This window comes from Pseudoliparis swirei, chromosome 20 (assembly GCF_029220125.1).
Source record: "Pseudoliparis swirei isolate HS2019 ecotype Mariana Trench chromosome 20, NWPU_hadal_v1, whole genome shotgun sequence".
Classification (NCBI taxonomy): domain Eukaryota; kingdom Metazoa; phylum Chordata; class Actinopteri; order Perciformes; family Liparidae; genus Pseudoliparis; species Pseudoliparis swirei.
Genome location: NC_079407.1, coordinates 24,684,697 through 24,737,717, shown reverse-complemented (window position 1 = coordinate 24,737,717; position 53,021 = coordinate 24,684,697). Strand labels below are relative to the sequence as shown.

The window sequence follows — 53,021 nt, the reverse complement described above, 5'->3', positions numbered from 1 at the left end:
CGAAAGGTAACAGGAGGGTTAAACATTCTGTTTAGGATGAAGATTTATTAATGTTCCATATGGAAGAAAACTGCTAAATAACTGCTGAGTTGTAGCACCATTGTATAGAAGAATGTATAAATGTATATATCCGTCTTTTGTCATAAATCTCTATGTTCTCACAAAATATACCGAGAATATCGGTAATATGTGATTAATCATGATTAATCCACAAAAACCTGTGATTAATCCGATTAAAATTTTTAATCGTTTCACAGCCCTAATATATATATATATATATATATACACACAGAATTTAACCTTAATTTATATTTTTCTGATAATATATTTCTTGACAGTACAATTATTTTGAAGTGTGTTGAATTTTTTTAATAGGTGAAAGCGTGACTTTAGTTTACTTTTTATATATTTGCAGAAAGTACATTTATTTGATCGTATATTTGAAATGTATTATTGACATTTTATGTATATTTTTAAATACAATAAAGTAGATGTTTTTCTCCGCCTGGGTGTACGCTGGCAATCCGCTGCATACTATTTTGGGTGGCCAGTTGTGTTCAAGGACCTTTCATGGTTGCATTAATTTGCACTTTATCAAAGCGCCTTATATTGCCTCTTTCACACTGCGCACTGCTGCTCGTGATAACACAGCCGAGTGGGTGTACTTTTGGTTGTTTTCGGACGCTGTGTTTGGCAAACTTCCAGAGGAACAACCAGTAAACACACTGATAAGTACACCGCCGCCACTCAGCCGCCACTCAGCCGCAGCTCGGCGAGTTTAATTCAGCTTTTTTGTGCTCAATTGTACGATGTGTGACGACGCTGAGGCCTTAAAGCCCTTCGGTGTCGAGATGCGGCGGTTGGAGAATTGTGGGTTGTCGTCGTTCAATCCCACAATACAACGGACACTGCCTGCAAATACATGTTTTTACACACGAGTGCATCTTTCACCGTTTTAGACGTGGCATTTGCAGTAAAAAAGAAGAAGCTTGAAAACAAGCTTGAAAAAAATATACTGTTGTGCATTTTTCCCCTTAATGCACTTCAGTTTTTTTTGTATTTAATATTTTCCTGACCTTTGGCTCCACAAGGCTGGAGAGGTCTCCAACAGTCCCCACTGCTTCCCCCGGGTATTGCATAAAAAATGTCTTTGGCCTTTTTATTTCCCTCACTTCCATAATGAGTCATGACATCCAATAAAGGTCTGTTGTCTCCGTTACAGGAGATACCACGTCGCCATCGCCACTTCCTGGTGATTCAACCCTGGGTCAGTTCAATGGCGGCGTGTGTCCTGCAGGCCACTACTGTCCGAAAGGGAGTGCAAAGCCAAGCCCCTGTCCTCCAGGTAAACATCCAAAATGTCCACATAGAGCTCCAAAACATGTGGAAATTATTTTCTTTACCATGTATTATGAATATTTTCCTCGAGATATTCAAGTATCCTGCTGATTCACAGAATTAACCACGTGTGTGTGACCTCTTGGTTTTATTATATTCCCTCCAAATGCATTATACAGTTCCATAAAGTCCCCAAAGCTACAATATTAAGCATTATGCATCCAGAAGCATAGAGGCGGTTGTAAAATCTAACGGGAGCCCAATAAAACTGTCATAGCGCTCCGCTGGCTACTTAACCAAGCGAAAAGATTGAGCCATCTATTGTGTTTATATATGACACCGCTATGCCATGCTATTCATGTTGTATCTGCGTATGAGAGTGTTTGTGTGAGGAGGGAAATGAAGTAGAGCGCTTACTTTAGTCGCCTTCATATTTATTAGGCACTTTCTCGGGGAGGTCTGCGGCTGAGTCTGAGGCCGACTGTGGAGCTTGTTACCCGGGTTCTTATTGCCCCTCCTGGGCTCAGAGCTCTGCCGACCTCCTCTGTCCGCTGGGCTGGTTCTGTCCACCGGGGTCAGCGTCTGGACATCAGCCAGGTAGGGTGCACATCGTCAGGGGTCAGGTCAGGTGACTTTACACTGTGGCCTCTTGTAAAAAAAATGTTTTTATGGTATTTCACACTTAAAGGGGCATGGATAAAATACTGTACACACAATTGATTATAGTTTTGAACAGGGTTCGTACGGTCATGGAAAACCTGGAAAAGTCATCGAATAAAAAAAAAGTTATATCCAGGCCTAGAAAAGTGCTTGAAAAAAATGTAATCCCAAAAATGTTGGAAAAGTCCTGGAAATGTTTTATATTCATGTTAATTTACGCAGTTTGATTAAAAGAATACACATTTATATACATATTTATTCTTTTAATCAAACTATTTTCTCATTCATTTATGTCATGCATGTCATTTAAAGCTTGGTATATTAATTAATTACACCGAGAGTCATGGACATTTGGTTTTAAGTCTAAATCTATTGGTCAACATGTGTATGAACCCCGTTTGAAGTAAAGTGAATGAAATCGTCATCATGTTTCACATGACATTTGTTTTGTTCTATTGTTTGTTAAGCTTATGAAATTGGAGATGGAGCACTTAATACTACATTTTGGCCCCAAAAAAGCGACAACGTTCTTATTTATTTTGGTCCGTTTCAACTTGTCACTACTCTTTCCTTTTTTAGTTGATGGTTTAAAAATATAACAGAAATATAATACGTTTTCTTTGATATATTTGACAATTTAGAAGTTTAACTACTGGATTGTAAGGGTATAGGACAGTAATTATAACTAATACATTACATTAAGTTTCCACTGTTAATATCTGCTCCCGAAATGTAGGTGTTCTGTTCCTGGGCGTAGTAACTGTCTCTCTGGGCATGTAGCAGAACCCAACAATTACATTACAAATTCTATGTAATTATAAGACACAAAAGAGCTCTCCTCCTCTTCTCATATTACATGTACACCTGGAGATTCTTTGAAAGGCATCCACACGCCCCTTTTTTCGCCTTTCATTGAGAAAACCTTTAATTATTAAATTTAATTTGAGCATGAAATGGTCCAAAACCGAGAAAGAGTCTCTGACCCGTCGCTGTCAGAGTCCGGCCGCTCAGAGTGGATCTCGATCTCTTCTTCATTGCCTTGATTCTAAGGTACCACAATACAGCAGCCATGCTTTCTTTTGTGGGTATTTGGCACATGTGTGTATGTCAAAAGGTCTAAAACATTAGTCAAATATGTTTTTATTGTAAATAGAAAAGAAAGAAGGAGGGTCCAGGTGACAGTTTTCTTGATCTGATTGTGTTGCAGGGTGTCAGTGCCCGCCCGGCCACGCCTGCCCACATGGTAGTGCAGAGCCGGCCATCTGTAGCCTCGGCACTTTTCAATCTTTTTCTGGACGGTCCACTTGTAACACCTGTCCACCAGGTATTTAAATGAGAAAACACTCACACATGCACTCATATGTGTAAACAACGATGAACTAAAGTTTACCACCCCGGCCAGGTTTCTACTGCCCTCCGGGTTCATCCTCTCCATCGGCGTGTCCGGTGGGCAGCGTCAATCCGTCGGCCGGCAGGACGTCCCTGACCGACTGCTCCCCCTGTCCCGCCGGCTACTTCTGTAACAGCAGCGCCCTGACGGAGCCGTCTGGACCCTGCAGACCAGGTCCGATGGTCCGGCATCACCAATGGGGTTTGGTACCAGAGAATAGAGCCGTGACGGTGTCTTTCCTCTCCTGCATGTCCTACCACAGGACATTTCTGTTCCCTGGGATCCACCGAGCCGTCTCCCGTCTCCCGGCCTTATGGAGATGTTTGTCGCACGGGACACTTTTGTCCTCGGGGTAGTGGGTCACCCAAACCCTGTCCTGTTGGGAGCTTCCTCCCCGAGCCTGAAGCTTCTGCCCTCTCTCACTGCCATCGTTGCCCCCCGGGAAAATACTGCCTCGGTCCTGGAGGCTCACGGCCGACAGGTGGGGATTTCACCAGTAAAGGGCAGTCGTTATTATCTTTGCTGAATGAGTGTAGAGGGCTAATTGGGTACAATGTATAACATATCATGTTACAGCTAAGTTCAGGTTCTAGACCCTTGACGTGATCTAGACCCTTGAATTGTTCTAGACCCTTGACTTTTTCTAGACCCTTGAATTGTTCTAATCCCTTGACGTGTTCTAGACCTCTAGACCCTTGAATTGTTCTAGACCCTTGAATTGTTCTCAACCCTTGAATTGATCTAGACCCTTCAAGTGTTCTAGACCCTTGAATTGTTCTAGACCCTTGAATTGTTCCAGACCCTTGAATTGTTCTAGACCCTTGAATTGTTCGAGACATTGACGTGCCCTAGATCCTTGACGTGTTCTAGACCCTTGATTTGTTCTAGACCCTTGAATTGAAACCCACAAACAACAATTTAGTTTTTTCTTGGGATTAAAATAATACATAATGAAGGGATCATCTTAAATCCCATACAATGACAGATAATCCTCTCACGCTGGTTCTCTCATGCCTCCCTGTGTTAGGTCTGTGCTCTGCAGGTTTCTTCTGTTCTGGAGGTGCCGATAGCCCCACACCTCGAGCCTCTGCTGTGTCCAGCTGCCTGTGTGAAATACTGGAGGTTTATACCACAACGACGGACGCCGCCCTCTGGATTCACAATCTGCCCTGCTTCAATAACTCCAGTAATTCCGGTAAAAAGAAAGAAAGATGTGATTCTTCATTGTGCAAGAACACAATAAAATGCTTCCTTTTGAAAGGGCAGTACATCAATTTCTCCAAAACTATTCAACTAGGCGAGCAATGCCTCACACGTTGTGATAAATGTCCCATCAAGCAACACCTTTCAGCTTGACCTTCCTCTCAAGTATTCTACAATGAATCATCGCCTTACAGTGTTACGTTGCAAAAGAGATGCCGTTCCCCCGGCGCTCGAAACTGCTAAATCAGCATTTAGAGAAGAGAAGAGTGGCTCCTCTCTGCGAGACAACGGTATTATTTCTGACATCTTTCATGCTTTATCCGCAACATTCTGTTATAGGGGGAGACGCGAGCTCGATCGAAGCGGTAACGGCGCCTCGGGCGGACTCGGACCACATTGGGACTCGCTCGCCGCCGTGCCCGGAGAGTCGACATAATGGCTGCTCCACCTACAGAGGGGATATATGCCCTAAGGGTGGGTACAACCTGACGGCGAAGTCGCGTGAGCTTGAATTGATACTCGGTTCATTCCCTCAGGCACACGTGTTATCTTTCCCGCTCGTAAACACGACATTCCCATTTGACGAAAATTGCCGTGACACGTCCAGTCTGTGCGGAACACGCCGACTTTGACACCTCTTCATCACGGTTTTATTTCAACTTTTAAATGGCTGAAAATGTTAAATCCAGACGAGGTAGTTTGGAGGAATAAATGCCTCCCATTTTCTTTCATGGTTAGTTTTATCAAGTATAAGTAATACGCATTACAGAAATGGCTTCATCCGTTAAACCCAATCATGGTCATTATCTTCATGATAGAGTAACTCTTCAAAGGCAGTGCAAGATCCATGCTGATGGTTATTCAAATAGAATAATCCAATCTTCCAATTTCCCTCAATGAGGGCCTGGAGATGGCTGGGTGATGGTGCGCACACACCAGGAGGAACACAGTCAAATCCTTTCTGCATTCAATCCATCGCATCCTGATCCTGATTGCCATCGAGCGCGAGGCATCCAGTACCAGAATCCTTGCCTCCTTTCCTTCCTTGTCTCCTTGCCTAGCTTCCTTCCTTTCTCATTCCCTTCCTTCCTAAGTAATAACTTATAAGATCGGGTGGGTTCACGGTAGAAGAAGCAGAAATAGTGTTGAAATCTAAGGGTCAGAGTTTTATATTATCCTCGATTCAATTCAGTTTATTTTGTCAGGCTCAATAGCATCAGCAGGGCCACGGCAGGAGGCATCAGACCCAGCCAGGTCCAACGGACCCAATGAGACGCAAAGTCACAAGGACTCCGGGGAGGAAGCAGAGTTCGAGATGGAAAAATGTTAATGAATCCATAAGTAGAGAGAGAAGAAGATATAGGTGCTCAGTGTGTCCTAAAACGTCCCCCAGAAGCCAGGTCCGATGGCCCCTCTGGGACGTGAAGTCACAAGGACTCCGGGGAGGAGGCAGAGTTTATAATGTGTGATGGAGAGATGTAAAAGAAGAAGAGGAGATAGGTGATCAGTGTATCCTAAAACGTATCCAAATCCATCTCTCGATGGAGCGTAACAACCGTAACTCCTCCTTTATTGGACTTTTGGACCTACTAAAGTTCATCTATGTCATTGATTTTCCAGGTTTCTATTGTCCCGTGGGCTCTTCCCACCCCGAGCCGTGTGAAGCCGGCTCTTACTGTGACGACACTGGTCGAGATGCCCCCTCAGGACCTTGTGCTGCAGGACATCTCTGCCCCAGAGGCTCTTTAAACCCTCACGCCGCCCCTTGCCCCGCAGGAAACTACTGCCCCCCTGGAACTCCTCTTCCTCTGCCCTGTCCGGTTGGAACCATAACAAGTGAGATGTTGCTCTTTTTTTCTTTTAAAATAAAGCTGCAGTTATAGATTCATCTATAATTATGCTTATTTATGCCTCTGCACCGGCGACGGCTGCCGCAGAAGGCTCCATGTTTTTTGTGGTGGTTCTTTTGGTCTCCCTGAAATCTCAGGAACACGTCTTTATGTATTCAAGCGCTGTAAATAACCCCATGAAAGGTTTATTGTTTTGTGTTGTTCGCCTGTTTTTGTATCTACCTTTTTGGCTTTGATATATGCCTTTTTATATTGTATTGTTTGAATAATTCAAAGACGTTTTTATCTACTTCCTCTTTATAGTTAAATCAGACTTTTATTTTGATAGGTTAAAGGGAAGCGCTCTTTAATTTATGTTAAAATGCAAACTTGGCTGTACGGCTACGAATGGACAGATGCGCATTTTATTTAAAGTTTAATAGTTTTAATGGACCCGTATGAGGCTAACACGGTGGTGACGAGGTGGTGATTGTTTACGAGATTTAGTTCATGTTTATTTACCTAAAGAGAAAAAAAAGAAGTTTCACCAGCAGTAAGTTTCACGCCAACTCATATACGGGGATCCGTTACAAGCGCTATACAAGTTTGAATTATTATTCCTCAACCTGGACTCAAGAATGACCTGTTGAGAATACAGTGGTTAAAGGTCAAGGTCACCATTACTTTAAAATGCCATAAGGATACGCTAATTACGACATTTTCACACAAATGTCTAATAGGATAAAATAATGGAGTGAGGAGAGTTTTGGACAGATATGGATATTAATGACAACTTGACTGGTTATGAGAGGCAGTGGATCAAGTGTATGAATTAATGATGCGTGAATGAGATACAATATAATAGCTAATCCTCTTTGTTGCACACAATGTCCGTTTTTTTTTCTCTCCGGCTAACTTTCTGCGCCTCACATGGACCGATGTGTATCTTTGCAGTTCAGTGAATGTGAACACATTTCCATTGAAGCCTCTTTTCTTTCCCCTTGGGCACCCATGGAATAAATTCAATAACAAAGTGGTTTAATGGTGTAATTGTATTCTTGTCTCGCGGCGAAATACAAGAATCCTATTAAATGTTCAGTAGCTCTGTTGTGTGTTTATGAATCACAATCCGACGAGGGAACAGGCACTTTGCATTAAATTAACCTTGATTTGAGTAGTTTTGTGTACGTCTGCTTGTTTGCAAGTCAATAAACACCAATTCAAGACTTGTAGAAAGTATATCAACGTGTGAATTAATTTCCAATTGATATGCATATGGCGTGCTGTCCGTCAGGGTCCCTCGGCGGGTCTACGGTGGAGGCTTGCCAGCCGTGTCCTCCGGGTCACTACTGCGACCGGAGAGGAAGAGCCGAGCCAAGTGGCCGGTGTGCAGAAGGCTACTACTGCCCTGGGGGACAGAGCGTCGAGAGACCACCACAACACGTCTCCTCAGCGGGACACTTCTGCCAGAAGGTCAGACCTCCTGTATCACTCTTCCAGCTATTTTCTGTCATTATTATGATTGAGTATTGTATGCAATGTCTTCCATCTCACTGGTGGTGCATTACTTGTTGTATGAGTCAATTTATGTTGATGAATGTACAGGGTTCATACACGTGTTGACCAATAGATTTCCAGGACTTTAAACCAAATTTCCATGACCAAACATTTTGGGAAATCTCGGTGTATACACAAGAAAAAGTGAGAACATTTGGTATTTATACGAACAATGAAAATTCCAAATCATACAATATTTAACCTTAAATGACAAATGAATGAGAGACAATAGTTTGATTAAAAATAATACACATTTATGTCTTTTCAGTTACGGTGTGTTCACTTGCAGCGTGAACAATGTGCGAGTATGCCGGCTTATATTTAGAGCGTCATTCTTTTAAAAGCATATTAATTATTTAAAACTTAGTGTAAATGCACATATGAAGATAACACATTTCCAGGACTTTTCCAAATTTTTTTGTTTGTTTTCAGGCCTTGACATTTTTTTTTTAAAATTCCATGACTTTTCCAGGTTTTCCATGACCGTACGAACCCTGGGTATCCCTCTTCAAGCTATTTTCTGTATGCGATGTCTCTGAATGAGTCCTCCGTCACACATCAGTTGTTGTCAATTTATGTTTACTTCCTGTTTTTCTTGACTCTCTGAGTCTGCATATTGTTGCCCCGTGGTTATGCCTGACGATGAAGATATTGAGTCTAATAAAATCAATTAAATTGTTGCTCCAGGGGAGTGTCAGACAGACCGCCTGCCTCCCAGGCAGCTACCAGCGACAACCAGGCCAGGGCAGCTGTGAGACGTGCCCTTCTGGTTTCTATTGTCGAGATCGAGGTAAAGCCGATGGGAAGGAAATCTAGTGACATTTTCAATTTAATCTGAGTAAAATACCATTTTTTCCCCATTCTGTACCATTACATCAAGGAGCGACCCATCCACTTCCTTGTGAGAGAGGATTTTATTGCCCCAGTGGATCAGAAAATCCACATCCATGTCCCGCGGGAAGTTACGGGAACCGGTCAGGACTGGCTGAGGAATGGCAGTGCTCACTGTGCGACCCGGGGATGTACTGCAGAGGAACCGGTACGATGCGTCGGCCGACTCTGATTAGTTACGTGTTGTGTATTTATCACATATATTTGACCTTGCTTGTAGTAATTGGTAAAAAACAATTAGCGGTGAATAGCTGCTCTGTTATCGGGGTGATTCAAAAATCGCTTGAATGCTATTTGTTTAAAAGGGAGGACTTTGCCCAGCGGGCCGTGTGCAGCGGGGTTTCTCTGTGTGGGCGGAGCCTCTGAATCAGCGCCACTCGATAACCTGACTGGATCCCCGTGCCCCCCCGGCTTCTTCTGCCCCGTGGGGACTTCAGTACCAAAACCATGCCCCAAAGGAACATTCAGGTGCATGTCCTGCAATATCTTATATATATGTATACAGGACTGTCTCAGAAAATTAGAATATTGTGATAAAGTTCTTTATTTTCTGTAATGCAATTAAAAAAACAAAAATGTCATGCATTCTGGATTCATTACAAATCAACTGAAATATTGCAAGCCTTTTTTTATTTTTTATATTGCTGATTATGGCTTACAGCTTAAGAAAACTCTAAAATCCTATCTCATAAAATTTTAATATTTCCTCAGACCAAGTAAAAAAAAGATTTATAACAGCTGAGTGTTTGTCAAGGCTCAGGAAACCCTTGCAGGTGTTTCGAGTTCATTAGACAATTCAAGTGATTTGTTTAATACCCTACTAGTATACTTTTTCATGATATTCTAATATTTAGAGATAGGATATTTGAGTTTTCTTAAGCTGTAAGCCATAATCAGCAATAAATCAGAATAAAAGGCTTGCAATATTTCAGTTGATTTGTAATGAATCCAGAATGCATGACATTTGCTTTTTTAATTGCATTACAGAAAATAAAGAACTTCATCACAATATTCTAATTTTCTGAGACAGTCCTGTATATATGTATGTATATGTACATACATATATACATATATATATATGCATACACACATATAAATATATACACATATATATATATATAAATACACATATATACATATACAGATATTTATATATACACATATAAATATATATATACATACATATATTTACACATATATATATGTATAAACATACAAACATATATAGTATATACATACATAAATACACACATATATAAATATATATATATATGTGTGTTATAATTGCCTTCATATCTCTAATTACCATGAACGCTAAGGATTTCTAAACTACATGGTGACTAACCCTAGTTCTGTATGTGTCTAGTGGTACCATTTGACATTTTGAAGATGTAATAAAATCCCCAGACATTGATGATAATTATCTATGTTGAACCTATTGCTTTGCCAGTATAACATATTCAAATATGAGGATACAGGAGATTATAATATTATTATTATAAGTCGACTGTGGTTAGCAGGTCTGTCTTTCAATCAGGGGGTTGGTGGTTCAATCCCCGCCCTAGTCGATGTGTTGAGCAAGACACTTCACCCTGAGTTGCTCCCTGTAGCTGAGACTACGGTGTATGAATGTCACATGATTGCAAGTCGCTTTGGATAAAAGAGTCAGCTAAATGACATGAAAAGTAATAATTAGTATTGGCAGTGGCGTGAAGTGCCCTCTGTAATGTGATGCCGGGCAATTATGATCCAAATGACATGAAATCACGCGGTTTGTCGTCGTTATGCATCTATCGACAGTGAGCAGAACCGGCTGGTGGACGAGGCTCAGTGTCGCCGCTGCCGTCCCGGCTCCTACTGCTCAGAGCCCGGCCTGTCTGCAGTCTCCGGGCCCTGCCCGCCAGGTCACTTATGACACTAAAGATGTGTGATGCATAATCCTACTCCATATATATCAAAGTGTGGCTTGCCAAATATGTTATTTACGTGTTTCCTCCCAGGTTTCTACTGTCTGGAGGGATCCCAGACTGCTACCCTGTCTGGAAGCGTTTGCCCAGCAGGCCACTACTGTGCCGAGGGCAGCCGGGTACCCTCACCGTGTCCAGTTGGCTCTTACCAAAATGAGACCGGAGGACAAAGAAAAGATTACTGCAAAACATGCCCTCTTGGTGAGCAAATTAAACTATACTGTATGACGAGCAACTCTGCAAAAACTTGGGACTTTTATTTGTACTGTATACTCACCGTTTGAATGTCTTTGCTCCAGGCTGGTTCCAGGACGTGTCGGGCCAAACCGAGTGTAACCCATGTCCTCCCGGGTTCCACTGCCCGTACCCGAGCAGCGGCCCCACCAGGGGGAGCTCCGCTGGAGTCTCCGGCCCTCTGCCGTGCCCCTCCGGCTACATCTGTCCCAGGGAGAGTGCAGACGGTCAACCTGTTCCCTGCCCCAAAGGCACCTACAGCCCCAGCCACGGGCTCACCACCGCAGGTAGACACCCAGTTTAGTGGTTGTTTAACTACAGGGTTCATGCACAAGTTGACTAATGGATTTCCATGACCTTTCCATGACTTTTAACCAAATTTCCATGACCAAACATTTTGTGAAATCTCGGTGTATACATGAGTATAAACCTTAAATGACACGAATGAATGAGACAATAGTTACATTAAAAAAAACATTCATATGAATGTTTATTCTTTTAATCAAACTGCGTAAACGAACATATGAATATAACAAAATTCTTTGACTTTTCCAAAACTTTAGGGATTTAATTTCTTTTTCAAGGACCCTTTAATTTTTTACTTCCATGACTTTTCCAGGTTTTTCATGACTGTACAAACCCGGATTAATATCAAAATGAAGCATTAAGCCACGGTATATGTAGACCCAATGTGCTGTCCACTTCCAGTCCTTTACTTTTCTGTATTAATAAATAGGCTTAAACACTGTTGTTGGCAAGTTTGGTTGTTGTTGTTGTGTATTTTATTCAGTCAATCATTGCAATACAATACAATATTATTATATCTAATATACAAAACAGAAAGACTGAAACGGTATAGAAGCAAAAATGCTCATATATTCATATCCTAAATTATTATAATCAAATAAATTTGAAAATGAATATAAAACCATTGCAGACTTTTCCAGTCCTGGAAATAACTATTTTTAAATTCCATGACTTTTCCAGGTTTTTCATGACCGTATGAGGGCTTCAATTAATTCTGACTCCTTAAGATTTGTTTTGAAATGATCCTTCCTTATTTTAGTCGACTTCAACCATGTCAGAGCACACGGCTGATGCACCTCTCGCGTGTTCAGTTTCTGTTTGGACTGAAGTCTGTCCGTCTTGTGTTGCCAGGCGAGTGCCGCGTGTGTCCGGCGGGTCGGTTCTGTGGGTCAGACGGTTTGGTCGAGCCTTCGGGACCGTGTGCCGCCGGGTTTCTTTGTCTGATGGGCGCAGCGGTGCCGAACCCGACCGACAACAGAACCGGATCTCTCTGCCCACCCGGGGCTTTCTGCCAACAGGGGCTCAGAGCAGGTAGGTTACATGAAATACACCTAACATGTTTATGTTTAGTTTTGCCATGTTTAATGCAATTTTTTTATTTTATTAATGACTTTTAATAAAGATAATTTCCTCCAATCTGAGTAAGACCAGAAACCCCCAGAAATGAGCTCTTATGAGTGTAAACATCAAATAGATGACATTCATATATACATGTGGACATTAATCACAACATATTTTCTTTCTTAAAGGGAACATATAGCTAACATCTAGCATTAACATCTTATCACAACACATTTTACAAGCTAATTAAAGAATAAAGTCATTAAACATGTAGTCAAAGCCCAAATAAAACACAAAGTACCTTGTTCCTGTTCCAGCTCGGTGCTTAGCAGTTTAAAGAGTAAGAAGAATACTCATGAACACTTTTTCCTTCAGTTCATCGTCAGCTAACGTACTTTTTGCGAAGTCAAGTTACGAGATTTACCTCTACTTCCTGTCTCGCCGGAAGAACTTCAAAATAAAAGGACCTAAAACATACAAAGGCACTTGCAAAATAAAGGCGTATGCGAAAGTCAACACAGTAACAGAACATTTTCAGTCATTTACAATTTTTTTTAAATTGATGACTTTTTAACGATAATATCCTCCCATCTGAGTGTGGTGTTCTTCCCCTTTTGGCCTCTAGGGGATTGCCGGGCAGGGTTTTATTGCGACTGGGGCTCAAGCAGAGCAGATCCGGCTCTGTGCCCAGCTGGTTTCTTCTGTCCCAGAGGGACACGAGTCCCTACGCCTTGTCTTGCAGGAACATTTAGCGCTGAAGCGGGAAACACACATCAAGACAACTGCACCAGGTGTACAGCTGGGTACTACTGTCCAGGTGGGAAACATATTTTTTTCTACATCTAATATTCAGCAACATAGAGATAGCGGTTGTAATTAATTTTCCAGCAGTCGTCGCACAGGATTAGCATGCAGCACAGCCACAATGAATGTTTTATAAGGGCAATGATCACCTTGTCGAAAAGGACAGAAATTGTTGGACATTTACAAGCCCCATATGTTTAATTAAGGGCAACACAGTCACACCATTCTGTGGGGAGTGTGCAAAGTCACTTTGGGAAGCTTGTGGTAAAAGTAATGAAAGCAAATGAAAAACATCTCGATGTAAAATTGGAACAGCTAATGGGAGTTCAGCTAATAGATAGATAGATAGATAGATATATACTTTATTAATCCCCAAGGGGAAATTTGTCGAGCCAGTAGCAGCAACACACAAGAATAAAAATAAAAATAAAAAACACAAATATAAGAAGGGTTAGGGTGATCTGGCAAGAGGTGAACTGTTGTAGAGCCTCATAGCCGTCGGCAGGAATGTTCAATTCAATTCAGTTTATTTGTATAGCCCAATTTCACAAATTACAAATTTGTCTCGGAGTGCTTTACAATCTGTACACATAGACATCCCTGCCCCAAAACCTCACATCGGACCAGGAAAAACTCCCAAATAACCCTTCAGGGGAAAAAGGAAGAAACCTGGAGGAGAGCAACAGAGGAGGATCCCTCTCCTAGGATGGACAGATGCAATAGATGTAATGTGTACAGAAGGACAGATTTAGAGTTAAAATACATTCAATGAATATGACAGAGTGTATGAATAGTTCATAGTAGGCATATTCCACGATGGAGACCTCCACGATCCATCAGGCAGATGGCGGTGGGGAGGAGGAGTGGGCGGAGTCTCAACAGGACAGTGGCGTAGTCATGAGCAGGAATTCCACGACCCAGACGATCCATCAGGCAGATAGGATCTATGCCGTCTCATAGGGTCCGATGACCCCATGAGACGTAAAGTCAAAAGGACTTCCGCGGAGAAAGCAGAGTTAGTAACGTGTGATTGAGAGATGAAAATTCATCCTTAAGGAGAGAAAAAAGAGGAGATACGTACTCAGTGCATCCTAAACGTCCCCGCAGCTATAAGCCTATAGCAGCATATCAAGGGCTGGACCAGGGCAAACCTGATTCAGCCCTAACTATAAGCTCTGTCAAAGAGGAAGGTCTTAAGTCTACTCTTAAACGAGGTGACTGTGTCTGCCTCCCGGACTGAAATTGGAAGCTGGTTCCATAAAAGAGGAGCTTGATAACTAAAGGCTCTGGCTCCCATTCTACTTTTTAAGACTCTAGGAACTACAAGTAGTCCCGCATTTAGTGAGCGGAGCTCTCTAGTGGGGCAATATGGTACGACAAGCTCCTTAAGATATGATGGAGCATCACCAATCAAGGCTTTGTAGGTTAAGAGAAGAATTTTAAAAGTGATTCTTGATTTTACTGGGAGCCAGTGCAGAGCAGCTAGTGCAGGAGTGATGTGATCACTCTCCCTAGTTTTAGTGAGACCACGAGCCGCAGCATTCTGGATCAACTGAGGGACCTAAGAGATTTATTAGAGCAGCCTGCTAATAAGGAGTTGCAGTAATCCAGTCTCAAGTAACTAACGTGAACCAATTTTTCTGCATCTTTTTGAGACAAGATGTGCCTGATTTTTGAAATATTACGTAGATGAAAGAATGCAGTCCTTGAGATTTGCTTTACGTGGGAGTTAAAGGACAAGTCGATCAAAGATAACGCCAAGATTCTTTACAGTGGTGTTGGATGCCAGGGCAATGCCGTCTACAGAATCCACATCACCAGATAATTGATCTCTGAGGTGCTCAGGGCCGATTAAAATTACTTCGGTTTTGTCTGAGTTTAACATCAAGAAGTTGCAGGTCATCCATGTTTTATGTCTTTAAGACATGCTTGAATTTTACAGAGTTGGTTGCTCTCCTCTGGTTTTATCGATAAATATAGTTGAGTGTCATCTGCATAACAATGAAAGTTTATGGAGTGTTTCCTGATAATATTGCCCAAAGGAAGCATGTATAAGGTAAATAAAATTGGTCCAAGCACAGAACCTTGTGGAACTCCGTGATTAACGTTGGTGGTTATCGAGGCGTCATCGTTTACAAATACAAACTGAGATCGATCTGATAAATAGGATTTAAACCAAATTAGTGCCGTGCCTGAAATGCCAATCGACTGCTCCAGTCTCTGTAACAGGATGTCATGGTCAATGGTGTCGAATGCAGCACTAAGGTCTAACAAGACCAGGACAGAGAGGAGTCCTTTATCTGCTGCCATTAAGAGGTCATTTGTAATTTTCACCAGTGCCGCTCGGTGCTGTGGTGTTTTCTAAATCCTGATTGAAATTTCTCAAATAAACTATTATGATGTAGAAAGTCGCACAACTGATTTGCGACCACTTTCTCAAGGATCTTGGAGAGGAAGGAGAGGTTAGAGATCGGTCTGTAGTTAGCCAATACCTCTGGATCCAGAGTGGGCTTCTTCAGGAGAGGTTTAATAACAGCCACCTTGAAGGAGTGTGGTACGTGGCCTGCTAGCAGAGACACATTGATAATATCTAATAGAGAGCCGCCAATTAAAGGCAAAACGTCTTTAAGCAGCCTCGTCGGGATGGGGTCCAAGAGACAGGTAGACGTGTTCGAAGTAGAAACCGTAGAAAATAATTGGTCACGGTTGATGGGAGGAAAGCCCAACAAATATACACCAGGGCATACAGCGGTTTCCAAGGCCATTCCACTTGAGGACAGATTGGCACTGGTTATGGGCAAGAGATTATTAATCTTGTCCCTAATAGTTAAAATCTTTTCATTAAAGAAGTTCATAAAGTCATTACCACTAAGGTTTATAGGAATGCTCGGCTCCACAGAGCTGTGACTCTCTGTCAGCCTGGCTACAGTGCTGAAGAGAAACCTGGGGTTGTATTGAATTTTTTCTATTATTGATGAGTAATAGGCTGCTCTGGCATTACGGAGGGCCTTCTTATATGTTTTAAGACTATCTCGCCAAACTAAGCGGGATTCTTCGAGATTAGTTGAACGCCATATGCGTTCAAGCTTTCGTGATGTTTGCTTCAGTTTGCGGGTCTGAGGGTTATACCAGGGAGCCAACCTCCTCTTCCTCACTGTCTTCTTCTTCAGAGGGCTATCGAGTCCAGTGTCATTCTCAGAGAGCCTATGGCACTGTCAACAAGATGATCAATCTGGGACGGACTAAAGTTAGACCAGGAGTCCTCTGTTATATTGAGACGTGGTATCGAATCAAATACAGAAGGAATCGCTTCTTTAAATTTAGCTACAGCACTATCAGTTAGACATCTAGTGTAGAAACTTTTGACTAACGGAGTACACTCCGTAGTATAAATTCAAAAGTTATGAGGTTGTGGTCTGACAGAAGAGGATTCTGTGGGAAGACGTTCAAATGCTCAATGTCAACGCCATAAGTAAGAACAAGATCAAGCGTGTGGCCAAAGCTGTGAGTGGGTTTCTGTACTCTCTGACAGAAGCCAATCGAGTCCAACAAGGAGATGAATGCAGCACTAAGGCAATCATTATCAACATCCACATGGATATTAAAATCTCCAACAATAATAACTTTATCGGTTTTAAGAACCAAACTTGATATAAATTCTGAGAATTCAGATATAAACTCTGAATATGGACCTGGTGGCCGGTACAGAATCACAAATTGAATTGGCTGTAGTGTTTTCCAGGTTGGATGTGAAAGACTAAGAACAAGGCTTTCAAATGAGGTGTAGTGTAATTTTGGTTGAGGATTAATTAATAGGCTCGATTCAAAGATTGCTGTTACTCCACCTCCTCGACCGGTGCCTCGAGGAATGTGAGTATTAATATGACTTGGAGGAGTCGATTCATTCAGGCAGACATATTCTTCATGGCTCAGCCAGGTTTCAGTTAGGCAACATAAATCAATGTGATTATCTGATATTAAATCATTCAGTAACACAGCTTTAGATGACAGAGATCGAATATTTAGGAGACCACATTTAATAGACCTATTTTGTTGCACTGCTGAAATAATTGTGTTAACTTGTATAAGGTTATTGTGTACGACTCCTCTTCTGCTTACTTTTGATTTATTTAATTGAAGTGGCCGTGGGACAGACACAGTCTCTACTCTAAAGTCAAGGGTGGGTAACTGCTCGAATGGAAGAGCAGAGAAGGGTGTTAAACTACAACTCTGCTCCCGGTTCCTGATCTGAACCCTGGGTTGTCATAGATTAAGTCCGTGATCAACTTGGTCATATTCGCAGAAATGAGACGCTCCGTCCAACGTGGGATGAATGCCGCTCTCCTCATCAGATCAGGTTTTCCCAGAAAGTCTTCCAGTTGTCTACGTAGCCCACATTATTCGCTGGGCACCACCGACAGCCAGCGGTTGAAAGACGACATTCGGCTATACAATTCGTCTGTCTGCAAATTTGGGAGAGGGCCAGAGAAAATTACGGTGTCCGACAACGTCTTGGCATAAGCACACACCGATTCCACATTAATTTTAGTGAGTTCCGAGCGGCGGGCTCGGGCGTCATTACCACCGGCGTGTATTACAATCTGACTGTATCTCCGCTTATCCTTAGCCAGCAGCTTCAAACAAGACTCCACGTCGCCCGCTCTGGCCCCCGGGAGGCACACGACTCTGGTCCGTGGCTTCGCTATTTTCACGTTCCTGACTATAGAGCTCCCGATAACCAGGGTGTGTTCCTCAGCGGGTGTGTCGCTGAGCAGGGAAAACTGGTTCTGGTATCTGTCCTTGTGGCAGCGGAGCGTGAGGAGACGTTTGGAGAAAGTACTCCTCTGTCCCTGTAGGAGGTGGTGGAGAGGGTGGTCCGGGTTGTCCAATATGGACACCAGTTTCTTCAACGTCCTCCTCTCCACCACCTGTTCCAGGTGCTCCAGCTGGCAGCCGATGATGGAGCCAGCCTTCCTAACCAGTTTGTTAAGACGGCTGGTGTCACCGGCTCCGATGCTGCTCCCCCAGCAGACAATGGCAAAGTGCAGCACACTGGCCACAACCGACTGGTAGAATAACTCCAGCATCTTGCTGCACACGTTGAAGGATCAAGCTTTCTCAGGAAAATGAGTCGACTCATCCCTTCTTGTACACAGCGTTGATGTTGGCCTTCCAGTTCAGTCGGCTGTCGATGGAGACGCCCAGGTACTTGTACTCCTCCACCATGTCCACGTCCACGCCCAGGACACTCAGAGGTGGAGGAGCTGTCGCCTTCCTCCTGAAGTCCACCACCATCTCTCTGGTCTTGGCCACGTTCAGCCGCAGGTGGTTCTCATCGGCCCACTTTACAAAGTCGCTCACCACTGCCCTGTACTCCTCCTCCCGTCCATCCCTAATACACCCGACCACTGCAGAGTCATCAGAGTACTTCTGCAGATGGCATGACTCCGTGTTGTACTGGAAGTCACTGGTGTACAGGGTGAAGAGGAACGGAGACAGAACAGTTCCTGTGGGGCTCAACATCACTGACCACCGTTCCAGACAGCACACGCCCCATTCTGACAAACTGTGGTCTGCCTGTGAGGTAGTCAGTGATCCAGGAGATGGTGGACGCGTCCACCGCCACCCGCAGCTTCTCACTCAGCAGCAGTGGCTGGATGGTGTTAAATGCACTGGAGAAGTCAAAGAAAGTGACTCTCACAGAGACATCGGTTCCATCCAGGTGCGACTGAGCTCGTTGCAGCAGGTAGATGATGGCGTCGTCCACTCCCACATGAGGCTGGTAAGCAAATTGCAGAGGGTCCAGCGATGATTTCACCTGCGGCCGGAGGTGGGCCAAGACCAGCCTCTCCAGCACCTTCATCACATGGGAGGTGAGGACGTCCGTCGGTAGTCATTGAGGCCAGATGGTGCTGACTTCTTTGGGACAGGGACCAGGCACGACGTCTTCCACAGCACCGGGACCTCCCCCTGCCTCAGGCTGAGGTTGAAGAGGCGCTGCAGGACACCAGACAGCTGGGTGGCGCAGGTCTCTAGGACCCTGGGGCTGATGCCATCAGGACCTTCAGCTCTGCGCTGGTGTAGTTTCTCCAGCTGTCTTCTCACCTGGTCAGTCGTCACAGAGAGAGGGGGGAGGGTGGAGGAGCCCATTGTTATTGAGGGCTCGGTGGATGTGCAGCTCAGCAGGGGGACAGAGGGGGAGGTGTTTGGGAGGTGTGATGTGTGGAGGAGACGGGGAGGGCTGTGAACTGAACCTATTGAAAAACAGTTCAGCTCGTTGGCCCTCTCCAGGGAGCCCCTGGCTGTCTCCTCCCACCTTGAAGCCAGTTATCTGCTTCATGCCAGACCACACCTCCCTTGTGTTGTTCAGCTGGAGTTTGGCCTCCAGCTTCCTCCTGTAGGAGTCCTTGCCTCCTGAGCTTCACCTTTAGGTTGCGCTGGGCTCTCAGCTCATCCCTGTCTCCAGACCTGAAAGCAGCTTTCTTCATGTTAAGAAGCGCCTTCAGGTCCCTGGTGATCCAGGGCTTGTTGTTGGGGAAGCAGCGCACAGTCCGTGATGGGATGGTGGTGTGTTCACAGAACTTGATGTATTCCGTGATGCAGTCCACACAGCACATCCCAGTCCGTTGACTCGAAGCAGTCCTGTAGAGCGTCGTTAGCCTCCAGAGACCACCTCCTCACAGTCCTGGTGGTCACCGCAGCCTCTTCACCAGAGGAACATACCTGGGTGTCAGCCGGACCAGGTCATGATCAGACCTGCCGTCCTTAGTATTAGCATACAGCAAATCCAGAGTTTTATTGTTCCTTGTTGGGCAGTCTATGTATTGATGGAAGGTTGGCAGAGCTTTTCCAATGTGGTGTGGTTAAAGTCACCAGTGATAGCCATGAATGCTCCAGGCTGATGATTCAGCAGAGCAGACACAGTGGAGTGGATGGTGTCCAGCTTCCTCAGCGTCAGCTGATGGCGGCACGCACACGACAACCACAATGGCGGACGTGAACTCTCTCGGCAAATAGTACGGCATCCCACACGGCCAACAGTTCAATGTTCGGGCTACAGAAGCGCCCTTCACGCACACATGGTCCGGATGGCACCACCGTTCATTCACATAAACAGCGATCCCGCCCCCTCTTCTTACCGCTCTGTGTAGCGTCTCTGTCAGCCGAACAGTCCTGAGGGCACGGACGCTGTGATCCGGATAGTCCAAGCCGTCAGTGAAGCACAAGAGACTGCTCTCACGGAAGATCCTCTCAGACATTACCAGCGCTGAGCTCATCCGTCTTATTCGCCAAAGCCAAGACCTCCGTCACCCGTTATGATCGACGGTACCGAGGGTTCTCCTCGTTTAGCCCTCCGCTTGACACCCGATCTGCAACCGCGAGCCCTTCTCCGTAGCTCCAGCGGGATCTCAGGTCTGTCTCCAGGCAGAAGCTTCGGCCTGCACAGCGCGATCAGCTAATCTAACTGTGTTATCTACAGTGTGCATTTCATTAAATATGTAGCTGGATCTTTTCAAAGTCAAAGATGATATATACACTACCGTTCAAAAGTCACTTAAAAAAGAAAAAGAAACGTAGAAATGTCCTTATTTTTCAAAGTAAAAGCATTGTTTTTTTCAAAGAAGATAACATTTAATGAATAATAAATACCCTCTCTACATAGTTAATGTGGTAAATGAGTATTCTCTGGTTTTTAATGAAATCTCTTCATAGGTGTATAGAGGCCCATCTCCAGTGTTCTAGTGGTACATTGTGTTATCGCCTTAGAAGACTAACGGAGGGGTAGAAAACCCTTGAAGACCCTTTTTATGTGAGCGCAGCTGAAATCAGTTATGCTGGTGAGAGAAGCTATAAAACTGGCCTTCCTTTGAGCCACAAGTTTGGAAAAACAACATGAATATTTACAATAAAAATCATTATTTCTAGCCTTGTCAATGTCTTGACTTTATTTTCTATTAATTTTGCAATTAATTTGATGAATAAAAGTGTGAGTTTTCACGGAAAACACAAGATTGTCTGGGTGACCCCCAACTTTTGAACGGTCGTGTTTATGTATTTCCAAAAATGCAGAATCATGTATATTTCATTGGTCTCTTTTAATGTCGTCTGTGTTTATGAGTTCTTCTCGTTGTGGCTCAGTTGAAGGTACCGTACGGCCCGCCCCGTGTCCCGTTGGACACTTCTGTCCTCCGGGACTGACTCTGGGCCGAGGGTCGCCCTGCCCTCTCGGCACCGTGCAGAACCGGCCCGGAGCCTCCGATCCCAATGCCTGCCTGCTCTGTCCTGCCGGTGTGTTTAAAAAATCATCATAACCTAAACCTTAATAGAAGAAGAAAATGTCAATGACTTTATTGTGCTGGTGTTTCCTGCAGGAATGTTCTGCTCTCAACCCGGTCTGTCCCAGCCAACTGGACTCTGTGAGGCCGGGTACTACTGTCCTGCTGGATCGACCAGCCCGAACTCGACTGAGTATCAGGTGTTGTTCTACATCCTGGTTCCCGGATAAATATGCCTTATAATATCGGTGACCCCCATGACCTTTCATCGAAGAATTATTTAAAGAAAAATAGGATGTGATGAGAAGATTGCCTGTGATCATTAACGCTCTCTGTTTTCCCTTTTATTGCCCAATTATCTATTCTGTAAAGGCACCATCAGCAAGAAACTTTGCACACGATATATATATATATATATAAAAACAGCCGCATTTACATTTAATTAGCCGCGGTTATTGGTGGTGGACTACCATTAAGCCGGAATTCCCACTGGCACACGAACATATTAAAAAGTACCAGGAATCTCACTGAACACATTTCTACTCCCCATTTTGGTCATTCCAGAAGCTTTTTTGAGACATATTGCACAATCAAATAGGAATATTGTCATATCGCTGAGCACAGTCATACTCTAGTGGGATTCATTTGTTTTGATGTAGTGATTTTTGCTTCCAACTCCTCGAAAAGGCTCTTAAACTATCGTGTTTTTGCGTCGTTCCACCAAGTATCTTTTCATAATGCTGGGTGTGAAAAACACTTCCGCCTCGAAGAGTCCTCGGGGCTGTCACGACGCTATTAGAGTGGACCCAAAAGCACGACTCAGACAGGAGTAACAAAGAATACTGTCTTTGGTTGGAAACAGGCTGGGTCAAAACCAGGAGATCAGTCGAAGAAGCAAACAAGTCCAAAAAGGGGCGGGGCAGAGAGTCAGAGGTCAGGGCAGGCAGGTCAGGAATATACTCTAATAACACTGGAGAACTTGGCACAAAAACACAAGACAATCTGGCAGAAGACAAGTGGAAGTGAGGGAGCTAAATAGTGAGGGACTAACGAGGGGATGGGCTGCAGGTGAGAAGGGCGTGAGGACCAGGTGAAGGTAATGAGGGACTAACGAGGTGATCAGAGGCAGGTGAGGGGAGTTGGACTGACGAGATGGGAAGCAGGATGAAAACAACTATTACAAAAAGGAAGGCGTGGAGCTAAACTGTTACAGGGGCATTAGTCGACTTGCCCTGCGAGCATCGCATACTTTAAACTAATATGCCCTCTGAGGAATGGATGCCGCCAAAAATTACAAAATTAAATATGTTCATGTTTTCTCAGGGGAATTCTACCAGAGGCCACGTTTGTCCTGCGGGTCACTATTGCCCCTCTGGCACTGGCTCCCCGCTCCCCTGCCCCACAGGGACGTTGTCCATCTCACATGGACTGAGGGGGGTTGATGGATGCCCAGCCTGCCCCCCCGGACTGTTTTGTGACCGGCCTGCAATAGCAGAACTCTCCCACGCTCTCCCATGCCACGCTGGGTAAACACTTCTATACTCTTCATAATGTTCACTTGACTTTTTGAAGTGGTCAAGGAAATTGTTTTGACATGTACTAATTTAAACTTATCTCTCTTAGTCTTTTTCTTTCCTGCTTTCAGTGTCTCCCGATTGATTTTTGGATTTATGTGTAGGATATATATCTATAATCTATAGATATAGATTATATATATATAAACTTATAAATTGGGAAAGGGCAGGGTCCCCTAGACAGGTTTCCAAACTATGGCAGGGCTGAAATATATATACCTATAAATATACAAAAATATATATACCGTATATAAATATATATATATTATACTACTGTTTGTTTATAGTCTGTACAATAAATGATTTGAGAATAATGTTTAAATTGTGATTACACTTTTTTGTTAATATTCATTACCAGCTAAACTACTAAAATCCATTCATGAACTGCTTTTAAAAACAAAGTGTAAATGGGTTTTCACGTGTTTTGAACCAGGTTTAAATGTTTCAAGACTTTAGGCAAATCAACAAATGGAGAAGATATGTTTTGAGGTTCACCTGGTCCCGCCCCTAGAGATGCTGCCAGGGGACGCTTTAGGATACACTGAGCACCTCTCTCCTCTTCTCTCTCTCCTTATGGATGAATTTACATCTCTCCATCACACATTATTAACTCTGCTTCCACCCCGGAGTCTTTGTGACTTCACGTCTCAGAGGGTCCTTTTGACCTGGCTGGGCCTGATGCCTCCTGCCCCCCCCCCTCTCTACCTCCTTCTCCTTCTTTCTACTATTGAAATGTGGTCTAATTGTTGTATATTTTGAAATAATGTCTCCAGGAATGCTGCCAATTGAAAAAATCTTTTTTTAGAAATCACATTTCCTCACTAACACATCAATTTCCCTAATGGCAGCTTTTTATGAATAATAAGTGATATGATGCTTGTTTTCCTCTCTGTTTATGCCTGCAGGCATGTGTGTCTGGGCGGCAGCTCCAGTCCCATCCCGTCCGATGGTTCCCATGGTTACATCTGCCCCGCCGGCCACAGCTGTCCAGTCGGCTCAGCGAGCGAGGTGCCCTGTGAGCCCGGCACTTACAGTGCTGCCCCCGGGGCAGCTCACTGCATGACGTGCCCCGGAGGGTCCATGTGTTTCTCCTTAGCCACTCAAGAGCCCTCTGTCTGCCTGGCGGGTGAGCCCAGTGGAGAAATGGATCTACAGTATGAGGCGGATCACTTACTGTGGCGGAGTCCAGCCGGACGATAGTGAAGCGTACTGGTGCTTCCAGAATTTCCTTTATTCATGTTCAACATTGAGCCTTAATTTTCAGAAATCAGCGTAAGAGCTAATGGAACAAATACAACAGAAATGAGCTCTTAAGAGTGTAAATATTAAATAGATGACATTCATATATACATGTGGACATTCATCACAAAATTTTCTCAACTTAACTTCTAAATAATATGACCTAAAACATACAAAGGCACTTACAAAATAAAGGCGTATGTGAAATAGTCACCATATTAACAGAACCTTTTCAGAGTCATTTACAAAGCATACTGATGTTTACAGAATTTCCTTAATTCATGTTCAACCATGAGCCTTGTTGACAACATACATTTAAGAGTTTCTCTTTTTCCATTTTAATTTCCAGATATCACTGTAAGAGGTAATGGAACAAATACAACAGAAATGAGCTCTTAAGAGTGTAAACATTAATTAGATGACATTCATATATACATGTGGACATTAATCACAACATGTTCTCTTTCTTAACCCTCCTGTTACCTTCGGGTCAATTTGACCCCATTCAATGTTTAATGTCGGTGTTCTTTGGGGTCAATTTGACCCCAGGCTGTTTTTCACTGTGTCAAACATATAAGAAATATCAACTTTTTTATATATTTAAAGGGCTATTTAGGTAGTCAACAAACAAACATAAAGTACCTCACACTTAAACTTGGGAAGCAATATTAATTCTAATAATTTTCTGGAGGTTTTAATTGCTGGGGTCAAATTGACCCCAAGGGTAAAATATGTCAGTAAATATAAAGTAGGGCTGTCAGCGTTAACGCGTTAATCTATGCGATTAATTTGGCCGCGTTAACGCACTAAAATATTTTAACGCAATTAACGCAAGTTTTTTTTTTTTTTTTTTTAACCGCGGCAGTACGGTTTGACACTGTTTCCGTTTTTAAAACAATCATTTCTCCGCGAAAATAAGGAGCAGAAATGAGTTTAACTCGTGGATGAATCAGTCGGGTTTCCTCCTGCTCCTCCTTCCTCCCGTCTCCCCCTCTGATACACAGAGGAACGGAGGGCGACGTGTCGGGTGACGCGGCGCGGAAAGAACGCGACACACGAAACCTTCAACGTGATTGGTCAATCCGTTTGTCTGTCAACATTTCGGGGGAAAAAAAAAACCAATGAACACTCATTAAATCACAAAGGACCTCCCACCTCACAGGTTAGGCTCATTTAGCAGCCTGTCAGTCAGAGAACCAGAGGACACGGCGCGAGGACAATGAGCCTTATTTCAGAGCTGAGATTGTTCTGGAATGTTTGATGTAGAACACGTGGGGGTGTGTCACATGCAAAAGACTTTAAACGGTGAATTTAATTTATTTTGTAAAATGTATAAAATGAGCCCAGCCTCCAGAGGGTCAACGTGACATATTTGAATGTCAGTCAGTCACCAAGGCCACTGGTTCTGCTGTGTTCAATGTTAAAGATGACAGGACCAATGGGGTCTCAATATACTTCTTTTTTTTTACTAATCTGATGTTTCACTGAAAAAACAATTTATCATCCACGATATTAAATACCTCGCTGGCACTTTATATGTAGGAGCCTCTTTGAAAACACAGCTCTGTGTGAAGTTTTGTCTTTAAAAAGAAGGGAAACACTTTTAACCCTTGTGTTGCCTTCGGGTCATTTTGACCCGATTAAATATTTAACCCTCCCCCCGCCTTTGGGTCATTTTGACCCGATTCAATGTTTCACCTCCTGTTACCTTTATATTTACTAACATATTTTACCCTTTGGGTTCAATTTGACGCCAGCAATTAAAACCTCCAGAAAATTATTAGAATTAATATTGTTTTCCAAGTTTAAGTGTGAGGCACTTTATGTTTGTTTGTTGACTACCGAAAGAACACCGACATTAAACATTGAATGGGGTCAAATTAACCCGAAGGCGGCAGGAGGGTGTAATATTGATTCGGGTCAAAATGACCCGGAGGCAACACAAGGGTTAAACAGTGAATTTAATTTATTTTGTAAAATGTATAAAATGCCCCCAGCCTCCAGAGGGTTAACGTGACATGTGTGAATGTCAGTCAGTTACCAAGGCCACTGGTTCTGCTGTGTTCAATGTTAAAGATGACAGGACCAATGGGGTCTCAATATACTTCTTTTTTTTTACTAATCTGATGTTTCACTGAAGAAACAATTTATCATCCACGATATTAAATACCTCGCTGGCACTGTATATGTAGGAGCCTCTTTGAAAACACAGCTCTGTGTGAAGTTTTGTCTTTAAAAAGAATGAACTTTTAACTTTTAACTTTTAATTGCGATTAATCGCAATTAATCGCGATTAATCGCGATTAATTAATCGCAATTTCAAAAGGTGCGATTAATTAGTTAATTTTTTTTAATCGATTGACAGCCCTAATATAAAGGTAACAGGAGGGGTAAATTGACCCTAAGGCAACAGGAGGGTTAAAGGCAACATATAGCTCAAATCTAGCATAAGCATCTTATCACAATACATTTTACAAGTTAATTAAAGAATAAAGTCACTAAACATGAAGTCAAAGCCCAAATAAAACACAAAGTACCTTGTTCCTGTTCCAGCTCAGTAACTTATCTACTTCAGAAGAATACTCTCAACACCTTTTCCTTCAGTTCACCGTCACCTAAGTACTTTTAGTGAAATCACGTTGCGAGATTTACTTCTACTTCCTGTCTCACTGGAAAAACTTCAAAATAAAAGTGTCTAAACCTAGAAAGGCACTTACAAAATAAAGGCTTGTGGGAAATAGTCACCATATTAACAGAACATTTTCAGGGTCATTTTCACTTACCCTGTTCCTCACAGCAGCAATACTGTCCAGTGGGCACATTTTCTAATTCTGCCATAATGTTTCCACCGATATTTAATAAGCGCTCCCTTCACAGGTCAGTGTTGTCCTGCCGGGACGGCGGTGCCTCAGCACTGTCCTCCCGGGACTTTCAGCAACCAGACGGGAGCCGTCTCTCTCTCCGTGTGCACACCCTGTCCCTCGGGAGCGTACTGCAGCGCACACGGAGCCTCGGCACCACAAGGTGACTGGAGACATTTATATTTAGAAATCTAAATACACACAAACCCCGATACTGGTTCTGTTATTTTGTGACAAAAACGCACATTAATTGCACTTTTGTTCAGGTTCCTGTCTGCAGGGTTATTTCTGCCAAGGCGGAGCTACGGGGCCGACGCCGCAGAGCTCTGACGACTCCCCCGGGAATGGCCCTTGCCCCGTGGGTCACTACTGTCGGGCAGGGTGCCTCTCCCCGATTCCCTGCCCTCTCGGCAGCGTTCGCACCACCAGAGGTAGACCGGCTATTTAAACTCCTCGTGAATTGGTATGTCTTTCTGTGAGAGTCACACCTGATATCCATCTCATTAATTAAGGGCTTGCGTTTGAAACATATCCTGAGAGAGGAAAGATATTTAAAATATAGAGGAAAGATATTTAAAATATAATGAATATACATAATTTGATGTTCGTGATTTTTTCTTTTCTTTCTAAATTATCAGTAGTTCACATTTGCCTTTTATTATTATTTTTACTATGTCTCTTTCTTTTTCGTTTTCTTTTGGTTTTCTTTTTCCTGTTCTGGTTTTGTTGTTGTTGTTGCTTGTACGACATTTTATGTTTTGATCCATATGTGCGTGTACTGTCTGTGTGCCTGTGGTAGTTGGGAGGGGCGGGGCTAAAGGGTTCGGGGCGGGGCCGTCCAACTCCTCATCTCAGAGGAGCCTACAGACCTCGGTCTTTGGACGGTCCTCCATTCGTACATTTTTTCTGTTGTTAATGTCTGTCAGTATGTACACGTTATGTATGTACCTATGGAAAATATATTACTTACTTACTTACTGTGATTTCTTGTCTAACTGCTGGTCGGATGTGCGTGTACCGTTCCTCACCGTTATCTCTTTTCACACTGTAAGGAGGCGTGTCCATGGAGAGCTGCTCTGCCTGTCCTGCTGGTCACTACTGCTCCACCGAGGGCCTCGCCAGCCCCAGTGGCCCCTGTGCCGCTGGTTTCCACTGCCCTTTTGACTACTCTTCAACCACCCCGTATGCCTTCCTGTGCCCCAAGGTGAAATGTATTCATGTACTGTTTAATTACCTTCCCTTCTCCATCGTTCCTGTTGTTTTCCTAACGGTATATTCTCGGAGAGAAGCCGCTTGGATTATTATGAATCAACGCCCCTTTGCGTTGAATCCACATTCAGGGCCATTACTGTCCAGAAGGCTCTGCTCTGCCCCGGCCTTGTCCCACCGGAGAGTACCAGCCCAATCCGGGCTCAGACAGCTGCATCCCATGCCGATCTGGGTTCTACTGTGAGGAGGCCGTAGTGGGAGAGCCATGGCTCTGCCCACCGCACTCATATTGCCCTGCAGGTGAAGTTTTGAATACAGGGGAGGAAGAAAAAAATGCTATTCAGACTTTTCTTTTACTTTAAAATAAGCCTTTCGGAGTAATTATGTAATTATTCACGCTGTGTCGTCTTCACTCGACTGGATCTTTATTTTTATTTTTATTTTTAGGCACAATGGTGCCTCAGCCCTGCCCTGATGGGACATACACCCGTTCAAACCAGGGAGGACTGAAAGGAGAGAGAGAGTGTCTGCCCTGCCCTCCAGGGAAATTCTGCAGGTATATACTCTGAGTGCGTCACAGCCCCAGTGCAAAGACATACACACACATTGACACATGCACATCCTGTACATACACACAAACACATGATCAAAGGCAACATGTCATCGGTGCTCTGATTACACTTGTTAGCACAATGCAGGAGTGTGTCATGTTGAGGGGTCACGGTTCACTGAACAGCCAAATTAACACTTCGATATGCATGAATTTGGGAGGTGAAATGGTGGAAACGATGTCATTGTCATTTCATTCATCTAACGAGTGTGTGTGTATGTGTGTATCTGTGTGTTTTCTTCAGGGCCGGTAGGATCCAGGGTGTGTGTGCGGCGGGCTATCTTTGTGTTTCTGGGAGTGCAGATTTCACCCCTCAGGGACTAATGTCTAATCTGTCCCAGTGCCAGTGGGGCATGCAGTGTGCTGGACTATGTCCACCTGGTACAAAACTTCAATTATTAATAATTTAAAAAAAGAACTATAATGTATTTGTATACTAGATTCTATTGAAGAGTAATAAATAAAAATGTTATTGCATGTACGTTTTTTTACATTTTCTTGCAGGTTTCTACTGTCCCGAGGGCGCAGAGGAAGCAGCCGCATGTCCTGCCAACACGGTCAGGAGCTCCTCCGGAGGAGCCGGCCTGCAGGACTGCTCAGCCTGCCCCCCGCAGCACTGGTGCCCACCTGGTACGAGGCCGCTGCTATTCATGTTCGAGTCGACGGAAGTTTTTTTGTAGCTACTGTTATTATTACCTTCGCATTGAAAATGCGGAAGGTTATGTTTTGATCGCCGTGTATTTATTTATTTGTATGCGTGTTACTCGCATAACAAAAAAAGTTTTAAACCGAATCGCATGAAATTTGGTGGGATGATTGGTTATTATCCGGGGACCATTTGATTAGATTTTGGGATCGATCGGGTCAAAGGTCAATGTCATGAAAAGGTCAAAATCTTCTTTTTACCATAGCACGGTCAATTTTTATCCAATTGGCATGCAACTAATGCCCAAATGTTCATAATTCAATGCCCAATCTTGTGATATGCGAAGGTATGCACTCTACCGAGTGCCCGTTCTAGTTGGTTTATGTACTAAGAGTTTTTTTCTTAGACAATTTATTTTTAGAAGTGATGAAAATGAATGTCTTAGTTTGGAACACTGATTCAGAAAATCAAAGCAAAAAGACAATTGTGTAGTTTGGCATCTCTGATGGTATGAAGCAGATTTCAAACCTGATGCTTGGGAAGCAGAATGCTGCTCGCTGTCCCACGGGGGAGTTAATTGCAGTCACTGTGCAGCTCATGAGTAAAAGTAGATACTATCAGGATCAAAAACACAGGCTGAGAATAAAAAATTCAATTAAATTTGGTTTACTTTTCAATTCAGTTTATTTTGTTTTGCCCAATATCACAAATGACAAACTCCCCTCAGAGGGCTTTACAATCTGTTCAGAAATACGACATCCCTGACCTTTGACCTCACATCGGATCAGGAAAAAAAACCCAAAAAATAGAAATAAAACTTTCAAGCGGTAAAAAAGGGAATAACCCTTCAAACAGAGGATGATCCATCTCCAGGATGGACAGTGTAGATGTCATCTGACCAGAAGGAAGCGTCCATGCCTCCTTCTTATTATTCATAATGAGTAGGAGGCATGGACCACGATCCAGACCTCCACTATCCATGAAACAGAAGGAGGTAGAGAGGGGGGGGGGGGAATTAGACACAGGTGTTCAGATTGGTTCCTCAAACAAAACAAAACGTTGTGTGCAGGAGACCCGATGCCTCACCTGTGTCCTGCCGCTCATTACTGTGATGGACTGCCTGGCAGAGACTTTAATGGAGGGACAGGACCCCGGCCATGTCCGCCCTACACCTATCGCGCTCTCCCCGGAGCGGGCAGCGAGGGTGACTGCCTGCCCTGCCCGCCTGGTTCACACTGTAACAGGACAGGTGTGACACTGACCACACCCACTCTGCGCCATCCTTCTTATTCTGTACAATGAAGTGTAAAATAACACCTTAATGGTCCTCTCTCTTGCTTTTAATTTACATTTAAATCAAATAACATCAAGTTTCCAGGTTGTTTAACCCTCCTATTACCTTTACATTCACTAACCTATTTTACCCTCGGGGTCAATCTGACCCCAGCAATTAAAACCTCCAGAAAATTATTAGAATTAATATTGCTTCCCAAGTTTAAGTGTGAGGTACTTTATGTTTGTTTGTTGACTACCTAAATAGCCCTTTAAGTATATAAAAAAGTTGATATTTCTTATATGTTTGACACAGTGAAAAACAGCCTGGGGTCAAATTGACCCCAAAGAACACCGACGTTAAACAGTCAGTGCGTTTACATGCAATCGAATTATTGGCTTAGTCGGACTGAAATCGAATTATCCGTTTCATGTAAACACCTTAGTCGGACTATGTGCGGTCCGACTTCGGTCCGATTAACACCCTGGATAGCTCGGTCCGATCCAGTTGATAATTCGACTCGCGGCATGTAACTCTGAATTCGATTCAACTGGACTTTGCGTCTTTGCGCATGCTCGAGATCCTCCGCCTCCTCCCTCCCATGTCGTGACCCGAAGTCGAAAGAGACGATAAATTAAATTCTCCGTACGGCGACGGCGCTTTCTCCGTTATCAACTCAGCCAATAGCGCCATTTGCATTCGCTGTACTCCTATTAACACCATGGAAAATAGTAGAGGGATGTAGCTTCGCCTTGCTCTCTGTTCGCCATCTTTCTCGAAATGTTGTTGTTGGTGGTGGTGAAGAGGTCAAGCGGAAATGGCTGTATCACCACAAGTTGTAATGAAAACAGCGCCGCCTATCGTATCGGATATGACATGCTTTCGGCCAATGATTCGAATTACTCACTGCCATGTATATTGGGATAACAGCAGATCCCCCAAAAGATAGCATAGTCCGACTAAAGCAAGATTCGAATTATACCATCATGTAAACGCACTGATTGAATCAAATTGACCCGAAAGGTAACAGGTTGTTTAAGGTGCCGTATGCCTGAGATAAATGTGAAGGAGGTGTAATGTGATGAAAAAACTGTTCCATTTAAAACGTGTGATATCCGAGGCTACAATGAGGAGTGAATATTTTAAAAATAAATATAAGTCTCATTATTACTTTATTTACAATAGTGGTTGATTCCTCCTCTCTCTCTTCTCCCTCTGGTTCTTTGCATGCATAAATAAATAAATAAACTATCTGCTTGTATTCAAAGTACGGAATAACTTAAATGAGTCGTGTGCTTAATTTATTATTTTTGTTCTCTCCATTTAACACAACAGATGTATTTTTACTTTGGTTATCATTTGCTAACCTGTTATTTCCCAGGGCTTACAGACTACTCCAACAGTCCGTGCCCGCCTGGTTTCTGGTGCAGCGGGTCTGGACCCCCCATCCTCTGCCCTGCAGGCACCAAGAGGCTCCACCCCGGAGCCGCCGCACCCAGCCAGTGTGAACCGTGTGCGGGGGGGACCTTCTGCCCAGAGCCTGGAGCTCCGGGGAGGCCCAATGTGGAGGGAGTCCCCTGCAGGGCCTCTTATCAATGCCCCATGGGTAGGTTCATCAACACAGTTCATTATGTTAGCGTGGTCTATATTTGATCACGTACGTGAGAAGTTTCATTCTTTTATTTTAATAAATGCCCTCCTCCCTGAAGACGTTAATGAGTTTTTTTCCAGTAATGAGTTTTTGCTCATAATCCAGGTGCAGTCTCCGAGATGCTCTGCAGAGCCGGCTCGTACTGTGGGCCGCAGACCGCTGAGCCTCCAGTGTGTCCTGAAGGGTATTTGTGTCCTGAGGGATCTCACACCTACAACACCCCCGACCAACTGTGAGTGCGAGAAAAAAACCACATCCAATATCCTGAATAGAAACCTGGCTTTTTCGAAAGACTGACCAGGAAACAAGAGGCTGTCACTGCGGAAGAGATGAAAACATGATACATTTGGACTGATCCTACATGTTAAAGCTTTATAAATAACCCCATTGCCATGCTCCACAGCTGTCCTTTTCCCTACTACTGCCCCGCCAACAGCTCCACCACGAAGTCCTGCATAGGGGGTTTCATGCCTGTCAACACGAGCGGCCTCAGAGGATCCAGAACCAGCTGTTGCCACGTGTGTGAGGGGGGAACCTTCCGTCCGCACCGCTCCCCCATCGCGCAATGCCTTCCATGCCCACCGGGATACTTTTGCTCCCCGGGTACTCTATTCCATATATTTCAATTTATATGTATTTATGTACACTTCCGTTCAAAAGTTTGGGGTCACTTAGAAATGTCGTTATTTTTCAAAGAAAAGCACCTTTTTCTTCAATAAAGATAACATTAAATTAATCATAAATACACTCTATACATAAGTGTTTCTCCTAGGTTTACAGCTTCAGTTGGAAAAGTTCACATTTTAAGACGCTCAACAATTAAATGCAAAATCTGAATTTTTTAATTATTCTTATTGTGGCTGCAATTAACCTGTTTTGCACTGCATGTTTTTTCAATATAATAACAATTAAAGTGCAAACTGTGAAAAACTAAGACAAAACAAGTTCACATTTTTGGCAATAAAGAGTTTTGCTGAGTTTTACACTGCATATCTTTTCAAAACAACAATAACGTTCAACCTTTGCAAAACAAAACGAGTGCAGATATAAGCCGCCACCCTGTTGTAATGGTAGGGGAAACACTGAGTCACTGTTCATGTGGTAAATGACTTTTCTCTGGGGTTTAATGAAGTCTACAGAGGTGTATAGAGGCCCATCTCCAGTGTTCTGGTGGTACATTGTGTTATCGCCTGAGAAGACTAACGGAGGGGTAGAAAACCCTTGAAAACCCATTTTATGTGAGCGCAGCTGAAAACAGTTATGCTGGTGAGAAAAGCAATAAAACTGGAATTTCTTTGAGCCACAAGTTTGAACAACTACATTGATATTTAAAATAAAAAGCATTATTTCTAACCTTATCAATGTCTTCACTATATTTTCTATTCATTTTGCAATTAAATTGATAAATAAAAGTGAGTTTTCATGGAAAACAATAAATTGTCTGGATGACCCCAAACTTTTGAACGGTAGTGAATTTGTTTTTGATGACTTACTTATTATTACAAACTAGAACGGGCACTCGGTAGAGCGCATACCTTCGCATATCACAAGATTGGGCATTGAATTATGAACATGTTGGCATTAGTTGCATGCCAATTGGATATAAATTGACCGCGCTACAGTAAAAAGAAGATGTTGACCTTTTCATGACCTTGACCTTTGACCCGATCGATCCCAAAATCTAATCAAATGGTCCCTGGAGAATAACCAATCATCCCACCAAATTGCATGCGATTCAAGAAGATGTTGACCTTTTCATGACCTTGACCTTTGACCCGATCGATCCCAAACTCTAATAAAATGGTCCCCGGATAATAACCAATCATCCCACCAAATTGCATGCGATTCAAGAAGATGTTGACCTTTTCATGACCTTGACCTTTGACCCGATCGATGCCAAAATCGAATCAAATGGTCCCCGGACAATAACCAATCATCCCACCAAATTTCATGCGATTCGGTTTAATACTTTTTGTGTTTTGCGAATAACACGCATACAAATAAATAAATACACGGCGATCAAAACATAACCTTTCCGCATTTTCAATGCGAAGGTAATGATGTGTGCGTTTATCTTAATTCAACAGGTACAGACCACTACAAAAATAGCCCTTGCCCTGTTGGGTATCTTTGTCCAATGGGATCCACCCAGCCGACACCCTGCCCCCCTGGCTCCTTTGGTAACCTCACTCAGGCTGGGACTCTGGGTGCCTGTCACCCATGTCCACCCGGCACCTTCAACCACCTGCCCGCTCAGAAGGCCTGCTTCCCCTGTGGCGGCTCCTCCACCTCCACAGCTGGTTTGATCCAATCAGATGTTTCTAGAACAAATAATATGTGGATTTAAGTTCAGTTAATGTTCAAAAATATGTTCATTTTTTAAAAATACATCACACCTGTTTTCCAGGTTCTTCTTCGTGTACCTGTTTTGGTAAGAATCGTGCATTCCAGCACTCGGATAGTTCATGTTTGTGCAGAACCGGTTTCATCTTCTACGATGAACTGGATTTCAAAAGGTCTGTCTCTGACAGTGGATTGGACTGCCAGCCTGAGGTCAGTGGGGTATAGTTACTTTATATTTAGTCATTGATATCATTTGAGGCTTTGGATTCAGGGTTCAGGAACAATGCATGTAGTTGGTCCCATCATCTGTTAATAATAAGAAACTTGTGGAATATTGCTTCATCTTATTCATCAGACAGTTGTGTCTTAGAAATGTCAACGTTATACAAATGACCTCTATGGTTCCCATCTTTCGACAAATAGTTTCACTTCCATCCAAAAATCTTATTCAAAAGTACATTTAAAGAATAAAAAACATGAACATCTGATACAACCTTTGGAAAGATAAACGATGAACATTTAGAAACCAATGGCTTGATGTTTGGTAATGATTTTACTTTATAAATTGGAAATCAATATGTTGAGATGGGGGAAATACTCTGGGCTGTTTTTCAATCAAGACTTATGTACACTCACTCACTCTCTCTCCTCTCTCCTCTCTCACACTCTCTCTTTCTCTCGCTCTCCTCTCTCTCACACTCTCTCTCTCTTTCTCTCGCTCTCCTCTCTCTTCCCTCCCCTCTCTCTCCTCTCTCTCACACTCTCTCTCTCTTTCTCTCGCTCTCCTCTCTCTCGCTCTCTCCTCTCTTTCTCTCTCCCTTTCTCTCTCTCTTGCTCTCTTTCTCTTTCTCTCTTTCTCTCTCTCTCGCTTTCTCCCTCTCCCTTTATCTTTCTCTCCTCTCTCTCTCTCCCTTTCTCTCTCTCTCTTGCTCTCTTTCTCTCTCCTCTCTCTCTCTTTCTCTCTCTCTTCTCTCGCTCTCTCTCTCTCTTCTCTCTCTCTCCTCTCTCTCCTTCTCTCTCTCCTTCTCTCTCTCTCTCTCTCTCCTTCTCTCTTCTCCTTCTCTCTCCTCTCTCCTCTCTCTCTCTCGCTCTCTCTCTCTCTCTCTCTCTTTCTCTCTCTTCTCTCGCTCTCTCTCCTTCTTCTCTCTCCTCTCTCTCTCTCTCTCTCTCTCTCTCCCTTTCTCTCTCTCTCTCTCTATCTCTCGCTCTCTCTCCCTTTCTTTCTCTTGCTCTCTTGCTCTCTTTCTCTCTCTCTCTCTCTCTCTCTCTCTCTCTCTTTCTCTCTACCTTTCTCTCTCTCTTTCTCTCTCTCTTGCTCTCTCTCTCTCTCTCTCTCTCTCTTTCTCTCTCTCTCTCTCTCTCTCTCTCTCTCTTTCTCTCTCTCTTCTCTCTCTCTCTCTCTCTCTCCCTCTCTCTCTCTCTCTCTCTCTCTCTCTCTCTCTCTCTCTCTCTCTCCCAGGTGAACAGGCGTTGTTCCGCGGGTCAGGTCCGCCTGGCGGCGTCCAGAGAGTGCGTGTCCCCGCTCCTCCACTCCTGCGCCGTCGCCTGCGGACCGCGTGGAGGAGCTCTGGACGTGGCGATGGGCATGTGAATCTAATTCATACTTTTCAATGAAAAACTGTCCGATCACCCTGAGAACGTGCCCGGTAAAACGACCGCGGCGTGCTAAGCCGCCCGTCTCTTTGTCTTCCCGTCTCTTGTCCGATGCTCCAGCTGCCGGTGCGAGCGCTACGTGTCGGCCGAAGAGCTGTGCGACACCTCCTGTCTCTCCGGGCTCCCTCGGCTCTCGGCCCGGCTCTCACCAGACGGCCACCTGCTGCTCAGCCTCAAAGAGAGAGACGAGACGGTGTGGGCCCGGGTGAGCGAGCGACGGCGGGGGGGCCGTGGATCGATGAATGATCGACCGAGCAGAAAATTGATTTCTTACTTATGAATTGCATTAAATGTGATGATCCCTCTGCAGTTAAATGATCCCTCTGCAGTTAAATGGGAATGACACGAATCTCAAATTAGTATTGGACCGATGCAGCCGAGAGACTTTTTCAGATCGCCGGACCAAATAGTTGGCATGAATTGTGTATAAAGTTGGCGAATTATTTATCAGGACACCTGGAAGAATCTGCACATTTGGTGGAGGAGAATGTAAAGATATTTTTTGAGCAGTTCTAACTGGGGTTGGGTACCGAAAACAAGAGCAGCCTGAGCTCAGATTGGTTCCGTCACGTTGCAAGTCTTGCGTTCATAAAAGTAGGCCAACAAATAATACATTTGCAATTATAACCATGTTTAAGATAGCTACCAGCTACGAGCGCGACAGTCTCATTGCTCCATGAGAACGGCTTTTACAGGGAATATGGCCGAAGAGGTTTTTAACGTCGTCATCGTCAATCGTCGTTTTTTGCTTTTTCTTTTTTTTAAGCATCAGTTCAGGCACCGGTATCGTTTAACCCTCCTGTTGCCTTTAGGGTCAATTTAACCCCATTCAATGTTTAATGTCGGTGTTCTTTGGGGTCAATTTGACCCCAGGCTGTTTTTCACTGTCAAACATATAAGAAATATCAACTTTTTTATATATTTAAAGGGCTATTTAGGTATGCAAACAAACAAACATAAAGTACCTCACACTTAAACCTGGAAAACAATATTAATTCTAATAATTTTCTGGAGGTTTTAATTGCTGGGGTCAAATTGACCCCAAGGGTAAAATATGTTAGTAAATGTGAAGATAACAGGAGGGTTACACATTGAATGGGGTCAAATTGACCCTCAGGTAACAGGAGGGTTAAGAAATACCGGTTTAGCACCGGTATCGGAAAAAGAAAAAAACCCGATACCCATCACAAGTTCTAACTCAATAACTGGTCTCATAATTTGAAGATCGTTCCATCACCTGTGTTTGAATGTGCATGTTTTGTTTGCACTGGGTTTATTACCTTTGCATTGAAAATGCGGAAGGTAATGTTTTGATCGCCGTGTATTTGTATGCGTGTTATTCGCATAAGTCAAAAAATATTAAACCGAATCGCATGAATTCTGGTGGGATGATTGGTTATTATCCGGGGACCATTTGTATAGATTTTGGGATTGATCGGGTCAAAGGTCAAGGTCATGAAAAGGTCAAAATCTTCTTTTTACCATAGCACAGTCAATTTCTATCCAATTGGCATGCAACTAATGCCAACATGTTCATAATGCAATGCCCAATCTTGTGATATGCGAAGGTATGCGCTCTACCGAGTGCCCGTTCTAGTTGTTTGTTATATTTAGCAGCTAAATGTCCGTTCAACACAATAGCCTTCTTCTCAAGCAGCCTACAGGACATTAAACAACCATTATGTTCAAAATATAAACAATATTTCACCATAAAATACACGCTTTGCCAACTTTAAAACGGACCCCAATGCACTCATTTTAGGACAACAACAACAACTCCTCGGACGCCACCGTGCATACCAGATTCAGTAATCTGACAAAATATGATATGGTTTATCACCCAATATGCCGTCTGGGGAGAACTGTCCATATGCAAATGGTGCCGATGGCCTCTCGGAATTAGATATTGATATCTTGTCTTTTTTAATTTCTTGTATTTATGTGTTGTGCTGTTCCATCGTGCTGCAGTAGCAGTTATTATTGCGCTTGTTTCTCTTCTCTTCCAGACGGTGAGGGAGGTTTTAGGACCAGATATCCACGCGAAGAGTATTGGTCAAATCCATTTGGTCCAGTTTGACCCTGAAGGCGTCTTTGGTTGGATTCCCACACAGAAAGAGCTCATCAATCAGTTCATGGCAGGTGTCTAAAATTTGACTGTCCATCTTTAATCAAGCCATTTAACTTCTGTATCTTGGATCATTTTAAGGGATGTTGCTGTCTAAACCCTCAGCACCTTTTTTTTTTTTTTACTCTTTTTTCATAGAACCAATAGAACTCCTAAACACAAGACCCAGAAAGAGGAGAGACACGGAAGACGCCGAGGATGACGATGCTTCCGACACGGCTGTCCTTCCTCGTATCCCCAACCCCATCGTGTGTCTGTCCTCGGGTGACATGCTACTTTTCCATCTTGCCATCAACCACACTGGTACCCCACAGATGTTGTTGACTTTCACATCGATGGACATTGCCAATTATTTATGTTTAAAAAAAACTTTCTTTTACATCCGTAAGACCGCCATCTCAGCCACTTCCCGGTGTATCAGAAGGACCACCTGTTTAACAGTAACCCCGGCTGGGACTTTGGTGCCTTCAGGCGACTGCAGATCCTCATGAAGCAGAGCAACTTGAACTCCACAAGGTATCGTTGAGTCTATACGAGCCGCGCGGGTCGATACCTTTTTTTATACTGCATTCAATTCAGTTTATTGTGTCTATCGCAACATCACAAATTACGAATGTGCCTCAGAGGGCTTTACAATCTGTACACATACGACATCCCTGACCTTTGACCTCTCATCGGATCAGGAGAAACTCCCAAGAAATAGAAGAAAGAAAAATACCTTTCATGGGGAAAAAAGTGAAGAACCGTTCAGGAGAGCAACAGAGGAGGATCCCTCTCCAGGATGGACAGAACAATAGATGTCATGTGACCAGAATGAAGCGTTAGTGTTACATAAACACATTCAATGAATATGACAGAGCGTATGAATAGTTCGTAGTCGGCATGGACCACGATCCAGACCTCCATGATCCATGAGACAGAAGGAGGTAGAGAGGAGTGGGCGGGGCATCATCAGGGCCATGACAGGAGGCATCAGACACAGCCAATGGATCCTCTGAGACGTGACGTCACAAAGACTCCGGGGAGGAAGCAGAGTTAATAATGTGTGATGGAGAGATGTAAATCCATCCATAAGGAGAGAGAGAAGAGGAGAGGTGCTCAGTGTATCCTAAGCGTCCCCCAGCCGCCTATCAGCCTCTAGCAGCATCTCTAGGGGCGGGGCCAGGTGAACCTGATTCAACCCTATAACTATCAGACCATCAAAGAGGAAAGTCTTAAGTCGACTCTTAAATGCATCACAAACTCTTCATACGTTCCCTCTCCTTTTCCTCAGGTTCGCCCACGTCTTCTCAGAAACCGGGAAGTATGTGCTTGTGGACAGCGCCGTCCCAGAGTGGAGTGTGGTGGTGGTGGTCAGCGAGGAGGGGACGGAGTGTGACCCGCGGGCCTCCGCGTTCCAGCCCATGAGCCCGGCACACCTGGTGAAGTACGGCGTCGTCAAGCAGCACCGACTCAACCTTCTTCCCGACTGGGGAGTGATAGCGGGTGTGTGTGTGTGTGTGTGTGTGTGTATCATTCACCGTTCACACCATTAATGTGTGTCCTCGACATTACATCATGTAAGGAGCAGGGCCGTTATGAGTTTGCTTGCTAACTGTGTTCAGGGGTCCTCAGCCTGCTGTTGGTGGTAGTTGCGGTTCTGACCACCACGGTGCTGGTTCTGAGACCCGGCAAAGCGACGCTTTTCTCCGAGCGGAGGACGAAGCCGAAGTGGCGAAGCCTCGGGGAGCCCTTCTGCCCCGTGGGTTGTGTGTGCAGTGAAGATGGGTAAACTCATGTTTCTCAATCCAACTTTTAAATTCAGACTCGAGGTCCAGACAGAACAAAACATTCAAATAAAAAGAAATACATGCAAAATCACAAGTAAACTAGAACGGGCACTCGGTAGAGCGCATACCTTCGCATATCACAAGATTGGGCATTGAGTTATGAACATGTTGGCATTAGTTGCATGTCAATTGGATACAAATTGATGGTAAAAAGAAGATTTTGGCCTTTTCATGACCTTGACCTTTGACCCGATCGATCCCAAAATATAATCAAATGGTCCCTGGATAATAACCAATCATCCCACCGAATTTCATGCGATTTGGTTTAATACTTTTTTAGTTATGCGAGTAACACGCATACAAATAAATAAATACACGGCGATCAAAACATAACCTTCCGCATTTTCAATGCGAAGGTAACGACATAGAACTACGAATGCGTTATACACAGACAGCTGTAATAATGTCGCCACAGCGTGTAGTACTCAACTTTATGTTTTATAAAACCATGATGATTTCATTTTTTTGAGTCCTCAACTCTGCAGATCAATTTATACATCCTTTTTATCCTAGTGGCACATTTTCTGTATGTACCAGTTATGAAACATGCCGAAAGGCATCCTCCTCTCTCCTCTGTCTCATTGATTTTGTCAACCTCTCTCTTATATATATATATATACACTACCGTTCAAAAGTTTGGGGTCATCCAGACAATTTCGTGTCTTCCATGAAAACTCACTTTTATTTATCAAATGAATTGAAAATTGAATAGAAAATATAGTCAAGACATTGACAAGGTTAGAAATAATGATTAATATTTGAAGTATTAATTTTGTTCTTCAAACCTCAAGCTCAAAGGAAGGCCAGTTGTATAGCTTATATCACCAGCATAACTGTTTTCAGCTGTGCTAACATAATTGCACAAGGGTTTTCTAATCAGATATTAGTCTTCTAAGGCGATTAGCAAACACAATGTACCATTAGAACACTGGAGTGATAGTTGATGGAAATGGGCCTCTATACACCTATGGAGATATTTCATTAGAAACCAGACGTTTCCACCTAGAATAGTCATTTACCACATTAATAATGTATAGTGTGTATTTTTGATTAATGTTATCTTTATTGAAAAAACAGTGCTTTTCTTTGAAAAATAAAGACATTTCTAAGTGACCCCAAACTTTTGAACGGTAGTGTATATGTGGACAAATCTTTGTAATATGACAAATAAAAGTGTGGCTTTGTGTTTCAGCAAAGCTGTGCCGAGCCCAGGGGGCTTCCTGGGCAGCAGGGGTGTCGGAGAGGGAGCGGAGGCTGAGGAGCCCGCTGTGTCAAGAGGAGGTGAGCTCACTGTTTATTAAACCTGTGCTGTCACTCAAACTGAAAAGCGCTGGAGTAGTATATGGTGTCCGGATATGACGGCGGCGTGGTGGAATGCACAATGAGTTCTCCGGGCGATAAGACGAGGCACATCGCTGTGTGACGAATACAAATATAAAGAGTGCAGGAATAGAGATATCGTTGCGCCCCCGCCGCGTGTAAAGGGCAGATGAGGTGGTTTTTTGCACCGTAAAAAAAATGTAAAAGGTGGAAGTTGGAAGAACGAAGTTCATAAGCAGGAGTAGTGCAAAATATATTGGGAGAAGGGATGAGTGAAAAGGGATGAAGAAAACCGTTTCATGAACGATAACTATAACATTTGTGAAAAATAAAAACAACAACCAGGATGTGTCATAATGATATAAATGAAAGGGATCAGACTCGGTGAGTTTTGTTGTACAATATCAGATTTGAATGATAGGAAAATGCAGTATCACCCCTATTTTTCCTGTTTTGCCTCCCCTATTTGTATGTTTTCTGCCCCTATTTTGCCTATTATGCTGCCCCTATTTTGCCTCCCCTATTTTGCTGCCCCTATTTTGCCTATTTTGCAGCCCCTATTTTGCCTGTTTTGCCTCCCCTATTTTGCTGCCCCTATTGTGCCTATTTTGCCACCCCTATTTTGCCTGCTTTTCCGCCCCTATTTTGCCTGTTTTGCTGCCCCTATTTTGCCTGTTTTGCCTCCCCTATTTTGCTGCCCCTATTTTGCCTGTTTTGCCACCCATATTTTGCCTGTTTTTCTGCCCCATATTTTGCCTGTTTTCCCATCTCCATTATGCTTGTTTTTACTTCTGTTTGCATGTGTTGCCTTTTAATTGTTTGGTTTTAGATAACTTTCATGGTTTCCTGTCAGAAACTTCTGGTTCGTTTCACTAAACACGCTTTCAGCCAAATACCGGTAACAAATCTTTGTCCTTAACGCTTCTCAAATTTCTATATTGGAGTTGTTAAACTGATATTTCTTGGGGTGCAAGTCCCCCGGTGGCGTCGATGGTTCCCTTTCATTCCCCCCTCCTCACCGACACCCTGAAGTTAAGCGGGTACGACGTCTTCACCGGGTCCACCGGCTCGGTGTGTTCTCTTAAAGCCAAGCTGAGGCTAATGGGGAAGTCAATCATTCAGCAGGTGTTTATTCACACCGGACACATTCAAATCTGAATCTGACAAGGGCACGACAAGTCCGTTAGATTCATGTTGCGAGAACCACGAGTTGTCTTCCCTGAATGTCACGACGCTACATCTTAACCAAAGTGGTTCACCCACCAATAAATCAATTATTTGGGGTATTGTTTTTTTTCCTTTTCTATTATGCGATCATGAGGTCGAGAGTTGGATTCAACGTTTCTCTCCGAGTGCCGATCGCATTATTCCTGCAGCTTGATGGCGCCTTTGGAGTCCATTAGTCTCGTCATGACCAAAGCACCTCGCATGAGCAGGTAGCAGCGAACGGCCTATTCCCCATTTGATTGATGATGAAGAAAATAATGGCCAATACCACATTCCTAATTACTTGTTATGTCGCCGCTATCTCTGGCTTTCTAGTTAGCCTCTGCGAATTTAATTCAAGTACTTATTATTCATCGCACGCTCAATCTCGACTGTCTAAGTGGGTGGAGACACTGAATTGTTATGGATCCCAGTCAATCAAGCGCATATGTGTATCTCCTCGTTTCTTTAGGGTGGCGTGATGACTCCCCCCCCCCCACACACACACACACACTTCTAATTGCCGTATTATTGATTTAGGAAGTGTGCCAGGCCGCTGTGATTTGGAGGAGTTAAATGTGAAGACTCTGTTCGACAAGTTAGAGGATCAGAACCTGCACGTCGCCTCGCAACTGGCCCGGCACCGCAAGGACACGCAGGAGTTTTACAGGAGCATCTGTCAGGAGACCGAAACGCTCAAGGTGAGATGAACGACGACACGCATTCTTTTATTTCAAGACGGATTTGACAATATGAAATGTAATCGATATGACATTTTTTCTTTCAGAATGTCTTTGACAATATGGATCATAAAAAAATGAGCCTTCTCAAAGAGCTGCTGGTCCATCATGCAACGAGGAATAGCAGCGCAGGAGAGAGAGATGCACGAGGTAAAAGTGAACGATTGTGATGATATTGGATTGTATTGGAGAAGCGGATCTTTTCAAAGTCAGACGGCAGTAATTGTAATGAAGAAAAAAAGCCTTAAATGTCTAATCTTAAAACCTCGGTGATTAAAGGAATAGCTTTTCAACTGGAAGTACTCTCACTTTCTTTGTTGTCCCAGAAGATGGATACCTCTGCCTCTAGTGGATGAATATAAAACTGCAGCCTGTTCGCTGACGTTAAAAAAACAAGCCAATTGTAGGTTATTCGGTGGATTATTTGTGGATTAACCAGTGCAGGTTCTTCAAATAACCTATAAAGGAGTCTCAAAGAACCTTCAAAACATGGTTCTTTAAGGCACCATTTCTGGTTCCACAAAGAACCTTTCAATTCAGGGTTCTTTAAAGAACCATTTCCTTAAAGAGTTCTTGAAAGAACCTATAAAGGTGTCTCAAAGAACCTTCAAAACATGGTTCTTTAAGGCACCATTTCTGGTTCCACAAAGAACCTTTCAATCCAGGGTTCTTTAAAGAACCATTTCCTTAAAGAGTTCTTGAAAGAACCTATGAAGGTGTCTCAAAGAACCTTCAAAACATGGTTCTTTAAGGCACCATTTCTGGTTCCACAAAGAACCTTTCAATCCAGGGTTCTTTAAAGAACCATTTCCTTAAAGAGTTCTTGAAAGAACCTATGAAGGTGTCTCAAAGAACCTTCAAAACATGGTTCTTTAAGGCACCATTTCTGGTTCCACAAAGAACCTTTCAAACCAGGGTTCTTTCAAGAACCATTTCCTTAAAGAGTTCTTGAAAGAACCTATGGAGGTGTCTCAAAGAACCTTAAAAATGGTTTATCAGTGCAGGTTGGTGGACCAGCTCAGCTGCTTCACTCTGTTTCAAACCTTTACAGGGTTCGTACGGTCATTAAAAACCTGGAAAAGTCATGGAATTGTATTTAATGGTTATTTCCAGGTCTGGAAAAGTCATTGAAAAAATTTAAATCTCAACATTTTTCGAAGAGTCATGGAAATTTATTATATTCATATGTTCATTCACACAGTTTATACTGTATGTTTCCAAATTCCCATTGTTAGTTTAAATATGATATTTTCTCACTATTTTCATGGATACACAGAGATTTCACAAAATATTTTTTCATGGAAGTTTGGTTTAAAGTCACGGAAAAGTCCTGGAAATCTACTGGTCAACATGTGTATGAACCCTAATGTTACGCTTCGCTAATTTGCTACTGGCAAATAAATTAAGTAAGCATTTTCCAAAATCTCAGACTATTCCTTTAACACTGTAATATGTTCGAGGATTACACACAGGTGGACTTTCTGTTGTATGTCATGTCCCTCAAGACTCATCTCAACCTTTAAAAGGTTGAACCGTTTTTGTGATTTTGATTATTAAATGTTTTTCCTGCATGGGTCTGGAACGACCTCATCATAACAGCTGAGACCTCCGTGGCATTACTGGCAGCTGTCCTCCGGTCGGCGGAGGCCCTCGTGTGCAGGCTGACGGGAGAAGCTTGGCAGAACCAGGATTTGCCCGGCCCCCCATACGGCCCCCATACTGGTCCTCAGGAACCACAAGCCGGATACGCACAATCCGGTGACAACAACATGTGTTACACGCAGGTAGCCGTTATTTGATTGTCTGGTTTGCGTGCATATGACTTGGGTCAATAGATCGAAAGAGTTGGAGGAAGGTTCATCTGGTTGTCGATGTTTTTTTTGACAGAGGTATGTGAGCCTGTGTGAACTGGGATACCATGAGTTTTGGTTTTACTTTTAATATCATCATATATTTAGTATCATCATTATTATTTTTATTTTTTATTTTTTTATTGTCTGTCACTTTTATGTCGTATGTCTTTGTTCATTTTCCTTTTCCTGGTTAAATAAAATAAATTAAAAATAAATAGAATAAATAAAATAAATAAATACAATAGAATGAATAAAATAAAATAAATAAAATAAATAAAATAAATACAATAAATACAATAAATAAAATAAATTAAATAAATAAATTAAATTAAATAAATAAAATATATAAAATAAATAAATACATTTTTAAAAAAGAAAAAAAGAAAATAAATTGCATATCTTGGAATAATTAAGAGAATGATTCTGTTTTTCAAAATTGTGTCCACAGTTTTCATCAGTGAATATGACCAAAGCAGAACCAGGTAGGCAACACATCTAAACAAATGCTGGTTGAATGTTCAGGCTGTGTCGGGATGTGAGACGCTGCTCCTGTCTTCCCCAGTTCATCTGCAGAGCACGGCTCCCTGTCTCAGTGACCACGACTTGTCCCGGCTGGTGGGTATATCTCCTCTGTTCAAGACCCTGCAGGACATCCGGCAGTCTTTACAGAACCGGCCCGCAGCAGAGTCTCATCAGCATGGTACCCGAAACATGATCAAATAAGCCTAAAAGAAACAATGAAGCAAAAATGATGCAATACAAATCAATATTTTCCTTTGGTTTTAGCAGATATAAAGCATTCCGTCCAGAAGAGCAACGACGGACAACTCATCCCGACCGCCCTCGACAACCTCTCCCCTCAACACTCGGCCGTGTTCCTCTTCGGTTGCCAGGTGATGCGGATGCTCTCGCACTGCCCCCGGTTCCCCTCCGTGCTTCTCCTAATGGCCAAGTCGATACCCGTTTCTTCATCGTCCTCTCACGAGGCTTCGCTGGCACATTGCTCCAAGGACTTCTATTTCGACGCGGCCAATCAAATCCTTTATATGTCGGAGGCGACGCTTCATCACGTGGGACATTTCATCGCCACCATTGTGCAGTCCATGGCCTACATAGCATCAGGTAATTAGACTCTGAGACCCAGGCTGGTGCCACTGTCTGGCAACATGCATGTAATACAGTAGAATACTCTGACGATCGTCTTTAAGATCACACAGTAATCCTCTTTTTTTGTTGTATATCCAGGATCCAAACCTCCGAGCTTCACGCAAGCTCTCCACGAGGCCGTTTCGGCGTTAAGCCTTCAGCTGTTCAACTTCTCTTTCAAATGCAATGAAGCAGAGGTGAAGTGCTATTTAGTGATTTTAAACATCCTCCTCTATGGCACCGGTGGGGGGAGTTAACCCTTCACGCCTTCTCTCCTTTTTTACAGTCACATCGCTACGCTTCAGAGGGGCTGCAGGGTGGCTTCGTCGAGGAGTTCCTCAACATACGAGTTCCCACTGAAGCGCGCTTCACGGAGCACCTGTTGGCCAGCAGGTGGGTGAGGAAGATGAAAACAATGCAGCCGGGGAATAGTATTTAACCCTCTGGGGTCATTTTTTGCGATTTTACACAATTTCTTCAATTCACCTTTTAAAGGCACTTGCGTATGACACATAGTCATGTGTTTTGCATAAAAGATTGCAGAATAATCTCAGCTCCCTATATAATGAGATACAATCGTCTTAAGGCGCAAGTGTAAAGAGATAATTTGGCCCTAAAGCTGAAAATTGAAGTTCGATTCCTTCACTCATGTTGACGAACTCTTTTGATATGATATTTGATATTTGTCAGAGCATCAATGAAAATAAATATAAAACACAATAACGATAAAACGCTAAAAAAAATGTTTTGCCAAAAGGTCTTGGGTTAAAAAAAAGCAGTGGTAGATATATGTAAATAAATGTCTAAAACCAAATTTGGTATTATCTTTTTTTTTTGTACAAATGATAAAAATGATAAAAATGGGACTGAGAAATGACTTCATACTGCCGATAAAGCTTCATGGGGTGTGTGATGTAATGATGACATTAAATACTTTTCTGCCACGTCTTCCAATTTAGACTTCAGAAATACAAATGTTTCCAGCTGGAGCAGCTCGTCACGAACCTCAGAGAAAGTGCGACTGAGGACGCCAACGCAGGTGAGACAAGTGTCAACAAATAGATAGAAAGTAAAACAAATTTAAAATCAATGACAACAATCGCCAACATATAAAAAAACACCACATATTATAATAAAAGAGGACTTGACTGAAGCCTAACCCTTCTTAAAGGAGCAGTGTGTGCTTTCCATTGATGCATTCCTCCTAGTCAGAAGATCTAAACGTCATTAAGATATTACATAACGTCCCGGAGAGAAAAGTCCATTTTCAACTGAAAGCACTTTCAGACGAATGGCCTCATATTCTACACACGGAACAATAAGGGTTCTTAAATGGTTCTTTAAAAGGCTTTGTGGTTCTATGAAGAACCATCACCTCCTCAAGAACCATTTTTTGGTTTGAGGTACCTTTATAGGTTCCTTAAAGAACTATTTAAGGAAATGGTTCTTTAAAGAACCGTGGTTTAAAAGGTTCTTTGTGGAAGCAGAAATGGTGCCTTAAAGAACAATTTTTTAAGGTTCTTTGAGCCACCATTATAGGTTCTTTGAAGAACTCTTTAAGGGAATGGTTCTAGAACCCTGGTTTGAAAGGTTCTTTGTGGAACCAGAAATGCTGCTAAAAGAAATATTTGTTAAGGTTCTTTGAGACACCTTTAAAGGTTAATTTGAAGAACTAATTAAGGGAATTGTTCTTTAAAGAACCCTGGTTTGAAAGGTTCTTTGTGGAACCAGAAAAGGTGCCTTAAAGAACCATTTTTTGAAGGTTCTTTGTGACACCTTTATAGGTTCTTTGAATAACTCTTTAAGGAAATGGTTCTTTAAAGAACCCTGGTTTGGAAGGTTCTTTGTGGAACCAGAAATTGTTCTTCTGGCGTCGCTCTGAAGAACAATTTCGGTTCCAGATGGAAGCTTCATTTCTCTGTGTACTCCACACACACTTCATGACTTGCCTGACACACCAATGAACTCACAGCTCTGAAGCTTCTCAAAGCAACAGGTGGTCGTGAACAATAATCTCATATTAATATTGGTTTCAATCGTTTTGTCTTTTTTTGATCAACTCGGTCATCGTTGAGGACATTTACCCAAATGTATTTTATTCTGAAGGCTCAAAAGTCTTGTTTAATGTCCGCAGGTTTGCCACCAAAAGGGACACCGGTGCAGGTATCAATCAGTTCAATTAAATAATCAATAATCTTAATTGAAGAGAATAATACGCCACACGTTGCTTCACCACATCCTCTATTACAGATGTCGTGCGTGGAGGAAGACATCGACCGGACCAACGAGTCGTTCCTGCAGCTGAGCGTGCAGCTACAGCAGAGAGGAAACACTGCTGCGGTAAATATATGGAATATTACACGTGTCATATATTATTAAATAAACCCCCTAAACATATAGCTGCATGCTCATTTAATTGCGTTTTAATGATTCTTAGAAATTCTCTGTTTTATTTCCTACTACTTTATTTTTCTCATTTCATACATGTAAATGATATATGACAACGTTACCTTAAGTTGATTAAAATTAATTTATGAGTTCTGCTGATGTTCATTTTCTCCTTTTCAGTCCTGAAAAATATGTCAACTAGAACGGGCACTCGGTAGAGCGCATACCTTCGCATATCACAAGATTGGGCATTGAATTATGAACATGTTGGCATTAGTTGCATGCCAATTGGATAAAAATTGACCGCGCTATGGTAAAAATAAGATTTTGACCTTTCCATGCCCTTGACCTTGACCTTTGACCCGATTGATCCCAAAATCGAATCAAATGGTCCCCGGATAATAACCAATCATCCCACCAAATTTCATGCGATTCGGTTTAATACTTTTTGACTTATGCGAATAACACGCATACAAATAATAAATTTAGTTAAATAAATAAATACACGGCGATCAAAACATAACCTTCCGCATTTTCAATGCGAAGGTAATCAGTATGCATAAATATTTTCATTGTTTTTCTTGAGACTACGTGCTATATATATATATATATATATATTTAACCACATATCATCTACAGTTACATTATCTGTCATATGTGCTCATGCAGAAGGGAACGCCAACGAGCGCGCCGACCCTGAGTCGTGATGGAACGACCCTGCTGGAGATGAAGAGGCGCCACGTGTCGCGGCGCCTCGACGAGCTTCACGTGACGTTAGGCCGGATCCAACGGCGCCGGCAGGAGGTCGACGGCGAGTCGAAAGATGGAACCGTGAGCGACACTCAAACGGACAGCGGCAGCGCTCAGGGGGAGGAGCAAGGGGAGAAGCAAGGGGGGGTGCGTTATCCTGGCGGAGGCGACCGGAGTCCGACTGGCGGCCGGCGGCGGGACAGTTTTCCAAACGGCGAGAGTCCCAGCCAACGAGGAGCAGAGGGCGGAGGCCTCGGTAACTCTAAACTGGAGGGTGGTGTTAATGACCAGTCGATGAGTGACGGTGTCCAGAGCAACGACCCCGGCGCATTACCGGACTGACGGAGGCCGGAGGGCCGAGATCAGCTGCGTGTCGATGTCTCGGGAGCTGAACGGTCAGACCGCGAGGGACGATGCAACCGGACTTAAATACATTGATGACACGTATTTGTTGTTGTTGTGGTTGTGTATTTTATTCAGTCAATAATTGCAATACAATACAATATTATTCTGTATAATATACAAAACAGAAAGACTGAAAAGGTATAGGTACAAGCAAAAATGCTTATATATTCCTATCCTAAATTATTATAATCAAATACACCAGAAAATTAATATAAAGAAAATAAAAGATGATATATATATACATTTTCTTTATTTTATGTTAATTATATAATATATATATATACGTTTCAATCACACTTATAACCCTCAAAAATTGTTTTACAAATAATCCTTTCGAAATCCAAAAATGAGTTAACCATTCTTACATCCATTTTAACGTTGTTCCATAATTGGACTCTTACAATAAAAATACGTTTTTGAATCCCTTTTTTAGTTTTTTGTACAGTAAACTTTCAAACATCTCTTAAATGATATTTACACTCATGTATTGAAAACAACCTTCGTACCTAGTCTGGCAGCACTGACCACAAACTGGATCTGAATGGAGAGATCAATGCTGAAAAGAAATTGTGTTACAAAAGAAATTATTTTTCATGTACAGTATCATTATATCTTTTTATCTTGAGGATTTTTAAAGTGGCCTTATTTGTCTTAATGTGTGCCGGCAATAAACCAGCCGGGTTGTTTTTAATTCTCACTAATCCTGAATAAAATCACCAAATGATGATGATTTAATAATTAATAATAGGAGCAAATCTTCAGCTGAATGAACACAAAGTGACACTTGAGTTATACAACTGGACATAAATATTTATTTATGATGTGGAGTGGCGCACTGATCAGAAACTGGATCTGAATGTAGAAAAAAATGTACTAACTTAAATTAGTAGATTTATAGTTTCAAGCCTTTTTTCCCTTTGATAATTCCTCCCCACGATGCAGGTCTCAGTCTAGTTAGGACTACATGACATTGAACTTTCCTCTCTTTTATAAATTATCCATAATTTCAGGGCTTTTAATTTATTTTGAGCTATAGGTGCCGTGTTTCGTGTTGCGTTCGGGTTCTAATGGGATATTTAAATGTGCCTTCAGTTTGTTTTACTCCAGCAAAACAAGTCTAGGAGTTAAGCATCCACACACTATTTCATATGCGGTTGTCATTATTCTCCTTTTCTTTGTGCTCGTATATGATATTATTTATTGCGTGTTGAAGTGGTCTTATTTGTCTTAATTGTGTAAACCAGCTGGATTGTATTTTAATAACACTGATCCTGAATAAAATAATTAATTTCTGGCAACAAGATCACCAAATAGTCTCTCAGAAAGAAGTTAATAAAACAGTCGATAATCTTCAGTTGAGTGAACACTCGTGTGCTTCTGTGTCGCGTCCTTATCGCACCCACTTCCTGTCACGGCGCTATTAGAGTGGACCCAAAAGCACGACTCAGACAGGAGTAACAAAGAATACTGTCTTTGGTTGGAAACAGGCTGGGTCAAAACCGGGAGATCAGTCCAAGAAGCAAACAAGTCCAAAAAGGGGCGGGGCAGAGAATCAGAGGTCAGAACAGGCAGGTCAGGAATATACTCTAATAACGCTGGAGAACTTGGCATGAAAACACAAGACAATCTGCCAGAGGACAAGTGGAAGTGAGGGAGCTAAATAGTGAGGGACTAATGAGGGGAGGGGCTGCAGGTGAGAAGGGCGTGAGGACCAGGTGAAGGGAATGAGGGACTAACGAGGTGATCAGAGGCAGGTGAGGGGAGTTGGATTGACGAGATGGTGTGACAGGATGAAAACAACTATTACAAAAAGGAAGGCGTGGAGCTAAACTGTTACACTTCTTCCTCTCCTAGAGGTGACGACCTTTTGCCTTCACAAGTAGTTCATATTTGTCCCGTTTTGTCCCGAATGTCCACCGAGAGAAACCAAAAGTATAGCGACTAAACTTCATCTCGTGTTCGACAGGTCTACGACTGCCGGGTTCCTCGGTGTATCCGGTTCTGGTTCTTTTAATAGAAAGTGAGTAATACTACACGGGGGGCCATATCAGAGGGTCAGATGGAACAAGTCTTCACTCGCTATCAGTGTTAGCTCAGAACTCTGTGCCAAGTCCCCCAGGTTAAATCTGGCACTGCAGATATACACGTGTGTGTGTGAGTGTGTGAGTGAGGGTTGGTTCCGTGACTCCCTGAGATTATAGGCTTTATCCATTAGATTAGCCGCTATGTGCCACTGAGTCGGCCTCGCGGTTGGACGCGGCCTCATGGCTGCTCCGGGGCGTTGTGTGTTGACACGGTCCAGCGGTGCGTTTGCTCGACTTGATTGGAACAACACAGGATTTTTTTAATTTTTTTAGGAAGACTGTCTTTTGGGACGTCTGTGTGATTATATATGTATATATTTACTCATAACCAGTAACTTATATATTAGTATTACATCTCACAAGTGATACTCTTTATTTTAACACCACACTTATACGAATAGACTTAAGTTTATTAAAGCATCACTTTTTTTTTTTAAAGGGTTGAAAATGATATACAGAATATTTTAAGATATATGAATTACGTACAAAATATATTGAAGTGTGTCACTTTTCAGAAGTGATAAAAGGCTAAATGCTCACATCTTAAAAGAGTCAATATATGCAGCAACTCACCCATTTATGATTTAAATAATTATGTA

The 53,021-nt window shown here is 42.9% G+C and overlaps 2 protein-coding genes across 2 annotated transcripts; both read left to right on the top strand.

Annotated features, from left to right (window-relative positions):
- The first annotated feature begins 3,584 nt into the window (after positions 1 to 3,584).
- LOC130211328 (multiple epidermal growth factor-like domains protein 6) lies at positions 3,585 to 11,373 on the top strand. The gene is made up of 12 exons (XM_056442067.1): positions 3,585 to 3,594; positions 3,651 to 3,869; positions 4,416 to 4,583; positions 4,931 to 5,065; positions 6,212 to 6,427; positions 7,715 to 7,893; positions 8,665 to 8,767; positions 8,858 to 9,016; positions 9,174 to 9,336; positions 10,669 to 10,772; positions 10,869 to 11,036; positions 11,135 to 11,373. The coding sequence occupies exons 1-12, from the start codon at positions 3,585 to 3,587 to the stop codon at positions 11,371 to 11,373; spliced, it is 1,863 nt and encodes a 620-aa protein (XP_056298042.1).
- Positions 11,374 to 20,557: 9,184 nt separating this feature from the next.
- si:ch211-286b4.4 (uncharacterized) lies at positions 20,558 to 51,692 on the top strand. Its single transcript, XM_056442066.1, has 38 exons — positions 20,558 to 20,567; positions 21,381 to 21,530; positions 21,614 to 21,717; positions 22,841 to 23,043; positions 23,997 to 24,217; positions 27,208 to 27,354; positions 27,458 to 27,622; positions 28,244 to 28,395; positions 28,532 to 28,700; positions 28,848 to 28,956; positions 29,255 to 29,391; positions 29,515 to 29,640; positions 30,726 to 30,905; positions 32,311 to 32,535; positions 32,686 to 32,812; positions 32,984 to 33,183; positions 34,668 to 34,880; positions 34,988 to 35,133; positions 36,383 to 36,510; positions 36,637 to 36,781; positions 38,583 to 38,715; positions 38,840 to 39,004; positions 39,091 to 39,217; positions 39,975 to 40,186; positions 40,306 to 40,468; positions 41,723 to 41,811; positions 43,597 to 43,757; positions 43,844 to 43,946; positions 45,396 to 45,580; positions 46,098 to 46,131; positions 46,212 to 46,349; positions 46,436 to 46,771; positions 46,895 to 46,992; positions 47,082 to 47,188; positions 47,755 to 47,834; positions 48,930 to 48,958; positions 49,046 to 49,135; positions 49,853 to 51,692. Exons 1-38 carry the CDS (start codon positions 20,558 to 20,560, stop codon positions 50,273 to 50,275), a joined length of 5,730 nt encoding a protein of 1,909 aa, XP_056298041.1. The 3' UTR covers positions 50,276 to 51,692.
- The last annotated feature ends 1,329 nt before the right edge of the window (positions 51,693 to 53,021 follow it).

Excerpts from the sequence above, each read along its gene's own strand:
- LOC130211328 (XM_056442067.1), top strand. Across the intron at positions 9,017-9,173 it reads GATGTACTGCAGAGGAACCG|GGAGGACTTTGCCCAGCGGG; the intron begins GTACGATGCGTC and ends TTTGTTTAAAAG. Across the intron at positions 11,037-11,134 it reads CTGCAAAACATGCCCTCTTG|GCTGGTTCCAGGACGTGTCG; the intron begins GTGAGCAAATTA and ends TCTTTGCTCCAG.
- si:ch211-286b4.4 (XM_056442066.1), top strand. Across the intron at positions 39,218-39,974 it reads AGCAACTTGAACTCCACAAG|GTTCGCCCACGTCTTCTCAG; the intron begins GTATCGTTGAGT and ends CCTTTTCCTCAG. Across the intron at positions 49,136-49,852 it reads AGAGAGGAAACACTGCTGCG|AAGGGAACGCCAACGAGCGC; the intron begins GTAAATATATGG and ends GTGCTCATGCAG.